General features: G+C 47.6%; 1 long non-coding RNA gene across 1 annotated transcript; it reads right to left on the bottom strand.

Moving 5' to 3' along the window:
- Positions 1 to 21,314: 21,314 nt before the first annotated feature.
- LOC109551355 (uncharacterized) lies at positions 21,315 to 64,683 on the bottom strand. Its single transcript, XR_002178125.3, has 3 exons — positions 64,520 to 64,683; positions 33,438 to 33,551; positions 21,315 to 22,680 (listed from the first exon to the last, which is right to left on the bottom strand). It is a non-coding gene; the product is annotated as an uncharacterized lncRNA (long non-coding RNA).
- Between the last annotated feature and the right edge of the window lie 7,406 nt (positions 64,684 to 72,089).

The following is a 72,089-nucleotide window of genomic DNA, read 5'->3' as shown; positions in this document are numbered from 1 at the left end:
CAGCTAATGGTAGCCCCTGCAGACCATTAGCTGACCTTGGCTTTTCTTCTGCTGATTAAGGGCCCCGTCTGCCGCAGGCTGACGGGACTTCACGGCCCCTGTCCCATTGCTCGGCACCTGGATGGGAGCAGAGCTCCGGGGCAGTTCTGGTGTACTTTTGAGGAGCCAGGCAGGTCTCAGGAAAGGGGGGTACAGGAGCACAGTGGGAGGCCTGGGCATAGGAAGTCCTTTTCCTTCATTTCCCAGAGGCACAAAAATGCCTGTGCCAGAAGGATCTCAGAAGTCGCTGACCTGGTTCCCCCTGGGTCTTAAACTTGGTCAGCATTTGAGTTTGCTGGATTGGGGAGGGCTTCATGGAGGAGGTGGCCAGTGAAACTGTAGGTAATTAGTCCAATCTGTTTCACCTGCCTTCAGTAATCAGGGTCATCTACAGAAGACTTGCATGTCCTCCAAGGGGCACAAAGCCTAATTGAGATGTTTCACTGAGGTGTTTTCCAGGAACTTGGAGTCAGCTGTGTCTAGTTGAGCTGAGCTGCTTAAGATTGGACGGAACCACCGACCCTCCAACTGCGCATGCACTAGTATCTGCTCGGTGATCTTCTGAATGTGCAGAGAGGCCTGTAGCCTAGTCACACGTGCAGAACAATGATGACTGCAACTTTTTCCAATCACCTTTCCCCACACTCCCCGCACCTTGGACAGCCCAGCTTCTTTATTCCTTATCCCATAAATACCCAGAGCCCCTCGCCTTTGGGGAGGCAGATCTGAGACACGTTTTTCCATCTACTTGCTTGGCTGCCTTTCCAATTAAACCCTCTCTTTGCCGCAAACCTCGGCGTCCCAGCGTTTTCACTTGCTGTGCATCAGGCCAAACGAACCCGGTTAAGTAACACCAGGAAGCTTGTCCTTGAAAGAGTCACTGTCGGGCTTTAAAAGAGATGGAAGACTCAGGGAAAGCATCCCAGGCACAGGCTGGGGACGCGGGTAGAGGGCAGGACCTGCAGTGGGGCAGGCATGGACCACATCACAGGGGGCTTCAATACCAGGCTAGAGACGGTAATTTTTTACTTTTCCCCTTAACTGTGGAATCAGTACTGCACACCCAGCTTCTACCAAGGCCAGGCGGTAGACCTAGGCAGGGAGTGCAGAACCCTGAGGGACCACACACGCCCTGGGAAGAGGCTGCCGCCAGTGTGTTTTCAGTCACTACCCAGGGATGCCAGCCGGGCGTTGCCGGGCCCTTTGTCTTTGCAAAAGGGAAGTTGGAGATCTGGATGTCTATGAGAAGACAAAACTTGAGCCGACTGGCACCCACGTGGGCCAGGGGGGCTTCTGCCCGGGCAGCTGGAGCAGTGGGAGACTGTCAGCAAGGAGTGGAGGGGCTTGGGGTCCTCAGCACACTCACGTCTGGCCTGGGTCGAATCGCTCAGCCAATGTCTGCGAGGACTCGGGGGTGCAGCTTGGGGCAGCAGGGCCCGTGGCTTCCTGGAGGCATCTGGTTTCCAGCAGCCTCTCTGCATGGGGCCCGCGGCATCTGGAACCACTTAGGAGCCCCCATTCCCCCATCTCTGAGAGCCCGGGAGTCAGAGAGACTGTTCAGCCTTGTCTGTGACGGGGCTGGGCCAGGAGAGAAGGGCTGAGTCCTGCAAAGCACGGGGGCTCTGCTCTGCCCTTCGGCCTCTCTGACAGCTCTGCCCAGGCACCCCCGTGGGTCCCCTCGTGGGTCCCCCCGGGGGTGCATACATTAGCATCTATTATTTAATCAAGACTAAATCCACACAGCCTGCCCTTCCCTGGGGAAAGGGAATAGAACGGAGATGTCGCTGGAGGACTACTCTGGCTTAGAAATCTCAGAGATCTGGAGCGCTGGGCTCGAGTGGATAGAAGGACAAACTGCTAAGGAGCGGGCAAGGGGGTGGGCGTGGAATGGTGCAAGCCAGAGTCCTCTGAAGAGACCAGGAGATCCCTGGATTGAAACTCAGCAGGTTTAAGCGCAGCCTCCCTGGCTCCTGTTCTCTCTCTGAAGGGACTGGATATTCTCTCTGGGAGAGAGTGAGGGGGCAGGAACCTGGGGACACTTGAGGGCTGGCCAGGCCCCCTCGGGGGTGGTGATGGGGGTTGCAGATCGCAAGCCTGCGGGGCTTTACTCTGGGTGGTTGGAGTGGGAGCAGCGAGGAGGAAGAGTCCCAGGGCCAAAGACAGGTTGGAGTCGCCCAGTGTGGGCAGCAGAAGAGATGGTCCCTGGTGTTCTCTAGACCCTGTGATGGTGGCCCAAATCAGGCCGCAGCAGGACCAAGGAGAGGGTCAGGAAGACTGGGGAGAGAAACAGGACAAAACCAGGGATGCTCCACAGTGGCCTGTAGGCAGGCAGGTGGGTGGGAATCATGAGGGTTGGTGTCCAAGCAGGCGGCCTGGCTCAGAGTGTGGATGTGTGTGGTAGGAACACCCAGCACCACGGAGAACCAAGTGTGCTCGGAACCGGTTAAGTGCTTGATGGGAACCAAAGCCTTCATTTCTCCCCAGATCCTCCTAGCTGGGTGGCTCATCGTGCCCAGATGAGGTCGTTGAGAAAGCGGTTTATCCAACAACTCGAAGCCCCTAGTGATGGAACTGTGGTGGCCCAGGCTCTCCCCACTCAGGCTTCCTCGGGTCAGCTCAGCCTGGCATGGCCTTTTCAAAGGCAAACGGCCCACGGTCTGAAAGAGCCCTTCACAAAGAAGGGGGTTGAGAGGGAACGCGGCAAACACCACGCCTGGGCGGACTTTTAAGTGTCCTCCCCATAGGTGGGACCAGGAAAGCAGGACCCAAGCTCCCAGGGCGAGTTTCAGGGGAATCTCTCTGCTCTTACTGAAGACAGCATCGTTCCGATGAACAAGCTACAACTCACTGCACACAGACACCCACCCACGTGCGTGGCCTCATCCATCAGCAAGTACGCAAACGCACCCACTTGTCACCCAAAGCGAACACAAGCACGTCCCCAATTCTACTTTCTAAACACAAATACGTGCCTGCTCGTATGTTGCAATTCATTGAACATCTCCTGAGCTCTGGAGGCTTCTTCGTAAGGCAGCCTATCAGATGCCCTGGGGAGCCAGGAAGGAGCGTCCAGCCACGTGTAGGGGGCCAGGGAAGGTTGCCAGGGAGAGCAGAGTTATGCCCGGTCTTGAAGGAAGAAAAGGAATTTGCCTGGAAAGTTGGGGAGACCAGTGATTCCTTCATTCGTTTTGGCTTTAAGCTATACCTTTGTTTGTGAATCATCCGTTTCCTCCATAGAAGAGAAGCTCCAGGATTTGTTTTTCGCTCATTGTTCTGTCTCCAGTGTCCTGAACAGGATCGGACATATATCAATCTCTTAATAACTTCTCTTGAATGAATGAACTCATCCTCCCTGAAGGATTCTGATGAAGGCGACTTGGCTCCTATTTGATGTGAGGGGTTGTTTCAAAATGTTCACAAAGAAGAAGGATACTTCCGCCCCCTTACAAAGAAGAGGATGAAATTAGTGGGTTTTTTACCTGGAGATAGTGGCTTGGAGTGAGTTAGGCAGAGCCGAGGTTCGAAAACCTGCTTGTATTTCAGAGTTATGGGAGGGGGAGAGTGTGGGAAATGGCAGAAGGAAAGGAAGGAGGGAAGAGAAACGGAGGGAGGGAGAGAAGCAGGGTGGGGAGAAATCAAAGAGCCCCAAGACTTGAGTCTCTGAGAACTAAGTGGCCTTGCCCTGAGCCCTACTTTCCAAACATCAGCTGGGAATGAACCAGCCCAGAGGACAGAAGGGAAGATGGGAATGTGCGGGGCTCTCTAATCACACGGTTTTGAACAAATCTCTGGGTGTCAGCCGCGCAGGAACTCGGGCTGCACCAGAGCAGCATTTCCCCAAGTGTCACCTCTGGGTGAATTTTGTGTGGTACCCAGATGCACGCTTTTCATTTTAATAACTATTTATCAGAAATGAAAGAACTGCAATAATGTCATGATTACTACTCTCAAGGATGAGGTTATCTTCTGCGAGCCAGCCACTGTAAAGCTGGTTTGAGGAGACGTAGCTGACGATGGGCAGGTGAGATGCAGGTATGCAGCAACGGTGCTGGTAGGTGTGAATGCTGACGTTTAGGAAACACAGACCTAGGTGACATCAAAGGAAGCCTCTGGCTATGTGGTTTTTCAGATATGACAGGACCTGGGTGACTTGAGAAGGGGCCCCCATGGAGCTCCCTGCGTCCCTCACTGCCCTTTCAGAAGAGGAAGGAAGGGCTTCCCTGGTGGCGCAGTGGTTAAGAATCCGCCTGCCAATGCAGGGTACATGGGTTCGAGCCCTGGTCCGGGAAGATCCCACATGCTGTGGAGCAACTAAGCCCATGCACCACAACTACTGAGCCCACATGCCACAACTACTGAAGCCCGCAAGCCTAGAGCCTGTGCTCCACAACAGGAAGCCACCACAATGAGAAGCCCGCACAACAAAACAAAGAGTAGCCCCCGCTCGCCGCAACTAGAGAAAGCCTGCGCGCAGCAACAAAGACCCAACACAGCCAAAAATAAACAAATAAATATATTATAAAAAAGAAGAGGAAAGAAACCTAATAAGGTCTTACTGGGATGAGAGGCTGCACCTACAGTCTCACAATATCATGAAGCAACCTGAGTGGATGAGAACAATTCTAATGGGAAAATGCTTTAGACTCCAATTAAGGTAGACTCTGAGCCTTTGGACTGGCTGTTCCACCTCCTGGATACTCTTCCCTGCACTCCTCATTTGGTTGTTCCATCCCCTTCCGTGTGTTCACTGCTGGTACCTGGTAGGGGCCCTGATATTTGCTGAACCATTGAACGAATGGCCAGGCAGTATTCTGGTTATCTGCCTCTCCCTCTTGAATGTGCATTACATGTTCAAGATATGCCAGGGTTATTCTTTTTTTCTCTTTCTTCCAGGGCAACTTGGAGGGCCTTCATATTATAACTAGAGCCGGCATCAGCATGTTTTAATAATAGGAATTGGAGGGATGGGAGGTGGGGCTGAACATTATTTAAGCAGAACCTGCACCTACGGCCTCAGAGAGCTCATCGAAGACCCTGCCTCTGCCACATCTGCCGCTGCTTTGGGTGTCCTGGTCAGCCAGGCCCCCAGAGGCCGGGAGGGAAGCCCGAGTCCCTGTGGACGCCTGGCAGATTTGCTCTCAGTGTTTCCATTCAAGGAAAGGCTTTGCAAAGACAAAAGCGTCAAGGCCAGGGCCCAGCTACCCATCAAGGTTGCCAGGTTGGCAGATCTCCATGGAGATCAAAGAAGCATAGGTGTTCCTTCTCACTTCCCAGGGAGGATTAGAGAGCTGATAAACATCCTGCAATGCACAGGACAGCCCCTGACAACAGAGAAGTATCCCACCCAAAATGTCAGCACTGAGGTTGAGAAACCTTGTGAGAAGAGACTGGGGCCCCGGGGAGCAGGTGACTCAAAGCACAGCGGCAGTCCCCCTGAGGAGGACCTGCAACTGGAGTGAAAAAGTGGCCTCTGCTACTATGAGCCAGTGAAACACCTGTTTGTTATGCAGCTTGGTCTAGCCCATTCTGACTGATACAAGGTGCCTGGAGACACTTGACTGGATTTGGAACCCACCCCAGCTGTGGCAGGATGAGATGCTGTGATCGATTAGTGATGTCTGCCATGGAGCAGAAAGGCAAAGTAAGTCAGAGTCCTCATACTTAAACTGCTTCTGACCTATCCCGTCCTACACAGAAAGGTGCTTTGTCCAAACTCACAGAACTGACAAACTAGTGTTCAGCATGGGGCTTGGCATGTAGTAAGTGTTCCTGAAATATTTGCTGGGTGAATGAATCACCAGTGAGATTAATCAGGCCTCCAGTTATCTTTGGAGTGTACTGGGTCACATTCCCAGAGACTGCCATGCTCCCCAAATATTTTAAATCCTGGAACCGAGAATGCCACAAATTCTACTTTTCTCTTATCAACAACTGCTCGTGAAAAAATATATTCTCACACCCTCATCTAAGAGGCTTGAATATAAGGTTTAAAGTGTCCTTTGCTCCAGGGTAATTTTCTCCATATGGGAATTCAACATGAGAATCTAATGCTGGCTTTTCAGGCAGCAATGATGACATGCGGAAGGTTCTGGAGGAAGGAGGAGTCATGCTCTTGGTGCTTGCGTATCACTATAGGTGGTGGAAGGCTGCTTACAGTGTCAGGCCAGCCTGGCCCTGAACGTACCCCAGTCATTCAGGGAAGATGGGGTTCATCTGCACACAGAAGGGATTAATCTAGGAAGGACTCATGCTTTGCATCTTTGGAACAGAGACTAAGAGGAAAAAAGTAAATGGCCTGAGAAGCCCAGCCCAGAGCATGTCTGACCCAGCAGAGGGAGGGGCATTTCTGTGTCACCTTTGATGGAAGCTCTGCCGGAGATGGCATCTTACAAGGGGGTCTTTTGTCAGGATTCTTTTGGCTGCAAGTGACAGAAACACAAATCAAATAGACAGAAATGAAAGAGGAGGATATTGGCTTAGGCGAATGAAAGCTTGAGGTGTTTGTGGGATCAGGTATGGCAGGGCCCAGGGCTTCAGTGGCCTGGATTCTAGAAACACAGATCTGTCTCTCCCCATCTCTCAGCCCTGCTTTCCTCCAGGTTGGCTTGATTCTTGGCTGACAGTAATGGAAGAGATGATAAGCAACAACCTCAGGGCTTTATCCTGCCCTCATAGCAACTGTTACAGCAAGAGAGGTCTCCTTCCCAGTTGAGCCAGCAAAGATCCCAGGGTTGGCTCTGATTGGACCAACCAGGTCATATGACCACACCCTGCTGGTCACTAAGGCCAGACAATGGATGGGCCAGGCCTGGGCTACATGCCCATCCTTGGATCCAGAGGTGGAGATAGTCCCACCCAAAGCACGTGGACTGAAGGTTGACCCCACAAAAGAGAACCTGAGTGTTGTCACCAGAAGATGAAGGAATAGATGCTGATAGTCAGAAAAACCCAATGTCCATGACATAGACCGAGGACCCCATTGTAAAAATTCCTATTCCTAGCACAAGTGCCCCTGGAGACAGCTCTTTCCTTGCCAATGAAATGTAATTTAAATTCCTTTCTCACACCAGATACGTCAAGACAGCGTGTGGCTCCTTAAGAAGGATGAGCAGGTGCACACTGCTGGATTTTAATGCTTTGAAAACAACTTCTCTCATCTGTTTAAGGATTACTATTTCCTCCAAGAATTCAGCTCCACACGATAAGTGTTAATACCTTATTTCTTGGGGGACTCTGCAGTCCGGAGTTGGAATTGATTGCAAACAGAATAAAATAATTTGCTTTTTATCAGCATCCTCCACAGAAACTCGTTTCCTTGGAGGAAAATGCATTTAGCCTCACCTCTCTAATCCGTCTGTCAGATTCCTAAATCACCACCCATCATTCAGCGCCACTCAGCCAGAAACGACCAACACTCCGTAATACTAAAAACAGAATTACGGTCGCTGTCACCTCCTGCTGATGACTCCTTTAGGACCAGATGGGAGTGAGATTCAGAGTCAGTGTCGTGGAGAGAAGCAAGGCCCTGTGGGTTCTGAAGAGAGGGGGGCATCCCGTAAGTCAGGGCTAGTGCTGGTCTCTGTGTTCCTGTTTCCCAAAGTCAGAATCAACAGGCCTTTCTTGTACCCTGAAGGTGGTGGGCAGGCTGCCAATTTACAGACTCCCAAGGGGTTTCATTTGGTTTTTAGGAAATAAATAAGTCACCAAATCTAACAATCAGGAATTTCCACATCAAGATCAGTGTCTTACACTCTTCTGGAAAATTAGGGAAAGCTGAAAGCTCTGCCTTTGGCTGGGGCCCGGGAGCAATGCCTCTCTCCCCCTCCAGTTCACCACTCCCTGGGGGTCTCTTCACTGTGTCACCTGTGGGGTCAGCACCACCTGCGTCAGAGAGCCCACTCCCGGTACAGGGAGCGGCTCAGAGCTCAGACTGCAGACAGACAGACTGCCAGCCTCCGCTGCTAGCTCTGACCTGCACCAGGGGGTGACTTATTTTCGTGTGTGTCCAGGTTTCCTCATTTGTAAAATGAGTCTAATAACGGCACCTGTTACCAAGGAGAGTAAACGTGTTAAAGGACATGCAAGGCACTTAGAACCACTGCTGCACACAGGAGCGCTGAGCGTGTGAGCTGCGGCTGCATTGCTTCTGCTTTCATTTGGCCTTTGTACCATCCTCACCCTCTTGGGTCGTGCAGTGGGTTGAACTGTGGTCTCCAAGAAGACAAGTCTGAACCCCTGGTACCTGCAAATGTGACCTTATTTGGAAAAAGAGTCTTTGCAGATAAAATAAATGAAAGGTCTCAAGATGATATCATCTTGGATTAACCATTTGGGGCCTAGACCCAATGACAAGTGTCCTTATAAGAAGAAGAGAAACATGGAAGAGAAGACATGTGAAGACAGAGGCAGAGCCTGGGATGATGCAGCCACAAGCCAAGGGCTGCTGGAAGAAGCCAGGAAACACTCTCCCCTAGAGAACGAGCCTAGGGAGCCTCGCCCTGCCAACACCTGGGTTTCAGGCTTCTGGCCTCTAGAACGTTAAGAGAATACATTTCTGTTGTTTTAAGCCACAAGCAAACGTGGTCATTTGCTACGGCAGCTACAGGAAACTGAGATGGGATGGCAGACCCTGCAGCTGGTGCCATTTCTCACCATCCCTGACCCAGCCCAGTGCCTGGTGCATTGGTGCTAGGCATGCCTGGTTGACTCTGGAAGACTTCTCGGTTGAGAAGATGTAATTATGCCCCACAGGATGTTTGTGAGGGAGAGAGGGGTCTTTTGTAAGGAAAACTGTGCTGGGACCTGGAGTACAGGGCTGTGGGGCTTCCATGACCTGACAGAAAGACACACAGCAGTCGGGCTCTAGGGGGAGAAAATGTTGCTCAGGTGTTTGGAAGGGATGAAAAAGGCTTCTTGCTTCAGCCTAGTTCGTCCACCAGGACTGTACCCAGTATCTGTGTGCGGGCAGGAGCAGCTGCCTAATATGCAGGGCCCAGTGCAAAGTGGAAACGTGGAGCCCCTAAAGAGAGTGGAGAAACAGAGAGGCTAAGTAACCTCCTGAAGGTTGCACAGCTGGCTTGTGATCAAGCTGCAGCCTGGCTCCATACTGTGGGCTGCTTACCTACTGCCCCTCAAGCAAAGAATTACCAGAAAGCTGGTACATTGCACTTCACATATGCAACGCAAATGTGTTCAAATATGAACACATTTAACCCTCCCATGTGCCCGTGGTCAAAGTTATTATTATCCTCATGTTACAGATGAGGAAACTGAGGCACAAAGCACTTAAGTCACTTGCCTAACATCACGCAGCCAGTAAGTGGCAGAGTCAGGATTTGAACCAGGGAGGCCACTCTGGGATTCACACATAAGACCCCAGTTCTCTACAACTCCCACCGAAGAGACAGGATATTCCAATAACTAGTCCTAACTTGTTAGGTTATATTTTGACTAGTCCTAACTTCAAGTAATTGTGTCCATTTTGAGGAACTTCATGGAATTCAGTCTTGTTTTATTGATAGCATAAATGTAATCAGGAAACCACAGTGTTTTTTGCCCAAAGGGAAAAATATTACAAGAATTTGCCCCACATGGAGTTTCTTGGGAATGAGGAGGTTTTTAGGAAGAATCACCTGTGCAATGAGGGGGCGGCTTGAGTTCCTCACCTGCATTAGATCAGCACAGGCTCTGGCCCACATCTCCTTCCACTCCTGTCCGTTTCGTTCACTTATATGTTTATTTCCAGCTCCAAGCACAGTGCCCTGTACATGCTGGTTGTTGAATGAATCTCTCCCTCTCTCTGTCTCTGCCTCTGTCTCTCTCTGCCTCTGATGTCTTGAGGCTCGTCCCATGGAACATGCTGGAGACCCCGATGCTGATCTGTCCAGGTGGAATGTGAACCAAACGGGGGCTGTGACTCGGGGCTCCCAACCCCAGTCCCATCACTCCAGGAAAAAGACGGATGGACCCGGGGCTGTGGTGATCAGTGCCTGGATTTGAGGTCTGATTACCTATCCGTGGAACATTGATTTATGGGTAATTCTCCCTCTCCTCTAAGACTCTGGATTGCAGCTAATTTACGGACAGTCTTAAATCACCCCCTCCCCCACCATGCAGCAAAGCAAGGCGAGGCACCATCTATCATGTGCCTTCTGTAACCACTGGCTTGATTAAAACGGGGGCGGGGAAGAGAAATACTCACCTCTGTGCCGGGGCAGGAGGGCTCAGGCAGGAGCTGGCTGGGTAATTCATCCAGAAACAGCGGCGGCCCCCACACACGGCCCGCTTAATTTCATGTTTGGCTGCTGGTGGGTTTTCATTTAGAGATAATATAAACAGGTTGACAGGGCCCTAATTAACTGATTTGTGGTCCTTTGGGAACAAATGGTTATTAATATTCATAAACATTTGTAACGCTCAGGCAGATGCCCGGCCCTGACATAATCATAATATGTCCTCTACCACGTGCACTTGTGATTTCCAATTTGTCTCTTGCCCATGGACCCTGGTGGGTATTGTCAGGTGCTGATGGCCCTTTGCCAGGAGACAGGTCCATCTCTTGATCACGACATTAGTGCAAGATTTGCCAATTACCACTTGCTGGATTTTCCACAATCCTTTCTTCTTCCTGGGTGTCCCTGGCCCAGCTCTCCTCCAATCCCACCCCCCACCCCAACTCTCCTTGAGACGAGCTGAGAACCCCCTCCTCTGGGAAGCCTTCCTGGATTGATCTCTCCCCAGAGCGACTCTAAGTATGCTGTCTCTCTGTAGCATAATTCCCTGGTGCAGTGTCATTGTTTACATGAGGATTCGTTGTCTGATGGTTTTAGGTTGTTTTATCCAAGAAGGTGCTGCCTCATGAACTTTTGCTAAAATCAGGGACACATCAGTTTCGCCCTTTTGCAGTGGAATTTCATCTTGTGCAAAGTCAGCTGTACAGTGAAAATTAAATAACAACCCCTAAAGCAATAGCTGGCATCTACAGGGCTCTTTATCATATGCCGGACAATATGTTGAGTCTCTTACCTGCTTCTCACCACAGCCGTACGTACAGGCAGGTACGAGGATCCTCACCATTTCCCAGATGAGGAAACTGAGGCACAAAGAGGCCCAGGAACTTACCCAAGACCACAAGTCAGTGAGTGGCATGTTCAAAATTACTCTTAAAAAAAAATCTCTAAAAAAAGCCCAGAAAGCCCAGTCTATGTGGTTTAATGCAGAGACTTTTAAACTTTATCTCAGCACATAGCATGAAATGTATCTTGCGTTGTGACCCGGTATGCACACGTGCAGAGAGATACATGTGTGGGCAGACACACATGGGACAGAACTGACAAGCGTCATAAAGTAATATTTACCTGATGATGTGTGAAGCGATCAGTTATTTCCCTCTCTAACCTATTGTCTTCCACTCTATTCCATCCTATTAAGAAAAATTCTGACCCACTGATTTTATTTCTTAACCTCCTAACAGCTCACAACCTTCTGATCCGTTATGATATAGTTTGAAAAATCACTAGTGGGAAGCATGTCACACAAACATGTAAAAAAGATGTTACACGTTTTTTTAAAAAATCTTTGGAAATAGTGATACTGACACGTATTTAGGGCTTATTATGGGCCAGACACTGTTCTTGGGACTTTTTAATTATTAACTCAATCCCTAGCACAACGCCATGGAATATTAGGTTCAACCACATGACATTGACAATATTTAACATTTTCCTATGGAAAACAGCAATTTCATATGGTTGAAATCATGACAATTCCATTTTATACACAATAAAACTAAGGAACAGAGAGGTTAGGTAACCTGCCAAGATTGCACAGCTGGTACGTGATGTTGCTGCGACTCACTCCCAAGTAGCCTGGCTCTAGCCCATGTCCTCCTGACCGTTGTTTGGCCAGTGCTTTTTGGTCACTGACTCCTCAAGGACACTGAGGAAGCTTGCAGCAGCCACGTGAATGAGCAGTGATTTCCCTCCTTTGCTTTATTCCTGGGAAAACTTTCATGGCCTCCAGTGCCTGGGGCACCCCCCTACAAACTCAAGGCCTGGCTGGATCCCCACCTAATCTAGTCCTTCTCTGCACTTCCTTTCCCCTCCACGAGTGCAGCTGAATTTGTCAGTGAGTTAAGTGCAGTACGGTACGATTACCTGCTGTGCTCTCCTTGGGATTATGCTTGGGTGTCCATCATCGGATGAATGGATAAAGAAGATGTGGCACATGTATAGAATGGAATATTACTCAGCCATAAAAAGAAACGAAATTGAGCTATTTGTAATGAGGTGGATAGACCTAGAGTCTGTCATACAGAGTGAAGTAAGTCAGAAAGAGAGAGACAAATACTGTATGCTAACACATATATATGGAATCTAAGAAAAAAAAATGTCATGAAGAACCTAGGGGTAAGACAGGAATAAAGACACAGACCTAATAGAGAACGGACTTGAGGATATGGGGAGGGGGAAGGTTAAGCTGTGACAAAGCGCGAGAGAGGCACGGATATATATACACTACCAAACGTAAGGTAGATAGCTAGTGGGAAGCAGCCGCATAGCACAGGGAGATCAGCTCAGTGCTTTGTGACCACCTAGAGGGGTGGGATAGGGAGGGTGGGAGGGAGGGAGACGCAAGAGGGAAGAGATATGGGGACATATGTATATGTATAACTGGTTCACTTTGTTATAAAGCAGAAACTAACACACCATTGTAAAGCAATTATACTCCAAGAAAAAAAAAGAAAAAAAACGTCGTCAGAGGCTCACTGAAAAGTCAAGCCACATCCTGGACAAGAAGTACCTTCCTCAGACCTAATGCATTTACAGAAAGCTTAGAGCTGGGGGAGCCATCAGAGCTCTGATGGCCTGACTGCCCAGCACGAGTCTCGGCATCAGAACATCCTCAACACTGGATGACCCGCCCCGTCACAAAGCCTTCCAGTTTCACGGTGCCCCTTTGCACCAAGGCCTCATCCATCAGCTTCTGGAAATTTGAATTCTATTTTGTGAGCGGTGGGGTGCTCGCTTACCATTTATTCACCTCCCCCGGGATTTTCATCTCCTCTTAAGTTTGATGGGTCTGTGAGTTACAACCAAACAGTCCAGTGGGGTAGCACCTGATGCCGGGTTTGGGCTCAGGTTCTAAAATTACTAAACAAAGGGAACATCAAGTGTAGGAACCACTTGCATGTTCAAACCCCGGAATGGTACTCAGTGTGGGTAAATGAGCCCATCTGCAGCGGCCTTTGGCAGCTGAGACCCGATGGAGGAAGAATGGATCCATCTGCCATCTCCCCCTCCACCGGGCAGGGGCCCAGGCGGGGGGCGTGGCAGGCAGGATTATTTGCATGCATTTAAATAGTCAATGTGTATTAGCATGACATTTACTACTATACGTGTTGTAAAACTAAAGATAATCTTCCCATGTTTTGTTCTCTGTCAAGTGTATTTATTTCTGATGCAACTCTGTGGTAATCCTAACAAAAGATCTGCTCTTGGGGGGACACTGATGGATTTTAAAGAGCATCGGATGGGATTGAGGAGACCCGGATGCTGTACCTCTTTCACTTACCGACTGTGTGACCTTGGAGAAGTCATCTATTTCTGAGACACAGGTCCTCTTTTTTTCCTAGAGTCTCAACTGGGGTCAATTTTGCCCACAGGGGCCATTTGGCAATGTCTGGAGACATACTTGGGGCTGTCACTACTTGGAGGGGAGGGTGCTACTGGCGTCTAGTGGGTAGAGGCGATGGATACTGCTAAACACCCTACAATGCACAGGACAGGTCCCTACAACACAGTTATCCAGCCCCAAATACCAACGGCGCTGACGTTGAGAAACTCTGGTGTAGACATACAAATGGTATGAAAAATACAATATCAATATACACATCTCTACCCGGCAGACATCAGGAGAGAGTTGAAGCTCCTGCTCTCCATGCATGCCCCTCCTTCCCGGCAGAGGTAGCCGCTGTCCTAAACTGTGTGATTATCATGCTCATGCATGTCTTATGTGTACACACTCCCCATAACTAGGGAATGATAATAGCAGATTGGTCTCATTAACAGGGCTGTTACAAGGCATTTGCAACAGAAAGCCCAAGAAAGTGTCTTAAATATTCCATAGCATAAGTTATAATCTGGAATGATTACTATGACTTTATTTGCTTTTCCTATTGCCCCTTTGAGCATTCAGAGTAGAAATCATTCTGCCTCGTTTGACAGAGGCAGACATGAAGCCCAGAGAGGTTGAATGACTTTTCGTTGGCTGCACAGCAAGTTAGGACCCAAGCTGGGCTCAAACTCTGGTCCTCTGAGTCAACTTCTGGTTTCAAGAGTGGAGCTTGAAGACACTTTCAAAGAATTTGAACCATGGGAGTTAATAGAAGCTGATTCTGGGCCTTTCACCCCAGTTAGCAGTGCTCTCGGGTGTGTGTCAAAAGCATTTCAGCCCGATTTATTCGCCTCTCCCTAAGTTGCCATTTCATTTCATGAAGCAGCAGTGAAGCCGCTGTCTCTCCAGGTGGGTTGAAAATTGAAGTCTGATCCAAAGGCATCTGCCCTTTCAGGCCAGCCCCCTCCTGAGAGCGAGAGCCAGCAGGGACAGCAATTTGCCTCTCATGTTCATTTTTGTTCCTCATGAAATACGGTTAAAAAGAAACCAGTTTTTGAGCAAATGACCCAGGTGATTAGGTGAAATCCCTTCTCTTGCCTTATGCTCCTGCCGAGAAGCTGCAACCAGATTGGGAGGGGGGGGCGGCGGCAGGAGTCAGGTGGGGGAGGAACCTGGGTCAGAGTTACTGCCCATCCCTCCAGGAGGTAAGTTTGGGACGCAGACCCACTTCACAGATGACCCCTATCTTATTTTTCTATTTAATCAAAGGTATGTACACACAGATTAAATGACCAAATGGTTCTATAAGATTTGTTACAGAAAAGGCATTTTCTCACTCCCTTTGCCCCAATTTTCTGGCACTCTTAGGAGACTGCTTTCAACTCTTTTAGCTGAATGTGTTGGTACTTAAATCTAAATAGCATGCTTATAAAAAGTCTCCCTGTCTTGGAAGGCTAAGCAGTGACCAAGGAGATATAATCGGTTGTTACTAAGTGAAGGACATGTTCAGCTGCACGTATAGCAGCAGCAACCTTATGCTCGTGAAGCGTGCAGCTAATGATGCTGAACGTAGAGAAAGGAGCCACCTGTGTCCCCACTGGCCATGTGGAACCTACTCACCGGAAGGGCCAGGACTATAACCCAGGTCTTCTGTAACTCCCAGTGCGGCGATCATCTTCATTGCAGTAGAGCCGATGATAAGGGTCAAGTTTCCATAGGGTTAGCAAAAGTGTCTAGTAATCATTACAGTAGTAATAGTAATAGCAGATGCTCTTGCTTGTCTACCCAACAGCCATCACCTCTCGCTTCCTACAAACAGATCCCTGATTTTGTGTTGAGATAGGAGTTAGTGACCTCGAGATCTCTGGGAAGCTAGCCCATGTTCAATCCCAGAGGATTAATTTAGTCTATAACCACCAGGGTACATCCTTTTCCCCTTTGTCAGTGATTGGCTCAGGAGTTGGCATGTGAATCTGTTCTGGTTAATGAGATGTAAGGAGAAGTATGTTGGGGACTGAAAGAGACAAAGCCTTATGACAAAACCTTTTACCGCTGACTCTTTCTCCCTTCTAGGGATGGGAGAGCAGAATGTTGGCAGCCACCTTGTGACCATGAGGATGCAGGTGTGAGGATGAAAAGCCAATACACTGAGAAAGGCAGAGCAGAAGTGTGGAAAGATCCTGCGTCCGTGGTGACGTCACACTGCTGCTACGCCAGCCCTGAGCTCTCGGGGCTCCAGATACCTTGTTCAATATGAGACAAGAAGGTGTTTTTAAAGCCTAAGACAGAGTTCGTCAGGGGCTCTGTAATTGCAGCCAAGTGCATTCCCATTGCTATAAGTATCTTCCCATTTAGAGTGGGCTCTGATTGAGTGTCTCATTTCCTTGGGAGGAAATCGACAAATACTGTAGCCAGCCACAATGATGGGCCAGGGATTTCCTAGGCCCTCAGAATACAAAGATAAATTGAACTCTGTCTCTGATTTCACAAAAACTAAAAACATAAGAGAGGAAACATGCAAAATGGTTGTATTTACAATAGCTGCTACCCTTACGCATCAACACTGCCCTGAACACTGGACATGTGATAACGCATTTGACCGTGGGTGGAGGGGGTGGCAGGCAAAGCTGGTTGAAACAGCACCAGCCTTGCTGGACAATAGTGGTTCTGCTTCCTGTTTGTAACCAACCCGGGTCCAACATGAGTCTAGAAGCTGAACTTCAAGGGTGTGACGATCCTGAGGGTTAACGGTGGGCAGGAGCCCGAATCCCTGACTCTCTCATCTTTACTGAAATGGAGTGTGCAAGTCTCAGCGGCAATGAGGGGAAATGCCAGAACATTCCAGAAACTCCAGCTTAGGAAGACTGGAACCCACCATGCCGCACTGGACTCTTGAGTTCCAGCTCCTCTGCCCTTCCGGATGGGAACACACATCTGTTGGCCTCTACAACCTGCACGTGGCAGGAAGGGTTATAAATAAACTGTCCTCCCTCCCTCCCTGCTGCCCTCCACCCTCTGACAACTCAGCTTGTGGTTTCCTCTCCCTTTGAAAGCCTTCCCCAGCCTGATGCAAATCCTAATTAAAATCATGCACAGCGTGACTTTTAATTAGCCTGAGCAACCCCAAGAAAGGCATCAATATTGGAGCAGGATAATTGTGCCCAGGGCCTCTCCCCCAAGGATCAACACAATGCCGCAGCTGGGGGAGGCCCTAGCGCCCATGCTGGGAAGGGCCACCGAGGGGTCAGGCTGGGCTCAGCAAAGCACAGTTTCACTTGGGGCGGCCTCTTTGCAGGCAGGAGGCAATGACTTTGATCAGGGGGTTTGCAGATTGATTTTATGTAAGCTAGATGGGATTTCAAACAGGTCCCAAAGGGTCTGGGGTTGGGGTGGGGGACTCGGAATCGAGATTTGGAGGAGGGAATAAATGGAAAACAAAATCCTTTTTTCCTGACAAATAAAATAATTGGGGCACAGTGATTTCTTAAAGCAGAAATTTCGCTCTTCCTGATTCCCTCAAAGCCATAGATGTTTTCTGTGCCTTTGCTCGTGAATCAACTAGAAATGTGACTGGGGGAGGGGGACGTAACAGCGTTTTTTTTTGCTCAGGAGAATTCATTAGGAATTCTGGAATGCTGACGTAAACTCACTCCTAGGGCTGCCAGCTTGAAAGTTCCTAGAACCCGAGGTGGGGGAACCCATTTAAAACCGCAGGCAGCCTTCCTGCAAAGAGACCCAGCTCAAAACGGATGCCTGGTTGGAAGCAGGACCCTGGATGCCTTCTTAGGGCCTAGACTCTTAACAGGTTCCATGGTCCATCTAAATGTTGGCTTAAAGATGGATTTACACGTCAGGGGGCAAGCCTGGGAAACCCTAGAGCTAACAGGGGAGAAGAAGGTAAGTTCCACAGGTCAAAAATCATAACAGGAGTTAAAGGGAAAATGGGATTCGAATTGCCAAAAAGCAGATTTTCATAAGACACATACCTGCACGTTACTATTTTGCAGATCTAGATGTGACGTATACTAAAATCAATGTAAAAGAGTTGGCTGTTGACAATCTTTTCTCTTAAATTCTTTGTGTCTGTCTCCCTTATTTTATGACCTTGACATTTTTAAGGAGACAAGATAGATTACTCAAGTCAACAAATGGATAGGCTTCCACAAAAGGGACATCTTATTTAACCTGAATCTCAGAAATGAGAGAGAAAGATGTTTATGTCGTAGGTGGGGATGGGGGTAGTGGGGTGGGTTCTTCACGTCAGAGTTTCCAGGGCAATACAGATCTGATATGTTAGGATGACAATCTCTGCTGTCTTCAAATTCCCCAGGGTCATGAAATGCCCCTGGGCTATGCTGCTTCCAGCAACTGTCCACATCTGGTGATCACTTTCCACCAAGAACTTCAGTGACAGGCATGAGAGCCTTCCAGAGTAAAGGACACCCCCCACGATCATTTGTTCCTTCCTTGATGGGTGTCACCCTCCGACAGGCCATAACTGCTTCTCTAATACTTTTGTGAAGCCTCCATCCCATGCATACAAATGCCTTTGTCTGGCCACCATGTTCCCCAGGATGTGCAACCATGGTGGAAAGAGAAGCAACGGTATCACTTTGCTTCTCCTCTTTCTCTCACACTCAGTCCAACATGGCTGTGAGTCCTGTTGGTCCTTCACTGAAAAATATACATCATCCGACCACAGCTCCCCACCTTCATTCAAGTTCCATCTGTCCCCTCTCTCCTGGTTTGCAGTATTAGCCCCCTAAATAGGCTCTTCGTTTCCATCTTTGTCTAGAGAAACTGTCCTGTTCGAGACTATACTTTTTAAACTTTTCATTTAAAAATTAGACACAGGTACCCCAAATCCAACAAAAAATGTATAGCTTCGTGAAATATATCAACAGACATTCTTTTAATCAGGACCAAGTCAAGAAATAGCACTTTGCTGGAAGTCCCTCCATGGCGCCATGGCTGCACCCCAATCACAGCCTGACCCTCCCTCCAAAAGTAACCACCCTCTGACTCTTTCAGTTAATAGCTCCCTACAATCTTTATGGCGTCATCACCCCAACGTGCCTCCCTAGGTCCTACAGTTAACATAACCCAGTTGGTAAATCGTGGCATGTCTTTTTAGTCTACGGGTTTCCTGTCCATGCCTCTTTTCCTTAGAATCTCTCTGTTGCAGTGCCTGGGCTGCGTGACCTACAGAGTTTCTCACAGCCTGGACCTTGGTAATTTCATATTCATGGTGCAGTCAACACCTCCTTCTCTCTGTCCTCCATCTTTCTTGGAAAATGGCAGCCGGACCCAGAGGTGTAGTCAGAATTATGTGTGATACTGAAAAGGTTCTAAATTAGAAAGGAGCTATTGGGGAACTGAAGGGGATGAAATTAGAAAGTTGGATGATGATATTAAAGGCCACCAATCAGAGACCACCGGGAACCTCCCTGCAGCCACAGTTACATTTAGCTAACCTGCTGCAACAAAGGAGATCACACCCATAGCAAGGCAGGACAATCTCCGTAAGAGGTACAGGGAAGAGCTTCCTATAGGATTTGGGCCTCCATTGAATGATTCTAAGGAATTAAGGAGGCAGGGTCAAAAAGTGGGGCAGTTTGGTGATTGGGTATCTTTTTTTTTTTTTTTTTTTTTGCGGTACGCAGGCCTCTCACTGCTGTGGCCTCTCCCGTTGCGGAGCACAGGCTCCGGACACGCAGTCTCAGTGGCCATGGCTCGTGGTCCCATCCGCTCCGCGGCATGTGGGATCTTCCCGGACCAGGGCACGAACCCGTGTCCCCTGCATCGGCAGGCGGACTCTCAACCACTGTGCCACCAGGGAAGCCCGGGTAGCTTTTTTTAATAAATATAATTGACGTATAACATTATGATGTGATGGGGTATCTTAAATATTTTTACCTTGCAGGGAGGAAGATGAATGCAGGGCTAGGGTGTCATTGGTAAAGAGGCAGCCACCACTCGCACTAGCAGAAGAGCATGTTCAGTTATTTCTGTACGTGCGTGGTCTTGTCTCTGCCTAGTTTCACACAGGGTCATGTCGTGGCCTTGTCTGAACATGTTTGTGTTCCACAAGCTTTGTTCCTGTTGATTGGGAGCATCACGGCCTAGCCGCCAGGTGCGAGGTGGGTTATTTTTCCCTTTCTCCGTTCCCCTCCTGGTTTAGCTGCAAACAAGACTGATTTTACTTTATCAGTGGTCATATTATGGAAGGCCTTACCTATCCGTTTGAGGAAGTTTGTATTTCATTTGGTACATAAGACGGGAGCTACCAAGGATGCTTGGGCTCTGGAGTGAGGAAGTTAGCATCGTACTTAAGGAATTGGGTGTCAGTCTATTGGGAGAGAAAAGTTAGAGGCAATTATCAAGAGCAAAGTGAGAGGCAGTGCCATATGAATAAAGGTGCTGGCAATGGGAATAAAACAAAGATGATGGAGCCATTAGAGGGGAGGAAATAACAAGGCTGCACCCTGGACGGGCTGTGGGGTGAAGACAGCGTGGCAGGCACTGATGTTTGCTGACCCAACACCCATCCCCCACCCTTCTTGCCAACAAAACCCCGATGGTTTTTCCTAAGCCAATGGCAATGAATCACGATTGGTCAAAACCCATCTGGACTCTCCCAGGCACCATACCAGATGCTTGCCCTGCACCCCCTGCAGTGAAGGCTGCCCTGTGACCTCACTCAGGACAAGGGGACCAAAGGGGATGTGTGGTGGGGCTCCTGGGAAAGGTTTTCATTCCTTATAAAAAGGACAGATGTGGGAATTCCCTGGCAGTCAAGTGGTTAGGAGTCGGCGCTTGACACTTTCACTGCTGGGGCCCGGGTTCAATCCTTGGTCAGGGAACTAAGATCCCGGAAGCCGCACAGTGCAGCCAAAAAAAAAAAAGGAAAGAAAGAAAAAAAAGGACAGGTGTAAGGAGAGTGCTCCCTTGAATTGCCCCCTTTCCCTCATTTTTGGCAAAAGAGGAATATGTGATGCCCTCAGCTGTCCTCCCAAGTGTTTTGCTAAAAACACTTGTTTTTGTGAACTGCTGTTTGTTGGAGTTGCTGAGACTTGTGGCCTAAAGCATCCTAACCAACGCCCAGGGGGAGCCAAAGATGACTGGAATGTCTCTGAACCTGGGTGAATGACTGATGCGGGGGTCTGAGTAGAAGCATGGACCTCTGGAGGAGAAGTGTATTGGGGGTGGGTAAGGAAGATGGTGATTTTGTTGAATCTTCTGGGCTTAAGTTGAGAGCAAATACCAAAGTCTGGGGCTTGGGACAGAGGCTAGAACATGAGAAGGAGGCGCTGGGAGCCACTGATTGGCTGGAGGTTGAAAAATGATGCCATGGGTGAGGAATCCCGCAAGCGTTTGAAGATCTGCCTCATGTCTGTTTGGGGGGGCTCCTTGGTAAATATATACTTTAATTCTTTTCCAGATAGTCAGATATGACTTTTAGGATGTTGTGAGCTCATAGCTTGGCTCGGTTTCTGCATTTCCGAAGCCTGGCTGGAAAATAAATTTGCATCCCTTGTCAATACCGTCACCAACCAATTCCCAATGGAGAATTTTCCCACTGCATTTGTTTCCTTTTCGAAAAAAAATTTTTTTTTCATTTTTCCACCTTCAAATGCAGCTGTGGCCACAGTTTCTGGGAACCTGTACATCAGTGGAACAGCCTACAGGGAATGGTGGGGCCTGTTGAGCCAGGAGGAGGAGGCATGAGGGTAAAGGGCAGAGGACCCTCTGGCCCGGGCCCCAGGAAGGGGGATCGAGACAGGCAGTCAGGGAGGGAGTGCAGAAGAGTTTGGGGACCCCTGGATGGCTGACCCCTTTACCTCTTAAAATATCCACATCTAACCATTTGAAACAGGAGAGAGCTGCCCATTTTTCCAGACTCGGGGACAACGCTGGCTCCAGACCCATTTCTCCTAACTCTTGGTCCATTGTTTTCTCCCCGCCTTCTCATTCCGAATGAGATGAGACATCCACGGAGGGCTTTGAGCAGAAGAATCGTTACGGTCTGATCTGCATGTAAATGTACCACCCAAAGCACTCCAATAAGGAGAAGAGATGAGCATAGACGGGCAGGGCAGGAGGTGGGAGACCAGTGAGAAGCCAACGCAAAACCCGTGTGAGAGAGGATGGCGGCTTGGATTTTGATGGACTGGACGTGGCATCTGAGAGAAAGGAAGGAGATAAAGATGACTTCCATACAAATTATTATGCATAAAATAAGCTACAAGGATATATTATACAACAGAGGGAATATAGCAAATAATCTATTGATACAACAACTATAAATGGCGTATAACTTTTAAAAATGGTGAGTCACTGTATTGTACACCTGTAACTTCTATAATATTGTACAGCAACTCTACTTCAATTAGAAAAAAAGAATAAATGAATAAAAGATGACTTCTGGGTTTGGGTCCTGAGCAACTCGACAGCCTTGCCTTTCTCTGAGATGCGGAAGACCAGAGAAGAAGCGGGTTTAGAGGGAGGCGTAAGAAGTTTCATTTTGGACAGGCTGAGGCTGATATGCCTGGGCAGCTGAGTGCATGAGTTGGGAGTTGAGAATTCAGGGGAGTTTCAGGCCAGAAATATACATGCGGGCGCTGTCAGTAGGTAGGAGATGTTTAAAGCCTTCAGGCTGGAGAAGCTCTCCCAAGGAGAGAGTGCTGTATGGGTAGTTTTGAGAAGAGTCCCTCCCTGTCCTTCTCAGACATGGGTTTCCTGAGTGACCTTGACCAAGTCCCTTCACCTCCTGGGCCTTTGGCTTGTCTGCAGAAGTATGGACTGGAGCACTTGGTCTCCAAGACCCTGCCCTGCTCTGAGATGCTATGATAGAGGCTCTTCGAGGTGCATCACCGCCTGGGATGTGCAGGCAATGGAACGGCTGCTGTCCTCCATCCGTGTTGATCCCAACGAGGACAAAGATTCAGATGTGGGTGGGCTACCATCACGCTCAGCGAAACCTTCATGCCGCTGGAGTGAGACCTCAGATGTCCTCCGTTCTTCAAGCTGTGAAACAAGCAAGCCCTTCAATATCTCCAGTTTTCTACAACAAGAAGTCAGAACCATTAGAGAAATCCGTCCACCTGGGAATCTCGGGAGGACTGGAGTGGCCAGCAGGGTCAGCCAGCCCTGCGATCATGTCACCAGGAGATCGTCTGCAACCTGCTTATCCACCAGCTGGGAGATGGAGGGCTGTGGTTGCAGCCCGGGCCCTTCTGCTGGGCATCCTCTTTCCCATCAGCAGAGCACTGCCATTCTTACCTCCAGAGCTCTGTAAATGTAATCATTTACATTACACTCTAGGGTGACTGGGCCCTGAGGGGGCGGAGTCAACATCTGTCCTAATGACACAGTGTCTTCAGCGGGTGCCTCAGAGATGGGGCCCCGGACAAGGGGGGAATCCTTTGTTTCTAGGTCATGCAGGCTATTTTCATAGAGAGCAGAATGAAATGGAGACCAGAATAGACTGGAAGGGCTTATTGCGTTGAACTGAAAACTTCCTGGCACCCAAAAGGTCAAAGTCAGCAATGATGAGCTGATGAGACCAACAGGAAAATCCACGTGGGTGGCCCTCCCATAGGTGGTGGGTGCCATGGTCTCAGAGCACGACCTCTGGCAGACACTCCCTGGCTTCAAATGCTGGCTCTGTCGTTTTTCTAACTGTGTCACCTTGGACCAGTGACATAAACCTCTGTGTGTTTAGAAGCTCCACATGAAAAGTGGATGCATAATGGTCCCCACTTCATAGGATTGCTCTTGGGATGACGCGAGTTCACACGTGTCCAGTCCTTAGAACGATGCCCGGGGCACTGGGAGTCCTGTAAGAAGCTCGCTGTTCATAAGGGTGGATCCCTTAACCAAACTCCATCCCACTATTTGAAACATCACCAGGGACACATCGGGGCCCAGAACTCCTAGTAGATGAGAAGAACTCAGCTCACACACGTCTTACTTCTCTTCTCGCTCTTGAATCAGATTTAAGCCAATGTTTTTTGTGTTCTTTTTTTTTTGCGGTACGCGGGCCTCTCACTGTTGCAGCCTCTCTCGTTGCAGAGCACAGGCTCCGGACGCGCAGGCTCAGCGGCCATGGCTCACGGACCCAGCCGCTCCGCGGCATGTGGGATCTTCCCGGACCGGGGCACGAACCCGCGTCCCCTGCATCGGCAGGCGGACTCTCAACCACTGCGCCACCAGGGAATCCCAAGCCAATCGTTTTTGACTTGGTGTCTGCAGTGTGAGGGACTCTGGCCGGAAACACAGAACCTTCTGATCAAGACATGGAGCCGAGACACAAGAGTGTGACTTGCTGAACAGAACGCGAGGTGCAAGTGACGCGCAGATGGTGACGGGGAAAGTGTCAAAGGGCAGCAAGTGATCCATGGCCAGACACTGGGACAGACTGGGAGAAGTAGAGGAATTTGAACAAAGAGTATCAGTGGGTCATCCACTCGGAAAACCCAAGAGAACCAACCAGAACTTTCAGAGCTTATAATTGTGCCAGAAATACCATGAGCTACAAAGTCAGCCTATAGTTAGGGAGCCAAGCAAGTCAATTATGACATTTCCATAAAGAGAGAAACAAGTAAGGAGAACCTAAAAGTTTGTTGAGAAGGAAGGAAATTTAAGAGGAACTTGCTTTACCAAATTTGGTGTTGATACAGGAATAAAGGAAAAGATCGATGGAACAGAATCCAGGTGCCAATTAATGTATCCTATGTATGAAGAATAAGCAAGTTAAATCCCAAACAGAAACAAATCCAATTTTCAACAGCAATGATATACAGGACTTAGGTATTAGTGTTATAACACGTCCGTGGGAGCCATGTGAATAGAGCTATGCAAGGAAAGAACCAAATGCTAAGTTTCATAGCATATTACTGGATAAAAGTTAATATTGACTAGATAGCTATTTCCTTCCTTTCAAGCTGTAGAATGTGAAGTTCCATGCAGTCATCATGAGGAAAATGGTCTAAAGTGAATTGGAAAAGAAAGTCATAAAAAAAATTTTTTTTTAATAAAAAAGAAATGATGGAGTTAGTTCTATCAGATATTCTCACACATAGAATCATAATAACTGAAGTGTGGGGCTGATTGAGAACAGAACTCAATAGAAAGTTCAGGAAAAGATATAAGATTTCACAATGTGATAAAGCTTGCATTTCCATTATTTGGCAGAAAGTAGATTATTCAATAAATGACATTCAGACAATTTGGAAAAGACCTAGTGATCTAGACAAAAATATTAAATGCGATCCATATGTCATTACGTCCGTTGAAATAAATTCTAGACGCACTGTTAATGTAAATAGAAAACAATGCAGTCCTGGTAGAAAATAAATGAATGTTTATATAACATCAGGGAATGTGTGAATATGACAGTAAATGCGGACAGCACAAAGGAAAAGTTGGCTGCATGTGAAAAGCAGATGAGAAATTTTCTTTCATATCTCTCAAATTCATTCATTTCTCAATTCCACAAACTTATGCCAAGATATCATTTCTTCCCTGAATTCATTCATTCACTCATTGAGTGCCCACTCTATGACAGATGCTATTGGTGGTACCAGGGATAGCGTAGTTTAAAAACAAAGGGGCAAAAATCCTGACCCTCTGGAGCTCTAATACTGTTGGAGCAGACAGAGTATAAGCAGGATAAATAAGTAACATATATAATAAGTCAGACTGTGTTTGGATTTTTGAAGAACGATACAGGAAGGGAAGGAGATGAGTTTCTGGCAGGGAGGGAGTCGTTTGCAATTTTAAACAGTGGTCAGGAAGGCATCTCGGAGAAGCTGACATTTGAGCAAAAAATCAGAGGAGGAAAGGGGGTAACTTCTGTAAATAAGAGCAAAGGCCCTGGGCCAGACGTGTGCCTGACCGTGTGTGGGGATCCCCAGGTAAGATGGTACGTGAGGGAAAAGAGTAGCAAAGATGAAGACAGGAAAAGTCAGCCCTGGGCTGAGGGCTGACCACATGGGCTCTTATTTCCCAGGGTCACAGAATAAAATGGTCTTAGAACCAAGACTCAGATGGAAGTTACCCAATTCCAGGCCTTTCTTACGTGTTCCTTGAGCCCGGCTGGTCCCACTCTGCTCATCCACCTCCTTGAGGCTTCGGCCCCCACTGGGAGGGAGGGTCCATGGGCTGACTATGTGATTCATCCCCCAAACTGGATCCTTGTTGAGCACGGCTGGAGGCACCATTAGCAATTATTCCAGGACATGGCGCCTGTCCCAGGCAAACTGAGCATGACTTGTGGTCACCTCACCGGCACCATGTTTGCACAGCACTTTCCATAAAATTGAGGAAATGCCCATTGTCTGCACAGAGAATGGGGACAGGCTGATGGTCCAAAAGGGTGGAAACCCAGGCTCCACCCTTCCCAGCTCTGTGACCCTGGGCAAGCTCTGTGCTTTCCCTAGGCCTCAGTTTCCTCAATTGTCAAATGGCTGAGGCAATAATAACCCCCCACCTTTCATGGTTTCTCTAAAGATGCAATGAGGTGACACGTGTGAAGCTCGTCAAACCATGCCCGGCTCGTGGTGTGCGCTCTACAAGGACTGGCTTTCATTGTCACGGGTCTGACATGGGTCTCAAAGGTCTGAAATGAAAGTATCAGCAGGGCTGCTCTAAGGGAGAATCTGTTTTCTGGCCTTTTCCACCTCCTGTGCCACCCACATTCCTTAGCTCATGGCCTCATCCCGCCATCTTCAAAGTCGGCAATGTAAGGCTAAGTCCTTCTCACGCTGCTTCTCTCTCTCTTCTGCCTCCCTTGTCCACTTGCAGGGACGCTGCTGCTAACACTGGTCCCACCCAGATAACCCAGGATCATTCCCTATTTTAAGGTCAGCTGACTAAGCAACTTAATTCCATCTGCAACCTAATTCCCCTTTGCCATTTAACGAGCATGTTTAGTTTCCAAGATAGGACATGGACATCTCAGGGGACCATTATTCTGCTCACCACAGGGGTAATTGAAACCTAACCTCCTCCCATTCCCCAGGTGGGAGCACTGAGGCCCCTGAAAAGGAAGTGAGCTGCCCAAGGTACCATCAATGGTCAGTGCAGTGACCAGACTCCACCCACAAACCCTCGCTCCCAGACCAGGGCTCTCCCAGGTAGAGAAAGTTCCACGCAATCGATTTCACAGCTGGGGTATTCAGAGAGAGATTTACTGCATTACGGCCGCGGGAAGCACTTGCTCATTTTCCTAAGCTGCTCAGCCTGGGGTCTTTCCTCTAGTAAGAGGTAAGTGACAGTCGGGGACTTTCTCTGTTGCTGGAAGTCACACCAAGTTCAACGATAATCATTGTGGAAGCACCCTTCCCCAGTCACAGATTCATTACAAAAAAATGTTTCAAAATAAATGTCCATTTCCCACACCTAGAATAGAAAATGGATACGGCAGTCGTGCTCAGGGCACGTGACTGGTCCAAGAGCTGATTCAGTCATATTCCGGCATCTCAAAGGTCACTCGGGAATCTTCAAGAGCACAGCCCCCTCGTGCAGCTGGGCGGGGGAGGGATGAGAAGGCGGGTAATTTATACACATAATTATCCTCCTGGAGTGAACAGATGGGAGTCTTTCTCCAGGAGACGTGGTGTACAACGTCCCATTTCTCACTGGGGCAGCAGGGACAGTTCCAATTAACCAACTTCCCATGAACCGGCCCCCAGCAGAACTCAGGGGAGGGAGAGGAGGGAGAAAAATGTTCCGTGTTTGTGTTCGCATCTGTCCAAGCGAGGCGCCCACTTGAAAACTTAACGTTCTCCCCACAGTTAGAAGCGACATGCTGGGGTTTCTAGAGTCAGAGGCTCACAGTCGTGCTCACACGCCACCTCCAGCCCGCAGTAGTCCCTCCGTCCTCAGCCAGGAGGCCAGGGTTGAGGGGGGTACTCTCCCCCTTGTATGGGAACACAGGAACCCCACAGACCTTAAGGAATGTGCAGTATTATTGGGAGAGATGAAGCAACAGACAGGAGAACTGGCCGTGAGCCGACAGTGACCATTTACCCAGGCTAACTGGAGTTCCAGGGGAACTGGTGGATGGGAGAGAGCGTGCACTTGCCAATGAGAAAGGCCCAGGTCCATATTCCTGCTAAGCCCTGTACCTAGCTGTGACCTTGGAGAAATCATTACTACCCTCTGAGCCTCAGTTTCCCTACCCAGCAAGGATGTACCATCACCACCACCTGAAAGTGTTTGGAGGGATGACTCGGGTGGGTATTTCATCAGATTCTTCTTCCTGCTTCCTTTTTCATGTTAGTTTCTTAGAAGGGAAGGGGAGCCCATTCCCTTGGGGTGAGTGTGGAAGGATTTACATGGGAGTGTGGTGTGATCCGAGCTGTAAAGAAGGGTGTGGCGGACACAGCTAGTTGCCCCCTAAGCATCCGCTTCTCCCTCCTCACCATCAGGACCCCAGCTTTGATCAAGATGTCATTGTGCCCAGCTAAGATGCTCACTTTCCCAGACTCCCTTGCAGCTAATGGTAGCCACATGACCCCATTCCAGCCAATGGAACATACATGGATATCCACATGGCGTTCCTGAGAATGCACTGCTGCTTCTGCGACACAGCAACCTCCCCTCCTTCCTTCTCTCTCATTCCCGCCTGGAAGTGGAGCTGCCACTTTAGAACCAGAAGGTGTTTGATGAGCCTGTGGATAAAAACCACTATGCGGAGGATGCAAAGTGGGGAGACAGAAAGAGTCTGGCCCTTGCAACATCAGTGAGCGATACAGCTCTGGCTCCGTACTGCCTGCCTCTGGGCTTCTTCCTGTGATGTAAGAAAAACAAACCCATCTTCATTTAAGTCACTCTTAGCTGGGGTGCCTGTTACTTGCAACTGAAATGGTTCCTAAATAATACAATGTCATGATGACACCAAGGAACAGGACAGGCATTCCTGCAGGACAAATGGCAGAAGTGAGTCAAGGGAAGTAGAGAAGCACCAGGTCTGTGCAGGGACCAGGGCTGCTGCTTCACCCCCAGCCAGTCAACTCCAGATGACCAGTCAGGGAGGTCACAGCCCCCTGCAGGGACTGGTCTAGGAAGGAGCACGTGACCCACTACTGGCCAATCAGACGTGATGGGAAGTCTTTTGGAAGACTCTACAGAATGTTTTCAGACTCCTAAGAAAATACCCAAGAACGGACAATCACTCCCCTCTCAGACATTTTTCACATGCAGAACTACCTGGAAGCGTTGGCAGCCACCTGGTTGTCAAGAGGGGAGCTGGTCTATGGACAAAGCTGGCGTCCCAAAGATCACAGAACACAAAACGGGAAAGACCCAGGTTGCTTAATGACATCCCTGAGTCACTGGATTAACCAAGCCGCAGCAACCTAAACTCCTATGTGAATAATAATAACCACTGACGTCACCAATGTTGAAAACACTTGGGAGTCGGGTTAACTGTTACTTGCAGCCCAAATCATCCAAACTAATGCCTTGTATCTGAGGGGGAAAAAGATGGGTCATCATCAGTTAGCTAAGCTGAGGGTGTGCGTTTGCTTTGAGCCGTTGCATACATGGCTTTCTTTAACCTTCCAGAGCGGCTCATAAGTGCTCGCTGCAGGGCAAGACTGTCATTGATGAGGTCTCTGTCTTATTGTCACGCAGCACGGCTCAATGGTAAGAACACGGACTGTGGACCAGATTGGCTAAGTTTGAATCCTGATTCTGCCAACTTCTAGCTTTATGACTCTGAGTGAGTTGTTTGAACTCTCCTTACTTTGCTGATTTAAAAAATAGAGATAATAATAGCACCTCCCTCTTGGGGTGGTCGTAGGATTAAACAAGAGAATCCATGTAAAGAACAGCTCCCGGAGCTTCCCTGGTGGCGCAGTGGTTGAGAGTCCACCTGCCGATGCAGGGACACGGGTTCGTGCCCCGGTCCGGGAAGATCCCACATGCCATGGAGCGGCTGGGCCCGTGAGCCATGGCCACTGAGCCTGCGCGTCCGGAGCCTGTGCTCTGCAATGGGAGAGGCCACAACAGTGAGAGGCCCACGTAACAAAAAAAAAAAAAAAAAAAAAGAACAGCTCCCGGCATGTGGAGAGTGCTGTGTGAGTTAGCCGTTGTCATAGTGACAACACACGTGAACAGAATGTTTTACTGCTGTTACAGCAATAGTATTCCCATTTTGCAGACAGGGATACTGAGGCACAGAGAATTAAGTTCTTTGCCCAAGGTCCGTACAACTGGTACGTGGAGGAGCTAAGGTTTGCGCTCAGGCAGTGATCTCTTAATCACCACTCTATTCCAGATCCTCTACACAGTGGTCAGATGGAATGAAGCAGACAGCTAACCAGGGTGGTCATTAGCCGGCTGGAATCCAGCCTGCTTCGCTGGTGCGTGAGTGCGTCAAGTACCAGCAGCAAGGGGGTGCCCCTTCGTTGCCAGGCTCCACGCGGCTTCCAGCTCCAGTCATTTCAAAGCACATTATCATTTCTCCTTTGCATCTTGGAGCCTCTGAATGGGTCAGCGGGCTCACAGATCTAGAGGGAGCCCGGCCAAATCCCCACCATCTGGCATCGCCCGAGAGACAGCATATGTTGTGGCCTCCTGCGTGATGTCTTCCCCGAGATGCCTCCAAATGAGACCCTAAATGCTCCCCTGCTGAGAGCGGCTGGTCCGCAAGTCCCCTGCCGAGGAGCGCCAGTCCCCACAGCTGACGGGCTCCCCAGGCCCTGGGTCTTCCTGGGCTTCCGGGGCCAGCAGCTCCCAAAGGCACCAAGCTTGGATGGAGGTACTCTTTTATCTTTTCAGGCTGGAACAGTGTCCTCCGGGCAGAGAGAATGAAAAAACTAGCTGATATGAGATCAGACTGCAAGCATGGGGCACTCACGTGGCACCGACCGGGTCCAGGCACTGTACGAGGTGCCAAGAACACAGAGATAAATAAAGCCTGGTTCGTGCCCTTCAGGTTTAGAGAGCAAGACAGACATAAACAACTAATAAGCGCCAACATTATGGAGTTGCTCCCCGTGTGCCAGACGCCGCCTTAAGTATTGACACATTTGGTCTCCACCACTACTCCATGAATTGGCTCCCGTTATCATCACCATTTCTCCCAGGAAACTGAGGCACACACAGAGAGGTTAAGTCACTTGCCCAAGATCACACAGCAAATAATAGGTGGCTAGAGCCAAGGTATGAACCCAAGGCTTCTGGTTCCATGCTGCAGCCTCTTCACCACCCCCGCTGCTGCCTATGCCCTGAGCAGGAAGCAATGAATCCTCCTCACTGGGGAGGGGCCACCCAAAGGGAAGAGAACTCAAGAGAGGTGCTCGGGGCTTCCCTGGTGGCGCAGTGGTTGAGAGTCCGCCTGCCGATGCAGGGGACGCGGGTTCGTGCCCCGGTCCGGGAAGATCCCACATGCCGCGGAGCGGCTGGGCCCGTGAGCCATGGCCGCTGAGCCTGTGCTCCGCAACGGGGGGAGGCCACGGCAGTGAGAGGCCCGCACACCGAAAAAAAAAAAAAAAAGAGAGAGGTGGGCAGACACGGACATTGCCAGATGACAATGACAATGATGATAAGAATGATAGCAGCTAACAGTCGCTGTGCGCTCACTGAGTGACTCATCTGAGTTTCCACCCAACACGCTTAAGAGGCTTACCGTCATGACCCGATTTTATAGATGAGACAACTGGGGCACAGAGAGGTTTGGTGACCTGCCTAATCTCACGAGGCTGGGAAGAGGCAGAGCCAAGACTTGAATCCAGAAGTGTGGCTTCAGAGCCTGTGCCCTCACCACCAGGCCAACGGGACGGGGAGATGGTCCCGGGTGAGGAAGCTGCCTGGGCCTGGGTAGAGAATAAGCCAGAGTGCGTGGGGTGGTAAGGGGTTGGGCTGCGGGTGTAGGGGCACACGGGGGAAAGGCGCTTTAGGAAGGCCTTGAACTCCAGCTAAAAGGAGACGGGATCTCAGGCGGAACATGGAGATCCGAGTTCTGGTTCTGACTCTGGGGTCAATATGTGACCACGTTGCGGAGACTCAGCTTTCTCTTCTGTAAAGTGGGCACATCCCAGCCTATAGGAAGATAAAAATTCCCTGAACAGAGTAGTGTAAGGAGAGGGAAGCAAGGGGTCCCTACTTGGTAGTTAGAGTACAAAGCGTGAGATGGGGTCACCAAGCATGAGGCTGGAGGAGCGAGCAGGGCCCGGTGGGCAGGGAAACCAGTGAAAACTATTTAGGTAGGAAAGTGATGTGGTTTGTATCCATCAGGCTTCTTAACTGCAAACAGCAAACACCACTCTGACTGGTTTAAGCAAAACTCAAATTCGTTAAAGGAGGGCAGGCAACATGGAGAATCCTCCGAAGGTCCAGAAAGCCCAAATCAGGAGACACAGCCAGAAGCAGCACCCGACCACAGGGCCCTGGGCGCCAGCAGGCGTACCCCACTCCCTCCAGAAGGACCAGATGCCTCCACGGCTTTGCTTAACAAAACTCAATTCTGTTTGTCCCTGCATATTCCCTTCGAAAGCACAGTCTCAAATGAGAGCATGTGATTGGAGAAGCCAGAGTCACCTGGCTGCCCCTCGCAGCAGAGGAGGCTGGGAGAATGCCATGACTGCCATCTGGGGACGTGGCAACTGCACTATGGGAAACTCCCCAACACAGGGTGAGCATTCAGAGGGTGCTGGGCAGCCTCAAACCTTCCCCAAAGCCCCTTCCATAGTCCAATTTGCACTGTAGTCTGATTTCTCCACTGGGAGCCTGGAGTTGGGATTTTAGGAGGTTAAGACTGAAGACAGGGAGACCAGGAGGTGAAACCGTGGGAAATTAGTCAAATCCACTTTACCCACCTTCGCTAATCAAGGTCATCTGCAAAAGACTTGTATGTCCTTCAAGCGGCAAGTGGCCTTAGAGGCCTGAATCAGCTGTTTTCTAGGAACTTAGAGTCAGCTGTGTCTAGTTTTTGAGCTGAGCTGGTTAAGACTGGGTGGAACCACTGACCCTCCAACTGGGCATGCGCCAGTGTCCGCTTGGTGACCTTTTGAATGTGCAGAGGCCTGTAGCTTGGTTACACCTGCACAGAATGACAATGACCACACTTTTTTCCAATCACGTTTCCCCAAGAAACCCACGCTCCCCACGCCTCGGACCGCCCTGCTGCTTTATTCGTTATCCCATAAATACCCCAGCCCCTCGCCTTCAGGGAGGTGAGTTTAGGATGTGTTTCCCCATCTATTCGCTGGGCTGCCTTGCAAAGAAACGCTCTCTGCTGCAGACCTCAGCAGCTCAGCATTGTGGCTTGCTGTGCCTCGGGCGAACTCAACCTGCTTCGGTAACAGAAACAACGGCAAGAAATGATAGGGACCTGAATGCGGGCAGTGGTGGCCAAGATGCAGAAAAGGGGCTGGACCTGGGAAAGATTCAGGAGGTAGAATCAGCAGGACTTGAAAACGAGAATGGTTTTACAACAGGGGCACACACATGGGACCAAAGACATGGTCAACATCTGAGAGTATCATAACCCTACCCAGGCAAAAGCGACACTGTCGGAAGTTAGCAAATGATGCGGGTGGCTGATTTCAGGGAGGGAAGCGAGGGTGAAGGGGATGGGTGGGATGGGCTCTAAGGGCTATACTCATGGTATATTGGTTTTCTTTGAACCCTTTACAATGGAAATGTTCTCCTGAGCCAGCCTTCCTCTATTCTCTGCTCAGATATTGTTTTTTCGAGGAAATAGTTACCAGAGGCTTGGCACGGATAGGCAACGAGATCTTTAAGGGAGCTGAGGCCTGTGGTTTGCTCACCGTTCGATCCCAGGGTCTTGGCGTAGAGGCTGGCCCACCTTGGGCACACGGTGACTGCTGATCGTGGAATGACCGTTCTTGAAGTTCTGCTAGACTAGATCTTCAAGAAGGTTGCTTCCATAAGAGAAATAAGAAAAAAGGGGAAAGTCATTCTGTGTCCCTTGCCCTCGTTGAAGCAAGGGTGTTCTGGATAGGATGAGAAGCATTCAGTCTTCACTGAATGATGTTTTATTACACTGGGGAGGCAGCCTAGGGATTAGGGGTGAGGCCGAGCCATAGGAAGGTCCTGCCCTCATTAGCTCTGACCACACTCTCAACCCAGGGCAAGATTTAAGGTTTGGCAGTAAACCTGCCAAAGTGCTATACCTCCACTTTGGGAGTGGAGGAGGGGAGGGAAAGAGAAAAGAGTTCAAAGTCCGACTCCATTGTTTACCAGCGGTAGAGACCCTGGGCAGGTGTATTTAGCATCCCGTGTCTCTGTCTGATGCCTTAAAACAGGTTCTGCTGTCACCATACCTAACTCCGGGGTGAGGGATACACATGCGCACTTAGAAGGGAGCCTCACACACGGTAAACACACGACGTTCACCCTGATGATTGTGAGCGTTTCCGTATTAAGTCAGCCAAGCTCTCCCTTGCCTCTGGGATCTTGCCTCTGCTATTCTGTCATCTGGAAAGACTCTCCTTCTGACCTTTCCATGCAGCTCCTTCCCAGCACGTAGTTTCAGCTCCAACGTCACCTCCTCTGAGGACTCAACTTAAAAGCCCCTCCCTCCCGACTGCCTGTTTAATTTCTTCGGAGGACCTACCACAGGGCGCCCGAGGTCAGCTTCTCAGGGCGATGCCAGGTTGCAGAGGGATCAGCCTGTAGATGCTGACTTGTAAGATGTAGCCTGCAGCTTCTGGTGGCCACCTCTGCCATCAGGAGGGAAAAGTCGGCTTACAAATGAGCCAAAGAGATGGAAGAGAAGCAGAGAGGTGGAATGTGAAAGGTGGGCTCCTGATTTCAGCCGTGCCTGAAGCCCACGTTGTCCCTTGGTGTACTCCTCCCATGATCCAATGGATTCTTTCCTGGCTTGCACCAGTTAGGTTCCTGTCACTTGAAACTGAAAGCTTTCTGCTTATGGCTCTGCTTCTGGATCCATAGAGAAGCCCACAGGGGACTAGGGCATAGGGAGCGGCCACAGTTCCCATCTCTGTGGGCGTCCCCTACTGACCCTGGGTTCCACCTTGCTGGGTCTGCCGTTTCAACAGTCCATCACCCCAACGGTGGCCCAGCCTCAGCCCCCGTCGGCTTCTCCTGGCTTTCTCTGGCTTCTCTCTCCCTTTCCTCCCCGTTGTCAGTCTGAGGCTGAGACCCCTTCAGCCAACCCCCGAAACGATTCCACAGCTGCCAAAGACTAGTATTGTGATGTGCAGTAGGGCATTGCCTTTCTTAAAGCCCTATCTCTTTCTCTCTCTCTTTTTAAAGCTAATACATTTTAAATTGTAATTGTTTAATTATACATATAACAACAGTTACTATTTTAAACATTAAGGGTACAGTTCAGTGGCACTAAGTACATTCACATTGTTGTGCCACTGTCACCACCAACCATCTACAGAAATTTTTTCGTCTTACAAGATGGAAGCTCTGTTCCCATTAACACTAACTCCCCATTCTCCCTCTTCAGAGCCCCTAGCAACCACCTTTCTAATTTCTGTCTCTACGAGCTTGACTCCTCTAGGTACCTCATGTAAGTGGAATCATATTTGTCTTTTTGTGTCTGGCTTGTTTCACTTAGCATAATATCTTCAAGGTTCATCGTGTTGTAGCGTGTGTCAGAATTTCCTACCTTTTTAAGGCTGAATAATTTTCCACTGCATGTATAAACTACATTTTGTTTATTCTTTCATCTGTTGATGCTCACCTGGGTAGCTTCCACCTTTTGGCAATTGTGAATAATGCTGCTATGGGCATGGGCGTATGAATGTCTGTTCTTGTTCCTGCTTCCAAATCTTTGGGGATGTATACTCAGAAACGGAATTGTTGTATCTTATGGTAATTCTATCTGTAATTTGTTGAGAACCTGACATACTGTTTTCCACAGCAGCTTGACAATTTTACTTTCCCACCAGCAATAGCACAAGGGGACAAATTTCTCCACATCCTTACCAACACTTTTTTCTGTTTGTTTGTTTGTTTGTTTTTATAGCCACCATCCTAATGAGCGTGAAGTGGTATCTCACTGTGGTTTCGATTTGCATTTCCCTAACAATTAGTGATACGGAGCATCTTTTCATGTGCTTGTTGGCCATCTGTACATCTCCTTTGGAGACATGTCTATTCAAGTTTTAGAGCCTTCTTTGTTCATTTCATTCGATCTTTAGTCATCCATTCAGTAAATATTTCTTGAGCATGTACTATATGCCAGGTATTGTTCTATGGACTATAGGTACAACAATGACCAAGACAAAGCAAACAAACTGAACAACATAAAACATAAGTTCTTTTCTCCGTGGAGTTGCCGATCTTTATTTATAACATAATTCTTGCTTCCGAGGGCTTGTTGTGAGAATGAAATAAAGTAATATCTAAGACCCCAGCAGAGGCAAGGCATCAGTCAGCCCATCCCTTATCCCCTCCCCCGACTCCCTGTACTTCCACCTTTCCACTTCCTGTGCTTCCTCCATCCCCTCTTCCCTCTTCTCCTCATCACATTATCCTGCCTTTTCCCTTCTTTGTGTGCATTTCAAGAGCTGGTGAATTTCAAGATCTCTGTGTGCATTTCAGTAGCTGGTAGATTTCAGGAGCTTTGTGTGCATTTTCCCAGAGCTGGAGCCACCAGGGCTGTGGCTGGGAGATTTCCATCCCTCCTTCAGCTTTGTTCCGAAACATGAGAAAACATTTTGAGAACACTCACCCAACCTTACTTTTTAACTCTGCCACGGAGCAGTTGTACTCAGGCTACATGGAACCTCCGTGAAGAAAGCTACCATTTCACTATAAAGTCCTTTTTTCTGATAACATTTCTTGAGAATCTTCTATGACTCGGAAGACACGGTGAAGCTGGGAGAGACAACTCAAATATTTACGAAGAGCCGGCCTGTAGAGCCGGGAAGAGGTGGCTTGTAGGCAGGAGGTGTCTGACTAATGAGTTGGGGGTTGATCAGAGCCTAGAGCAATGGGTAGAATTTGAACTGCAGTGAGTAGACAGGAAATAAAGTGGAGAATTGGGCTTACCAATTGGCCTCCCCTTCTGATAACTAATGACTATTTAATCCCTACTATGTCAGGCATTTTTAAAGAGCTTTATTTAGATTAACTTGCATAATCCTCACAACCACTCTGGAAAGGGCAATTAAAGCGATTTCTAGAGTATGAAACCGACATGGGAGAAACGAAGGCATTTTTCCAAAGTCATAATACTGTTGAGTGACAGATACAGGATTGGAATGCAGGCTGTCTCTGGCTGCCTCTGTGGGCCGGACCACTGTCCCCTTCCCCCTGTGCTCAAGGGCAGAAACTGTTCCTTGGAATCTAAGTCTAGGCCTGTCTGACTTGCAGTAGGTGTTCAATAAGTATGTGTTGAGTGTTAATGAATATCTGAGAAGAACATCCCAGTTTATAAAACACTTCACCTCTCTTAGCTCCCGTGTCCTCCCGGGAACCCTGAGAAGGAAAATCAATATTCTATAGATTAGGAAAATGAGGCATGAGCACAAAGCAACCAAGTAGTAGAGTCGGGGCCCAAGCCAGTATTCTCTGACCTCCGGTCCTGTGTTGTCTCCACCAGGCCAGACCATTAGGAACCATCAAGCCCAGAGCAGGAAGGGCCCTGGGGCAAGAACATGATAAGGTGGCAGCCGGAGAGGAGCTTTGATGTTGGAACAGATGTTTATGAAATTCTAGCCTCTTGGGAAGAAATTAACGTAGAGAGGGTGCTTACAAAGGAAAGTGACAATGTGGTGGTTCCTTTAAGGATCTAGGAAAGGATCTATCTGGGCAATGAGGGTTGCATATGCAAAGGTCCTGAGGTAGGAGTGAGCTTGGTGTTCAAGGAACAGAAAGCACCCCAGTCCAGCTGGAGTGTTGCAAGCGTGTTACAGAGGGGCCAGGAACACAGAGAGTTGAAGCCAGAGAAGGAGGTGGGATTTTATTCTGGATGCAACTACCCGCCCCTGGAAAATATTAACAGGCAAGTGACTTGGTCTGATATATCATTTCAAATGATCCTTCTGACCATTCTGTGGAGGATGGATTGCAGAGTGCAAGAGACAAGTTTGAGGTGGTCCAGGTTAAAGATGGTGGTGGTTTGGATCAGAGTGGACTTGATGGAGGTGGAGAGAAGTGGACAATGCAGGGTCTATGAGGGAGAGATAGAGCCATGGCTTTGCTGATGCCTTGGAAGGTGGCAGGAAGAGGGAATGTGAGCAACCGGGCATTGATCCGGAGTCGTGGACAGCTGGCTAAGGCAAAGCCCCTGGAAGCTTCTCCCAGTGGAATGAGCAGATCTCTCAGCGGTGGCTAAACAAGTCATCTCATGTCCTTAGGAAGAGGTGAATGGGACCCTGATAAATGCCCACCTTCTTCTCCAGGCTTCTTCTCAGGGCTCGTTTCCATGTGCCCAGTGAGGGGTCAGGCCTCAGAGGCTGCCAGATTTCCGAGTTCTCTGGAGGTGCGCATACCGCTCTGTCTGCTGCTCCTGGATGGAGAAATGTGAGACAGGAGGGAAAACATACGAGGCTGCCAGCCCCATCGCCCCGCTGCTCGGGCCTGTGTCCTGGCGCCAAGCGGTCCGTACAGATGGGCTCTGTTAGCTCCGGGCACACAGGCCCCAGGTATTGGATCCATCATCAACTTGTGATGAATGGTAATCAGAGCAAAGACTTCGCCAGCCACAGAAGACTTGGAGGTGTTCAGATGGCAGACGGGGCAGGCGTGAGGGCCCGTAGTGTACCTTTCTATTGGAACAGAGCATCTAGAAGAGCCTAGACATCCCTCTGCAATTCCCTCTGCAAAAATGGGGGGGGGGGCAGTGACTCTGGGTTCAGTATGTCCCCATCACTCTTCTATGATGGCGACTTCGCAGGATTCCTTTGACCGTCTAACAGCTGTGCCCTCCCTGTCCCCCACGTTCCTGGGGGCCCAGCCTTTGGCTTTTCATCTGGGCTTCCCGTCCCAGGTATGGAATTTTCCTGCACTCCTCCCCATCAAAACTTCTGCATTTTATTTTATCAATGAAGACACTGTTCTTAGAGCTTAACTAATCTGATGAATGAATGTGCACAAAGGGGTTCAAAGACTCTTTGGCCACGTAGGCAGTGATTTGGTTTCCTGTCCCAGAGTCACCCCTAATGAGCTTGGGGGATTAGAAAGCCCTGGAGAGATGATAAGGCATCCTGAGTACCCAGCTGAGACTCGCTCCTGGGCTTAACCAGAAGAGTGGAAGAGAAAGAGGGAAGACAGTAGCTCTGTCACTGTGTAATCCACCGGCATTTAAGTTCTTTCCTCGGATGCTCTGTGACAGAGTGGACACAGACGGGAAAGCATTACATCACCTGCAGGGGGCGGGGAGGACGGTGGTGTGGGCATCGTCAGGCTTTTGCAACAAGTCGCACAAGATGACGTCATGTAAAAATCTGAGCGTTCACTGACCTTCCACCCCTTGTCATTACCCGTTCTCGAACTGATCTTTTTGAGTTGAGGGAACAGGATTCTCCTCAGGGTAAAGTTTCAGGAAATGAGTGAAAGGCCACTGACAGGTGAGAAGAAGTATTCTACTTTTTAAACTGCTGTCAAGGCTACTGTTAATCTCTGGGCACCATGGTAGTTTTTATTTTCATGCCTGTACATTAGCTCGCTGTCCTTTAGGAAGTGGAAAGTTGCTGTGCCTGATGAATAAATTCAGCTGGTCTTTTGGCTTAAAAAAAAAAAAAAAAAAAACGGAGTGTTTTTCATGATGCTTGTTGCCTGTTAGATCTGACCAGGGCACAGACTTCGGGGAAGCCACCAGCTTTGCTTTCTCTGTGGAGCAGTCCTGTGTCTGACCCTCCTTTCTGGGGGCAGCAGAGCTTCAGCAGCTCTCCAAATTCAAGTGCCAGTTTGAAGTCGAGCAATCCAGACGCCATCATGATAATCACAGCTGCTATTTTATGGAACGCCTGCCATGGGTCACCTATTCTGGGCATTTTAACGTGTATGTCCTTATTTAATCCTCCTTACAGCTCTGTTGAGATTGGGTCTTGTCATCCCATTTTCTCAGACAAGAAAGCTGAAGTGCAAGTGCTTGCCCGAGGCCTCACTGTGGGGAAGAGGCTTGAGCAGGTGGGTGCGCCTCACAGCTCACTTGACCCCAGCATCCATGTTCTCTGTAGGACCCACGCTCTCCCTGCTTTGTAGTGAGAATGTGTTCCAAACAGGCCCAACTCAATTATCCTAAATTTCACCACATTTCTATATTCCTACTTTGCTGGACTTCTCTAAGGCTCACAGAGAACTTCACTGGATTAGAGGCTGGAATTGCTCCATCTCCTGATGTATCATTTAACCACACAGCATGTGCTCTCGTCTCTCCTCTCCTTTTCTCCCTATTCCCTCCTCTCTGACTAGCCAAATCATACTCAGAAGACTCCTTTATTACAAGCAACAAAACCTCCAATTCAAAATGGTTTATGCATATAAAAATTTTTTAGAAAGAAAGAAAATGGCTTATGCACTAAGAGAATGCATTGACTTTTGTAACTGAAAACAGCAGCAGTGTGCTAGCTTCAGGTACAGGTTGATGAAGTTTCAGGTACGGGTTGATCAAGTTGTCCAAAGGATACCATCAGGATCTGGTTTCTGTATCTCTTGGCTCTGTTCTCACATAAATTTTCCCTTTGTGGCTGCAATATATTTCACCTCTTCTCAGACTCAAGACTTCTGGGAAAGAGGGAACATCTTTGTGCCAACATTAACTTATGCATTCAGCCAATATTCAGGGAGTATCACTTTGTTCCAGAATTTTTTCTAGGTGCTGAGGATTCCTGAGACAAAACAGGCTCCTGCCTTCCTGGAGCTTCCAGTCCAGGTGGGTAACTGACAACACAGGCATTAACAAATAAACATGAAAGATGTCAGCTGTGACAAACATGATGAAGAAAAACAGTGCAAGGCAAGGAGATAATAAAAAGGGACTATTTTAGAGCAGTTGGGAAAGGAGGTCAATTTTTAGAAAAAATCTACATGAGGCGAGCTCTGTGAATACTGGAGAGAGGAATGTTTCAGGCAGAGGGACCAGCAAGGGCCAAGGCACAGCAGAGGGACCAAGGGGGGTATGTCAGTGCAAGAACAGGAGATGAGAGTGGCTGGGGATAAAGGGTGAAGGGGGAGAGAGGCTGGAGAGGTGAGCGGGAGCCCCATCAGGTCGTGGGAGGGGCCTGAGTTTTATCGTACACGCGAAAGAGCAGACAGTGGAGGGTGGAGGGCAGGCGTGAGGAGCTCTGATCAGCACACAAAGGACCCCCTGTCAGCAGCAAGTCTCACGGGGACTTTGGGGCCACATGCTCATTCCTAGATCTTTACTGAGACGGGGGATGTGCGACCCTGGTGGGCTGAGGTCTGAGCTGAGGCGGGGGCAGCAGTGGTTCTCCAGAGAAACACGCGGTACTGCCAGCAGGAAGATGAACAGATTCCAGGCGGCTGAAATAACGGGGTCCGCTCTGGCAGCTCCTGAGGCTGCTCTCAAGTGTCACCTCCAGGAACCCGCCCCATGCCCACCCCTCCCTCCACGTGGTCTCTGCAGACACACACGTGTGGCCAGCGCAGGCAACAGGAGGCTGTCCCTGCCCTCTGCTCACCCATCTGTGTCTTGCCGTCTCTGATGGATCTGGGGTTTGCAAACAAGTGCCCTGGGCCAAATCCAGCCCACACAGCCCCTGAACTAAAACGGTTTCTACACACACACACACACACACACACACACACACACACACACACAAATATGTGACAAAGACCACACTTGGCCCGCAAAGCCTAAAATATTCACGATCTGGCCCTTTTACAGAATAAGTTTGCTGAACTTAAGCCATTTAGGGAGGGTTTTTGTTCCATCTCTGCATCTCTAATGGGATGTGTTCCAATGGCAACATCTGATTGCATCAGGCTAGAATCAGTCCACTTTGATCACTGAATGCACGGAGCACGTGGAGGGTCCAGTTTTGCGAGCCAGGTTTTCCTACAATAGTCATAGTAAACGGTGGATTCTGACGGGTGAACGGGACGTCAGCTGTTTGTCCCTGCGTAGCACCCACTCTGCTCCTGTTTATCACAGCAGTCTTGTCTCCATTCTTAGCACTTGAGTTTCCTAGGGCATCACCCCAGGTTCCAGAAAGGAGTTCTAAACCCCTACTGAGACAATGAATTGAAATTCTGTGATTTCTGGCAAAAAAAAAAACTTGGTAGGGGCTGGAGTGGGGGTCTCTTTCCATTGGCCTGGGAAATGGGAGGATCTCAGCCTGGACCCCTGGCAGTGGGGAGCTCCAACAGAGGAGGGCAGAGCTGAGAGATGGAGAAGGAGGGAACCTGAGTCTGGTAGTGGCAGCTGCCCCTTTTAGTGGCCATTTGTCATCCAAGCTTCTCTGCCCAGCTGTGTGAGTGGGTAGACTAACCATGGAATTCATTGGCCAAATCAGACCACTTCTGAGCAAAAACAGGGTGCTCATAGCATTATATGGGGCCTGTCCCAGGCAAGCCAGGATGGATGGTCACCTAGATGGACCTGGGCAAGTTATTTAGGTCTCCTTATCTCAGATTCTTCATCTGAGGAATACCTATCTCCAAAGGAATATTACGATGAGTAAATTAATTGATGTGATGTACTTCAAAGACTGCCAGGCACATCATAAACTACTGACGTGTGTTAGCTACTGTTGTTGTTGATGACGTTGTTTTCATCAGTTTGTCCTGGAGCATCCTTAAGTTTCCTCCCATATTTAGAGAAGTTCCCATCTTATGGGTTCATGTTTCCCCAAATGAGAAGTCAGAAACATATTTTCCTGCACCCCCTAGGGTGCAGGAAGGTGACCCAGTTCCGTGAGTTAGACGCACCTTGCAATCCAGAAGCCAGTCACCTGGAGAAGGCACCACACAGATTCTTGTTGGTAAGGGGCCCCTGGGACACACACCCCTGTGGCATCAATGCGGGGGCTCCAGTGCTGGTTCCTGGGCTCAGCTGCAGTGTCCTCAGGAGAGGGGACAGTGATGTTTGCTCTGGGGCAGCTGTGCAGTACAATCTGGATGTCGCTCCTGGTTTCAGAGCCACCAGACCTGTTTCTTTGCTCTTCCCAGAGACCCTGTAAGCCACGTGATAGCCTTCAATAAGCCTTTTTACACTTAAACAAACTAGATTGAGGTCTCCTGTTTGTAGCTAATATAACTGATAAAACCCCCTAGATCCAACCATGCCTGCAATCCTCCCCCAGACTTTTTCAGTTAAACAAGCCAGTCATCCTGACCCATCTCCCCTTGTCTTCTAATTCAGTTTAATTTGGATCCCTACCATTTATAGCCAATGACTATCACTAATACACACACCTGCTATCAAAATTTGGAGGGAAATGTAGAAAATTTAAAACCATAGTTTTTGTACAAAGTCTTAAAACACTCCCCTCCCCACCATGTAATATGTCCATTTTCACTCATCAGCCATTTAAACAGAGTTCCTAGATACCTAAATCCGAAGCCAAAGATAGACAACAGGTGTCCCCTATTTTTGTACTGATATTTCCCAAATGCTGGCTTAGGAAATGCAAACTAAGGCTCTGGACTGCTGCTGTCATCTCTGGCAGAGCTCCAGGAATAAGGTGAATCCGTGTGGGTGATTTGAAAGGCGATTGTCTCTGGAGAAGCCTACCTTCCTTCCCACCTTGAACTTGTGGTTGTGTGATATGCAGAGTGCTTTGTGAACAAATAAAACGGCAAAGAAAACACAGTACGTTTGGATTGCCATATGCCCTCCCACCCATCAGCAGCCTCCCAGACTCCCTATAATAAGTTCAGCCCTGAGACTGGCTGGTTTTCTGAATATAGACCTTTGTGAAAACCCTCTAAGACGTATCCTCTTATCAACACCCCCAGATAATTTATCTGGATATGAATGAGGGTTTCAGCCCAAGAGGAAAAAATGTTAAACATCTCTGGAAATAAAATTTCCATTCACACTCAAAGTTTACATTTCTAGCATTATTTCCATGTGCCCGTCAGAGCTGGGAGAAGGAAAAGAAAAAAACTGAGCCTTCAGACCAAGACTTTGCCTGTCCTGTATTTTTATGGGCGGGCAGTATTTGATGCCACCTTCGAGGGAAGGGATTCCAGCACTGTCCGCCTGCAGGGATTTGGGATTTCATTTTGAAAAGTCAGGCCATACCTAGATGAGGGCGGGGCCTGTGGGAGAATCTTTTTTTTTTTTTTTGAAATCCAACTAATGCCTTCAGAGACATCAGTTTTGCCTGTGTGACTTAAAATGTCATTAAAAAAATATTATATAGTGTAATTGACCTTTTGTAGTGTACAGTCTATGAATTTTAATGTATGTATGTGTTGTGTAATCCCCATCATAATCAGGATACAGAAGAGTGCTATCACTCCCCCCCAAAAAATCCAACCTCCTGCTATTTCCTTATAGTCACAACTTCTTCCCCACATATAACCCCTGGCAGCCCCTGTGCTGGTCTCTAACACTGTTTTTTTCCCTTTTCAAGAAGTCATGTAAATGGAAATGTACAATAATCTTTGAGACTGTTTTCTCTCTCTCAATGCCTTCCAGATTCAAAGAAGTTGCCGTGTATATCCATAGTTCGTTCCTTTCATTCCTGAGTAGTATTCCATCATGTGGATGAAAAGACTGTTTAACCATTCACCTGCTGACGGGCATTTGGGTGGTTTCCATGTTTTTGCAATTATGAAGAGAGCCGCTGTAAACTTTTGGGCACAGGTTTTTGTGTGAACATAAGTCTCCTTTCCCCTTGGGTAAATACCCAGGAATGGCATTGCTGGGTCATCTGGTAAGTGTATGTTTAATTTGATAGGAAATTGGAAAACTGCTTTCTAGAGCGACTGTACCATCTTGTATGCCTAAATGCAATCCGTGAATTCCAGTTGCTCCACAAGCTCTTACATATATTGATATATGGCGCTTGTGCTTGTATTGTCAGCTTTTTATAATAGCCATTCTAACAGATGTGTAGTGGTATTTCACTGTGGCTTTAATTTGCATTTCCCTAATAGCTAATGATATAGAAACGTTTATCATGCGTAGCAAATGTCAGAAAATCCAGCTCAAACTATTTTCCTTAATAAACGGTTTTGGTGTTGTTGGCTGGGTTGGGTTAGGCGCCCATAACGAAGTCCAGAGGTAGCATGCCTCGTGGCAGGTGGGATCCAGGATCTTAAATGATTTGATTTCTCTTGTTCACCTCTGCCTTCTGTCATGTTGGCTTCATCTTTGGACTCTATCTTCTGGTGGTTCTGGGTTCTCAACGGGTGGCAGCAGAATCGCTCCTGGGTGTCTAGAACACAGATCTTTACACCACACAAACAAGAGGAAGAAAGGAAGGAGGTCTCACAGTATCTAGTGTGTAAGTCATAACGTTTTTATCCTTTTGCTAGCCCAAATTGGGTTATGTGTCTATTCCTAAACCAATCATCCAAACCAAAATGCCAGAGTGTGCCATTTGGCATAAGCTCACATGAGCTCCCCTGTGTATCTGAGCCTGGTATCAGTTCCACCCAAAACATGTGTCTGGGAATATAGGAGGGATAATTTTCCCAAAGGCAAATCAGAGTATAAACAATGGGAGAAAGGATAGACAGACAGATGCTCTGGGGCCAAATCATTTAGATTGATTATGAAGGCAACATCAAAAGTACTAACTTATCCTAACTTAATTATTCAAAATGATTTGTTGGGCTTCGCTGGTGGCGCAGTGGTTGAGTCCGCCTGCCGATGCAGGGGACGCGGGTTCATGCCCCGGTCCGGGAAGGTCCCACATGCCGCGGGCGGCTGGGCCCGTGAGCCATGGCCGCTGAGCCTGTGCGTCTGGAGCCTGTGCTCCGCAACGGGAGAGGCCACTGTAGTGAGAGGCCCGTGTACCACAAAAAAAAAAAAAAAAAAAAAAAAAAGATTTGTTGTTCATGTAAGCAATATATTCAGAGGTTCAGACATCAGGAGTGACTTGAATAAGATCTCTCTCCATTTTATCTTTCATTTTCCATGTTGTACCCTTTTCCTCCTCAGCCTGGCTTCTCAAAATGGCCTAGCAGTGCCTGGACTCAAATCACCAATTCTCCCATATCCAGAAGGTGGTTTCCAAGGAAGATATTAACTCTGCCCTGATTGGACCACCCTGAGCCTAGGAAAATATTACATGCTGATTGGCTCACGCCTAGCTTTGCTGAACCAATCATGTGGCAAAGAGGGTGGCATTATGCTAGTTAGCTTGGAACGTTCAGGTCCCACTGTAGTTGGGCATGGGGTCAGTTTCCCTGAGAGACATGGATGACTTGGGAGAAGGGTGAGCATGACCAACACTGAGGTTATTGCATGGCAGGGATAGGGGCGGCCAGATACTGGGTGGGCATGAAAACTATCTACAAAAACCACCGAACATAGAACCCAGGTCTTTCCAAAGCAGAGAATGGGTCGTCTTCATTTCAAATTTCCACAATATTCGCAGTTAATGGCACTTGGCACTCAATCAATTTTTGATGACCAGATTAACAAGTTAAAACAATCAGGCTATAGGGAATAAAATTCTAATCACATTTAAAAATAAGATTCACAGTCCTAGGGCTAATTCCAGTTGTGACACTATAACTGAGAGACATAGTTGCTATAGCTGTGTCTATGAAGAACTGTCAAAATATCTTGAAGTTAGGTAATAATTTGGTATCTGTTAAGATTCTATCTTCATAAGTCATTTTTCAGTGCACACAGCATGGAGGACAAGGCAAACCAATGTCAAGACATTCACTTTATATCATTTTATCTCAGCTTCTAGGCTAAGGGCTGTGATAAACTGACACATGTCACAAAACTCAGACAGTTCTTAGGAAGAAAACAGATGATCATTTAAGACACAGCACCTGATGGATGGTTGTGGAAGTAATGCTGCAGAATCTCAAGAAGGGTGAAAACCCTTCACAACTCTTGATCAAGGTACGATTTCAACAGAGCCCTATGGGTGAGTAAGATGATCCTAAAAGTCAAGGATGGTGTCAGAGGTGGGGGGAAGGGTCCAAAGCCAAGCCTTAGAGTCAAGAAAAGGGAAGGGATGCTGTGTTGAGGGTCCCCAAGACCACTGTCAGGCGAGCTGATTCACTGGGAGGACTCAGCAGGACTCAGCTTACAACCATACTCGGGGCTGTGATTTATTACAGGGAATCGGTACAAAGTAAATCAGCAAAGGGAAAAGGCATATGGAGTGAAGTCCAGAGGAAGTCAGGAGCCAGCTTCCAAGGGTCTCTCCCAGTAGAGTCACACAAGCCTGCCTTTATTCCTCCAGCAACAAGATGCGACAACATGCGTGCGACGTTGCCCACCAGGCAAGCTCATTAGAGACTCTGCCCGGAGGCTGGGCACGTGGCAGCCTCTGCCTTGTACGTACCAAAACCCCAGACTCCCGGAAGGAGAACAGGTGCTCAACATAAAACACATTGTTTTGTATAAACAGTTTAGGCAGAGGGAGCCACTCTTATCAGTCAGGGTGTTGAGAACCCTCCCGAAATCCAAGTTCCCATATACCAGCCAAGGGCCAACCCTGCAAGCAGGCCCTTCAAAGGACAGCAGTCAGACCTGCTAGAGCAGCTCTCTTCTGCACAGATGTTCAAGAGTTCAATCTTTTCACTTCCCTAATCACGGGGACCTGGCATAATAATAATTAACAGTTACCGCTCCTGCCCTGTGCCAATAATTGGGTGAGTTATTCTCTCTCTCTGAGCCTCAGTTTCTTTATCTGAAAACAGAAACAAGGTTAACCACAAAGTGGCTGAGTCAACCCAGGCAAGAGGTGCGAACACCTGTTCCCCACAGAGGAGATGGTGAGCATCACCTCCCTTCCCTCTCCCTCCCCCACAGCCCCTGATTTAATGCAGGGGGATCATCTGAGCCTGTCCAAGCAGGAGCAGGATTCCTTTCCACTCACCCCACCCCAGCCTGGCCTCAGAGGGTCACGCAGCCGAGCAGAGCAGGAAAAACGGGCTGGGAAACAGGCTGGATTTATACCCTGCCTTTCAAAGCACTTTAAGGATGTGTACCTGCATAACCTCATTTCTCTTCTCAAGATCAAGGGACAACACAGACACACAGAGATATATGAGTCTCTCTAGAGCAGTGCTTGATACCTAGGGTGATCGAAAAGCATTTGCAGAATAAACAAGCACATTCACAAATAAATGCCAGGATGAATGAAACCTGGTTTTGAGTGGAGTCATGAACACTGCTTCCCTTGGGTTCAGCAGAGCAGAATTTGCAAACGCAGTCTTTTCTCGGGCGTTGCCAGCCCAGCTCAGTGGTTGACAAGGAGCACCTATCCCCACACTCACAGGTCCATGGGGTCACCACAGCTCGGATGATCTTGGCGGGCCTCTGCGGGGCTTGCTCCACAAGCTCAGGGGGAGCAGCTACCGGGGCACGCTCTTCTCGTGGCAGATCCCCAAAAGCAAGAGCAAAACAAACTGCAGGAGCACATTGACTGCCTTTGCTCTGTGTCACTTTCACCGATATTCAACTGGTCAAAGCAAGTCACAGGGCCAAACCCACATGGAAGGGGGTGTGAAGCACTACTCACTCACAAGATGAAGAGAAGAGTGTGAATAGTTGCTGAACAATAATTCATGTGAATATTTGCTGAACAATAATTCAAACTATCATGTGAACCATAACCCTAGATAGATAGATGATAGATAGATAGGTAGGTAGATAGATAGATAGATGATAGATGATAGATAGATAGATAGATGATAGGTAGGTAGACAGGTAGATAGATAGATAGATAGGTAGACAGGTAGATAGGTAGATAGGTAGGTAGATAGGTAGACAGGTAGATAGATAGGTAGACAGGTAGATAGGTAGGTAGACAGGTAGACAGGTAGGTAGACAGGTAGATGGTAGAACCTGAAACACCCTCATAAAGGAAAACAATCACAGTGGCAGTTAATGCCACACCTACAGCCATCTACCAGCAGCCTCAAGTCTCAGTGGCACCAGGCAATAGCCCCCAGGGGCTTCTAGACCATTCCAGGATGGGAGGTGCAAGATCATCGCTCCAACCTCAGCAGGTGGACCCAGCTCACATTTTAACTCCAATTTAACTCAAAAGGCAGCTGCGGTCGTTGCCTGGGGACCCCTATCTTTTTGCATGTTATTGTAGATCAGTCGCCCGCGGCTGCAATAAAGAACTCTCGCTGGGTTGTCTGGAATTCCTAAATCAGCGCTGCAGAGAGGCTAGCAGAGAAACCAGGCAGGCTCCCGTCACGGGTGACTGATGCCAGACTCCAGAAGGCAGTTATGGGGTCCTGGCTTTTGTGAAACCAGCCCCGGCCACATACCAGAGCTCAAAGGAGGACTTCGGCTGCCCTTGCAGGTGAGGCCAGTGGTGGCCGTGGCTGGGCAGCAGGAGTGTTTGGAAGATGCTGGACACACATCACAGCTGGATGGGATTCACCTGTATCCACTGGCGTTCGTGAAAAAGCACTTGCCAGCTTTGTCTAGTGCCTCTTTGGTTCCCAACTGTGTCCTTACCATTATACAGTGGAGGGGACAGAGATGGATGGTCGGGTACCAGATGGCCCATCATCAAATTGGAGCACCCAGACCCCCGGTGGGGCCGGGGCATGAAGATTTTCCAAGGGTTTATAGGCACAGAGGGTTCTAAGAGAGTCAATTTCCACGACAATTTCCAAGAGACCTTCCACTGACATGTGTCCTATCTGCCACTTCGTCTTTCACACATGTCCTTCTTCCACTATATAAAAAGTAGGTTTATCAGTCAGGGTGCCAACACGAAACAGAAAGTGCACTCAAATTGGGTAATTCGAGGAGAATTTAACAGAGGAAATAATTTACAAAGGGGTAGGTGGGGTAAAGAAAACTACAAAGGATAGTGCCGCCTTTGGGCTGGTGTGGCCCTGAGTAGGGCGAGGGGAGAGAGAAGTTTCTAGAACCTGGAGACGGGGAGGCTGCATAAAATGTGAAGGAGGTGTGGCCTCCTGGAGAAGAGGCAGCCACCCTGGGTCACCTCGCAGATAAGGCCAGGGAATAAATGCCCAGTCGACTTTACTCTCTCCTGGCTTCCACCAATGCCGCATCCCTCACTGGCCTTAGGAGAACAGAGCCCATTGGTCTGTGCAGTCAACCTCCTGGGGAGTAAGGAAGGTGGAGGGGGTGGGGGATGGGAGACTCCCCCCTGAAAAGGCATCACCCATCCTGAATCTAACAAAGGTGCCATCCCCTGCTGCGGAAAAAAAAAAAAAAAGTCCTTCAGGGCACCAAACAAAGGCACATTTTGAAATATCACCTTGCGTGGAGAACACAAATGTCTGATAACTGGGTACCACGTTTGGTGTCTAACTGGGAACCACCTCCTTTTAGGAGTTAGATTGTTTTCAATTCTTCACTGTCACTGAAATTGGAGAAACTAGTACCTATGTCAGCTCATAGATTATCAAAAATCATTAAGTAATTTTTGGCATATAACTTGAAAGGAGCCCAAACAATTGCACAGCAGACAACAGAAGCCCTTCCGAGCCCATCTGTTTGTTCTCATGAACAGGCTTTCCGTGCTGACACCAAGGAAAACAAATGGTATGAATAGAATTGACACTGAAGCCTATCTTTCTAAATTAACAATATTCATTCATGAATACATTCATTGAAAAAACAGTCCCACCTCTCATATTAAGAGAAATATATCCCAAAGTATTGTACTTTATGGATTGATCATATTCTTTATCACCGGCTGTGACATGCTTAAGCTGTTTTGATCAAGTGTATTCTACTAACCACCATAACGATCATTGAATTTAAAATAACATTTTAAAATTTAAAGACTTGTAGTCAATGAAAAATTTTTAATTTCAATTTTAGGCACATTTTTTTGTGCAGTCAGTGATGGATGATAAAGTGATTAATAAAAGACTTCCAAGAATAAAAATCTATATTAAGACCAAATTTCTGCCAGGGTAGTACAAGTTGATAAAAAAGAACGATGCAGAATTCCTAACAATTAAAACAAAGCTTGTATATGTATTAATTTTATCCATGATGGTGGGTATCAAACCGCAAATGAGCTTCAATGGACATACTTTGAAAATTACATTACAGTTCTCTTTTAAAATACCAATATTTACATGTCAAAAATTATATCCATTTATACAAATTTTATTTACTATATTTATATATAAAATAAATATGTATTCTATTTTGATAATATTTACGTATATTAACATTCTATATAATTTAATTATATCCAAATATATATTTAAGCCTATTAGACAAAATTTAGATGATAACTTAAAAATGTGAGAGAATGTGGGAAGTATCATCAGAGGCATGGAATTGTTCACACCTTTTCTCTGATTATCACATACTAATAATTATGAATATTTTAAAAATATAGTTTCAAAGATATTAACAGTGAAAAACTAGGGGGGAAGTGAATGTCCAGCAATAGAAGAATGATTATTACACATCCATTTAAAAAAATGCAATAACTAAAGGTAAAATGTGAGCGTATGGATGTGATTTTCAAAGTTGGAGGAGATGCTACAAGATAATCTTGCAGAATCAAGCAGGGCTCGGATATTTCGAGGGGTCTCGTTGGCCCACCGAATGCTGGGAAAGCAAGGAATGAAATAAGGTAAAATCTATCCATGATGGCACAGGACAGCTGCATCCAGTGCCCGATGACAAGGTAATAACGTGTCGTCAGAGCAGGGGAAGATGACTGTGGAGCAAGGTGATCACAACTGCTGTCCTAGAGGAACAGAAATTAACCCAGGACTTGAAGGAGCATCGAGCTGCATCTGAGAATGTGGAGGAAAAATTGCCAGGGAAGTTTCAAAAGAGGCAGTGGCTTATGGACCCTGGCATATTTCCATTTGCAATCAGATCCACCTGTGGACACTCAGTTACTCTCAACCATAACAACAACAACGGTAGTAGTAGCAGTAATAATAGTACTAGTCTATATTTGTTGAACACTATTTTTAGGCATTGGTCTGAGATACATTGATATGGATTCTAGGAGCCTAGCCCCCACCTTAGCCACTATTCCACACTGCTTCTCTTATTTCTCTGGGTGCTATTCATGCCATCGTTCCTTCTTTATTTCATTCAGCAAATAACTGTTGCCCGCTGACTATGCGCTGGGTCCCGTAGATATAGCGTTCAAGGTATCTTAACTACCAGCAAGTCCTCATCTGCACTGGTTTCCTCGTAGAACCTTACTCTGGTGTGGTTTGACTCTCCCCTTCTCCCTGGAAAGGATGCTGACTTCCCCCTCCAAGCTGTGGAAGACAACCATCCTCTCTCTACACTCCTCTCCCTCACTTTCCAGTCTCAGGACCGAGCTCCCGTGCTCAGCTTTTCTTGGCCAGTCCACTGAGTGTCCACCTTTCTCAGAACCCAGACATCTCTTACAGTCTGTCAACCATCCAGTCCTCAGTCCATAGAGTTTTGCACTACATGCTTCCAATAGAGTGACCACTGGTACTGCCTATTACATTCGGAATCGCCCCAAGATTTCTAGCTCAGTGGCACCCACTGAGATGAGATTTGAGATTTCATTCAGCTGTGAGTTCCCCCCCGCCGCCACAGTGGACAGGACCCTTGAACAAGATAAAGGTGTATTTCTGTCTCACATAAATGTGGACAGTCCAGGGCTACTACAGTGGCTCCCAAGACATCAAGGGCCCAGGCCCCTTCTATCATGTTGCTCAGCAGAAGGCTTCTCACTCATAGCTCTGGGCGCCTGCTCTACATCAGACCCGAGTCTGCATTCCAGCCACAGGAAGCAGGAAAAAAGCTGTGGAGGGGGGACCTGCCCTCTCTCCTTAAGACGCTTTTCAGAATTTGAATACAGTACTTGGGCGTATATCCCACTAACTAGAACTTAGTGATCTGGCCGCGTCTACCGGCAAGCCCGAATGGGAAATGGAGTTTTTCTTTTACACAGTCGTGTGCCAAGCAAAATACCTGGGCTTCTAATACAAAAGAAGGGAAGCACAGACATTACGGAAGAGCCCCCAAAGTCTGCCAGAGCATCTCACACTCCCTTTCCCCCGGACTGGGCCCATTTCTCCAGCCCAACCACCACCCTCTGGTCCCACTTTTCCATGGATCTTACGGACCAAGCACAGAGTCTCTTGGGCTGTGACCAGCCCTCCCCCCCAACCCCCCAGGAAAATCCGTAGTAGTTACTAATATGATACAGTTCCCCAAGGACTTGTCCTCTGACTTACAACATCTAGTATTCATGAATACATGTTTGCAGATGGGTTTTCCATTGATGTACAATCCAACCCTCACACTTTGAACCAAAAACTAAATGTTTTCTGCCTAGAGTCAACAATACTTAAAAATTTGTTAGGAGGGTAGATCTCACGTTAAGTGTTCTTACCACAAAAGGTAGGGTGCAAGGAAACTTGGGGTTGATCGATACGTCTATTACCTTGATGGTGGTGATGTTTCATGGGTGTTTGCATACGTTCAAGCTCATCACATTGTATACATGAAATTTGTGCACTTTGTCATGTATCCATTACACCTCAACAAAGCGGTTTAAAAATAAATAAGGAAATGTTTCTGCTCAGCTAGTCTGTCATCTGTCATGGGGAAGTGAGCAGGCATGGCCGCTGCCCGTCAGACACTTGGGTGACGGCTGCAGCATGGCCAGCAGCTGCGGAGACTTGGGAAGGACGAGCATGTAAAGCGGGTGGTCTTCCCCAGGACATCTGTCAGCGTGCTCGTTTGCCAACAATGGAATCCACCGTAGCTATTTAAGCAGAAAAGGAATTTCATAAAGAGTGTCGGGGAACTCCCAGACTCTCCGGAAGGAACAGCAGATCAGGCTTCTTAGAGTCCACACAACTGGTAATAATGCTGTGTGTTTCCCATGGCAAACTGACAATTTCACAAAAGGCAGGGGAGCTACGATTAGGGCAGAAAACCTCAGAAATTTCAAATTTAAAGTGAAGATTTTTAAAAAATAAGTACAAGCAGCTTAGTTGTTGGTATCTGAATTAGCTCAAACCTTGCTCCTGAGTCCAAGCGGAGTCACTGAGGAGCTCAATGTAGTTATGATCTCAAATGTTTGGTTAAAGAAATAGTCCCATGTCCACACTGCCCAAACCAAAGGCACTTTTATTCTAATCACTTGGTTAGGAAGAAATTCAGACATGGCAGGGACTTCCTGAGCTATTTGTAAGGAAGAGCCAAGAAATGGACAATCATAAACTGGGGGTCGGTTTATTCCTCCAAGTTACCACAAACCTCATTTACCCTTAGCTTACGCATGTGTTTCCTTCCAAGGAAAATTGCTCACACATTCCTTGGGGCATTTTTCCCCACTTTTTCTTTTCTTGACTGTGTTTAAATAAACCACTAATTTTGTTTTCACGGTGATTTAAGAAGTAGTACAGTTCGGATTGGATAACTACCATCTTAATGCTTTCAAAGCAAACAAATTTTAGGGTTTCGTTTTGTTGTCATCAAAATCAACCACATGGTGACTGGCCCTGTGGAGTTTTCTAGGTAGACCAGATGGACATGAAGTTGTACGTGACGTTAAGGATTCAAAGACCAATCGCCAAGACTAAAATTTGTATCGGAGGCTGTGAAGGCTCTTTGGAAATGTGTGTTTTCCGAGAGCAAATTAACATTGGATTTCTTGGGTGTGGTGGGCACTGAATCAGAATGTGATTTTTGAGAATTCAACAGAATTTATTCTCATTAGGTCAAAAACGTCTATCAAGTGTCTTTGCAGAGTGAAAGCGTTCACTGAGAAAAGAAACACCAATCATCAAAGAGGCACATTCTATGTTTTAGAAGACATTTGGTTGTAAGTGACAGAAAACCCACGTCTATCTGGTTTACACAAAGGGAATTTATTGGCTCATGCCAACGTAAAGCCAGGGATGAGCTGGTTTTGGGTGTATCTAAATCCAGGAAGGCTCAGGGTTAGTTCTCATTGGCTCTGACTGCAGTCACATGCCATTCCTGAGCCAATCATTGTGGCCAGAGGCATGTGATATCTGATTGGCCAAGCCTAGGTCACATGGCCACCACTGGAGCTGGCCTGGGAGTAGCAAAGCCTGGTTCCCAGAGTTATCTGAGTCCCGTCCCTGGAAGTGTGGGGGGTGACTGCTGGGCGGGCGCAAAGACAACCATCTTCCTTGCATCCACCCAGACATGTTGTCCTCCAGAGTCAACCTAGACTCCTTGCACTCCTTGGCCTCTCTTGACCTTTGGCATCTGGACCTCATTTCCCAGGACCCCTGCCCTCCACCATGGCCACCTGCCTCCTCCTTGAGCTGCTGCTTCCAGAACATGGCTTTTGTCCAGATGCCTCCCTTTTCTGCTCTTCCTCAGCTCTCACTCCCCCGGGGATGTCTCATGTGCCCTCTTTTGACCCCAACCTCGCTCTCCTTTCTTCATGCATATCCTGACTCCGAATTTCCAGCTACCTCAGGGTTCAAGCATCCTAGCTCCCTGACTCATGTGTCCTCTCTGACATCAGATCCCCACGGGCCAGTGGGCACACTGGCCAGAACTGTCATTGAGAACAGCCATCCTCTCTTGCTAGCATGAGGAAATGCCAAACATGCGCCCAACATTTTCTCTTTCCATCATTAAGTGGCCTCAGGCCCAAAGCAGTAAAACTCTGACACCGAGTTTTTATGGAAATCGTGCAAAACAGTGAGCTGCGTATACTGACGTATGGTGTGTGCACGTGTGTGCATAATTATGGAATAAAATGGAAGGTTATTGTTTCAGCCAGATCATGCATTTCTACTAGCACTGAAGTATCATAGCATAATACTACTTATATTAAACAGACACAACACACACAAATAATACTTTTTTGTTCTATGGGTAGATGACATCATTATCACTATGTTGATAGCGAACATTTTTGGTTTATCATCACATTTAATTCTCATGACAATGCCACAAACAATGTTTCTGTTTTCATCGAACAAAGAAACTGAGACACAGGGAAATGAGTGAAGTTAAGTGACTTGGCCACAGTCACACATACAGGAAGTAAGGAGGTCAGGCATGTGATAGCATTGAACTTCCTCCTTCTGGTGAAGTCAGGGGTGGCCATGTGGCTGGCTCTGGCCAGTGACATGTGAAATTAAGTGTGTGTGTTACTTTGGGGTTGATCCTTTAAGATCCAGTGTTTCTTTCCCAGGCTTTCTTTCCTTTTCCAAATTCCAGATGGTAGAGGAACTGTCATCACAGGTATATAAGGGAAGGTACTGTGGAGTAGAGATGTCCACTTCCCTGAGATAGACGTGGATTTGAGCAAGAAATAAACTTTGTTGCTTTAAGCCATGAAGATTTGGGCTAATGAATAAAATAATAATAAATGCCCTCATGAATGAGATGAGTGCCCGTGTAAAAGAGACCTCAGAGAGCTCCCTCATCCTTCCATCACATGAGGACACAGAGAAAAGACAGCTGTCTAGGAAGCAAGTCTCATCAGACACCGAATCTGCCGGTGCCGTAACCTTGGACTTCTCAGCCTCCCGAGCTGCGGAAAACAAATTTCTGCTTCTTTATGAGGCACCAGTTTATGGTATTTTGTTATAGCAGCCTGAGCAGAATAAGACAAATTACCTGAGGTAACACATAGAGAACTTTAAACGGTACCTGGCACATAGTAAGTGCTCAGTAAATTTTGTTCAGGGGAGAATAAATAAATAAAAGAATAAAAATACAGTACAAAATGTCTTTATACTATGGGATAAAATTCAGGTATTTTCCCCTCAACAGTCTCTGAATAGAGAGCATTTCCTCTGAGAAACTCCATCTCCATCATTCCATGTAAGGGATGGAATTCTAGCCACTGGCATCATCAGAAGAGTCTTATTCTATTTTTTTCCAGAGGCTGCAGCATGTAGAGTTCAGTGTGTGGCTTCTAGAACCCTCTGCCTGGGTTTGAAATGTAGATACTGGTTGTGCCAGCGACTATATAACCTTGGGCGAAACACTTAATCTCCATGCCTCAGTTTCCTCGTTGTCAAATGAGGATAATCTTGCTGTGAAGATTAAGCAAATATCTGTAAGGTATTTAGACCTGGAATGTCTGTCCAATGTAATGTTAATAGTCAGAGTTGATTCCATATCTTAAAATGCTTTCCAAACTGTAGAGTCCTGTGCACGGGTGTGTTGTTGGTATTATTCTTTTTCCATCCATGTGAGCTTAGGCAGATGGGATGATTATTATTAGCAAAGCCAAGTCACGCTTTCCCAGCTAGTTTCCTGGTCTCTCCCATTTGGACATAATTTTATTTGTGTAATCCAGACATCCCCGGTAGATATCAAGCCAGATCCTTTCTTCGTTCTACTTAATAAAAAGTTTAGTCTTTTCCTGGCTTCCTGACTCCAGATAATTTCCTGGTGCTTCTCTCTGCTCTGCCCCAGTCTCCACCTCCAGATGGCCACTACCCCTGTCCAGTTCCCCCATGCAAGAAACGAGTGGCTAGAGCAGCTCCAGGCACATGTCCGCACAACACACCTGTTCCTTCACGCACGATGTCCGTGGGGCTTAGCGTCTTGCTCCAGCTCACAGAGCTGTCAGCAGAGACAGGGCTAGAACCTGGATCTCCCATCTTCCCAGGGCCGCCCTCTGCAAAACACTGTCAGCATCCCAAGAGGAGTACTGATACAACGGGAGAGGCATTGCCTGACCCTCATTCATTCAGTCAGTCATTCAGCCACTCATGAACTTATGAATTCATTCAACAAATATTTATGATGCCTGTTATATGCCAGGCACTCTTCCAGGTAAGAAGGCATGGGCCCCACCTTGTGTAAAGGAAAAAGGAAAAAAGGAGAATTGATTATTTCTTTTGGAAAATATCTTTGTTCCATGTTGTGAAAAGCATTAATGGCTCCAGAATTTGTTTACAGGAGAGTCTTAGAAGCAGCGATTTCATGGAAAGGGGAATAGTAGAAACTTTGAGTGTTCCTGCATATCTGGTTCTTCCTCCTTCTGGAAACAAAAAGGGATGCCACTTCCGGTTCCCTGGAAGCTAGGTGAGCTGTGGGACACACCCTAGACAATTGGTGTGGATGGAAAAGGCGTCACATGTCACTGAAGACTGAAGGGTTCAGACAGGTACAGGAGCTCCGGGGCTCACAGCCCTGACCTACGTGGTGGAAACAGGTGTGGCGAGGTTGACACTGCCAGATGGAAGCCCCTGACGGCTGAGTCCATGCAGGGACACTGCCCTCCAGGGTCCTCTGGACCAGCAGTCCATTTTGTGTGAGAAAGAAAAATAGATCTTGATGTGTTAAGTGACTGTGATTTGAGGGTTATTCGTTATTGTAGCCCAGCCCAGCCTTTCCTGACTGATAGGAGGCTGGGGGTGAGAAGCAAGGTTAGGATGCTGGCTTGAAGCTGAGTTTGCAAAGCCTCACCCTTGCTACCTGGAGTTTGTGTCCCAGATAAATCACAGTAAACAGTTTCCTAAAGATAATTTTACTTGACCTTGCAAATACTTTTCTTAGCATTATATTGATGGTGTTGAGAACACTGATAGATGTTCTTAAGGGCATCAAAGGATCCTTCTCCATGCTATTCCTTGGAAGCACTATTAATTTAAAAATAATAAATAATGTAATAATGAAACACATTTCATTTTAAATGAAAGAAAATTAAACACTAATTAATAAACTCAAGTGTTTACAGGTTTCTTAAGGGCCAACTCTTACTGCAACTTAATTAGGAAGCTCAGCTGAGAAGCGATTAAACAGGTTGATGGAGCCCCGGTTGATTCAGGGCTGCATAGAGACATAGCCTTTATTAGTCTTCTCTGCTTCTATAAAAGCAAAGTAGGTTTGTGTTCCACCTGGGGACTAATCCATTTGTCACTGTGAAATCTCTAAGGACAGGGATGTCCATTTCAAACCTAATTTGCTGCTGCCTTTTCATCTTAGTTGTTTGGGAATGGAGTTTATCTGCCTCGACCCTAGTATATTTTGGTTCCCCCAAGCACCTATCTAGTGCCCTCAGTGAAATTTCAGTAGAACATTAACAATTTGTTTTCTCTGATACCAGCTGCATCCGGTCAAAGGCTTGGACCCAGGCCCTAAAGAAATGTCACTCTTTCCCCCTTTGTAATGGTTTTATGCAAATAACATCCAAGGCTTAGTTTTGTGATAACAATTTCAAGGAGAAAGATGACTGGATGAGAGAAGGAAACAGAAGAAACAGAAAGAGAGAGAAGGAGAGGAGAGAGAGAGGGAGGGAGAGAGACGAAGAGGCAGAGAGAGAGAAAGGGAAGGGAGAGAGGAAGGAAGAGGGAAATGATGAGGAGATGGGATCTTGGAGAGAAAGGAGAGAGGATAGAAGGGAGGTGTGGGGAAGGACCAGTGTGTGGATGTCCAAACAAAAATATACCCAGTCAGGGCTTCCCTGGTGGCACAGTGGTTGAGAGTCCGCCTGCCGATGCAGGGGACACGGGTTCGTGCCCCGGTCCGGGAAGATCCCACATGCCGCGGAGCAGCTGGGCCCGTGAGCCATGGCCGCTGAGCCGGCGCGTCCGGAGCCTGTGCTCCGCAACGGGAGAGGCTGCAGCAGTGAGAGGCCCGCGTACAGCAACAACAACAACAACAAAATATATATATATATATACTTTATATATATATAGACACCCAGTCCTACACAACACGGCGGGATGGCGGCGAAGACCAGTTCCTGCTCGGAGCAACTCTCAGCATTGTTGTGACGGGAACAAATGAGACACGGTGTGACAAATGCTGTGGAAAGGGTCCAGTGTTCCTTACACAATATTAGTTGCTCCGGCGCAAGCCAGGGGAGGGAAGCCATTCCAGCAAGTCAGGGAGTGGAGGAAGGATTTTCAAAGCGAGGCAGACTTTCCCGTGGGGGCACACAAGCACTTCCCAAGAGCACGTGGGCACCGATCCTCAAACTCCATGTGATAACATTCCCTACTGACCCACCTGAAAGCGCTCTCACTGCCCACCTTTCCCATCTCCCCTTCACAACTGGCCGTTCCCATTTTAGAAGGAGAGGTGAGATCTTCACCCACCCAGAGTCTCCGCACGGTGCTTTGCTTCAGGGTTGGTGGGCCTCCCACAGGTTCAACAAGGGGGCAGCTTGTTACATTGGGGGCTGAGGCGGTGTCCTTTCACTAAGACTTCCCGATCCCCTCCATCCGCTTCATAAAGATGTGCATTTCCAATAAAATGTTGCTTTGATGTTTAATAATTATTTATCCAAATACGTCATTTTGATCACTTGGGTGTTACAAATTCCAAAGATAAATCCAATTCTAAACATAGTTAGTTCATAAGTAAAATAATTTACAGGGTAAAAATGTATTGAAATAAGACAAAATCACGAGGGAGAAGAGGAGGGGATCTTTCGAGGAGGAAGGGAAATGATCCATATTCTTAATGGTTAAGAAAAATGTAATATATTTTTTGGAAGGATAGTGGCTGTTAAACGACTATGCTATTTAGCTTTAATTAGATACATTTGAAAGGATGATACAGCAGTTTTATGCAAAATATCAACATTTACGCTACTCTGTCATTTACACAACTTTGTCATTTTGTTCTTTGCATTTGACTCTAGGTTTTTCCAGAAGAGCTGTTTGCTAACTAAGAACCCAACTCCTTTGAGCCTCTTCTCTTGTTCTTTGCTTCCATGACTAGACCTGACTTCCTCTTTGGGGCTAATTTTTCACCCCCCAAATCTGCATTTGTATCAATTCACGAGAATGATACAAAGTGGATGAGAGTGCAGCCCAGATCTTTCTGGCACCCTAAGCCTGAGCAGTGATTGGACCGAACTCGCTCAACAGCCACAGGGCCTGGGCCCATCCACCAACTCTACTGTAAGAGCGTGGAACTCATGCCTTGTAAAGCTAGCCGTTGCCGCCTGTCATGGGCTGTGTGGGTATCCCACTCACGGAACATTTCCTGTGTCCTCCCAGGCTCTTCCCCATCCCGGTGGAGGCCATATAATTGACACTGCACATGAGATGGGGAAGGACGTTGTGGTGTCCCTCTTGGGCAAATATTTTAAGCCATGTCATCTTCCTCTTGCCACAGTGACTGTAGGAGGAAGCGCCGAGATAGAGCCTCTGTGAGCCTGGGTCCCAATATGAAGAGGTCCCAGCTGACCCTGAAGCGACAATGCAGCCTTCACGAGAAGGAACTGGTTCGTATTTTCAGCCACTGAGATTTTGATCTCGTTTGTTACCGAAGCACAACCTCACCCACCCTGTAGAACGAGTCATTTGCAAATAGCCGAAACTTCAAATATTGAATCTGTAAAAATGCAGAATTATTTATATTCAGCTCATTGTTGTAACCATTTCTTTTCCTTCTACAAAACTTGCAGCCCTTCATCAAGTGGAATTTTCGCATCTGCTGTTTTGGAATAAATTCCATACATGGACAAATTTGCATTCTCTCCTCTGATTTGCCTTCATAAAGGACCCAGGGATTCACCACTGTGATGGTTAATCTTATGTGTCAACCCCACTGGGTCATGGGGTGCCCAGATATTTGGTTAAATATTGTTTCTGGGTGTGTCTTTGAGGAAGTTTCCAGATGAGATTCTCACTGAAATGGGTGGACTGAGGAAGGCAGATTGCTTCCCTAATGTGCGTGGGCATCTTCCAATCTGCAGAGGGCCCAAATAGAACAATAGAGGAAGGGAGAATATGCTCTTCACACCTGATTGCTTGAATGGGGACATGGGTCTTCTCCTGCCCTTGGACTAGGACTTAACCATTGGCTCCCCTGGTTCTCAGGCTTTTGGACTCAGACTGGGACTATGTCACTGGCTCTCCTGGGTCTCCAGCTTACAGATGGAAGATCATGGGACTTCTCAGCCTCCATAATCATGTGAGCCAATTCCTTACAATAAATTGTATAAACACACAAACACGCATACACATCTCCTGTTGGTTGTTTCTCTGCAGACCCCCGACTAATAAAACCGCCCTGTCGGATTTTGCTACTTCCCATAGATTCTTGAGCACTGTGATTACTTCTTTACTCCTGCCTTCTATGACCTTTGTGACATTTCTGGAAAAGCCCATTTCCTGCTCTGACCGAGGGTCAGAGGCTCTCGTCAATAAGGAGGCCTGGTGTCCCTCAACATTTGCCATCAAATAAGAATGTAAACATGAAGGTCTTTCTGACAGAAACACCATGTGTAGCTAATGGAGACCAGAGAAAGTGATTTATTAGCCCAGAAAACTCAGGGAAACTGATTAGTGAGTCAAAAGGGCATACTTTTGCTGCTCCACCAAAGCACGTGCAGATGAAGACACCGTCCTACATGTGCCAGGTCACTTGATGAATGGCCAGCCCTGAACGCTGGTGGGAAGCTTTGCTCCTTTAAGTCAACCAAGCAGCTCATTTACACAATTTTTTAAACCTCCATCTTAGACAGTGATTTTCTGGATTAATGGTGGTAAAGCAACTGAAATTCTCACTTTGCAACTGAAAGAGCTTTTTCCCTCCATGCACATAAATGTTTCCCCACCTATCTGAGGTCTTGGCAGATCAGGGATCCAGCATTCTTAAACGCTGAGGGAAGGGGGCTTCCCTGGTGGCGCAGTGGTTGAGAGTCCACCTGCCGATGCAGGGGACACGGGTTCGTGCCCCGGTCCGGGAAGATCCCACATGCTGCGGAGCAGCTGGGCCTGTGAGCCATGGCCACTGAGCCTGCGCATCCGGAGCCTGTGCTCCGCAACTGGAGAGGCCACAACGGTGAGAGGCCCGCGTACCGCAAAAAAAAAAAAAGTTGATGGAAGCCAGAGCACCCAATCCAGCATCAAAGTCCTGAATGACGTCAGCCCCACCTGGGTAACCCGCACTTCACCACATTCCAACGGCTCTGGCTTGAGTTTTTTCCTCAGTCTCTCCACTGTTGGACTAATTAAAGCCATCCTAAGTTACTTGTATGCTGCCTTAAAGGGACAGAAGGATACCTTCTGGAGGAACGAAGGGAGAGAACTGATAACTTGAGGACTCTTCTTGCAGAACCAGCTGAATCTGAGGCTGAGTAGTAACCAGCTCTCCGGGGTGACATCAGAGACCCTCTAGAACCTATTGCCATGTGTCTGCAATCCTACGGTCACTACTCCTTCTGGGCTGAGACACTGGACAACCCTTTTTAGATGCAAACATCATATAACTGGATGATTGTATCAGTCAGGACACTTGGTTGCATGCAACAGAAAAGCCAAATTAAATAACTTCAAATTAAAGGAATTTACAACATCAAATAACTAAGAAGCGCAAAGAGTAGTTTCTTAGTTTCAGGCACAGCTGGATCCAGATGCTCAAATGATGTCCTCAGGTCCTGACTAACGTCTCCTGGTCTCTCACGTCCTCCTTTCCCTCTCAGGTTCATTCTTAGAGAATCTTCTGTCAAGGCTGCAGGAAAGACTAAGTCCAGTGGAAATGAATCCCTGCCTCACTCCCGCAAGCCACAACAACAGACACATTGCGTCTCATTGGTCCTGTTGGGGCCCAGGGCAGGCTGCCCCAAAATATGCTTCAATGGCATTGATTGTTTTGAATTGAAGTCACTTGAGAAACAGCTGGTGGAAAAAAAATAATATAAAAAAACACAGACCTCCCCACCTTTCTCTCTAAAAGTGGTAAATAAATCTCGCATGTGAAGGTATCCTCCCTACACCAGGAGGAGAGACAGCATCCTTATCACCAGAGTCAGGGAACTCCAGGCTAAGAAAGCCGTATAAACTAACTTTGTTACTCCTTCATTAGTCTGCTGCCCCAAGCGCCAGCCCCTTTGCTAAATCTTCACAAATAATTGTTTCTTTGTCTAAAAATGATTTACAAACAGCCTGCTTTGGTCACTTCAGGGGTCCCACTTGTCTGAGACCTCCGTGTGTAGGAATTACATTGGTTTTCTTCTCCTGTTTATTTGTCTTGTGACAATTTAATTAGACCAGCAACAAGAACTCATGAGGGTGGGGGTACATTTCTCCTTCCCCAACAGTCCTGTTGTCACATGCCCATCCCTGGACCAATCAGAGTCATCAGGAAAGGAAAGCCCTGATGGCCTTAGCCCACCTGACATGAAGGGCTGGTCAAACCATTTGGATGAGAGTCAGGGAATGGTTTCCCAGGGAAATTGGGATTTGGATAGCAAAAGGTGATACAGTGGATTCTGGGCAGCCAAAGAAGTACTGTACATTACAAAAATCATATTCATTAAAGAGATTTATAAACTGAAGTGGGACGCACAGAAACAAAGTTTCCCTGTCCTTCTATCTGAAGGGAAACCCATGAACCTGTTTACCTGGGTTGACGTCTCATAATAGGTACCTGTGACCTTGGAAAGAGAAATCTCCTTAGTATTGAGACACAGAGAAGGAAATTTGGCCCATAGAAAGGAATGAAAAAGTCCTAGGTGGAGTAGGAACCAAGACAGCAAGGTGCTAGGGAATGGTGGCAACCAGCAGGATGGAGGGAGATATCTAGACGGGATAATCAATATAAATAACAACATAACAGTGATGAAAGCTACCACTGATACAGGGCTTACTGCATGCCGCTACCCCAATCACTCTGCATGCATTAACACATTCACGTCTCACAACAATTTTACGAGGGTCATATTATCTTTATTTCCATTTTACAGTTAAGACAATGGGGACACAGAGTAAATTGCTCAAAGTCACAGCTAGTGGTGGGGATACTGAGATTTGAACCCAGGCAGTCTGTCCCAAAGTTCACTCGCCCAGAAAAGAGAGTGAGGAAATCACCCAGAACCAGAGAACCAAGATGGTGCTGCTGGAAGGGAATGCTGAAACTTACTAGATTCTGAAGTCAATTCAAAGAGATTCACTTTTCGCTGGTGCCTTGGAGCTATCTCTAACTGTGTTCACTCCATTCCCAGGTTCCAGGTGGCAAGGTGGCTGCGGCACCTCCAGCTTCATCCTCCATGTTCAACCCAGCAGGAAAGAGCCGGGAGCTTCCGGGCAAGTCCTGAGACTCATGCTGTCATGTGCTCACCCCGATGAATCACTGTTGCTGGGAGCACCATATACTGATTGGCTTAGCTCTAGAAATGCTACATGCTGATTGGGTCAGCTCTAGAAATGCTACATGCTGATTGGGTCAGCTCTAGAAATGCTACATGCTGATTGGGTCAGCTCTAGAAATGCTACATGCTGATTGGGTCAGCTCTGGGTCTTGGGCTTGCCTTCTGACGCCCAGATGCTATGGATTGAAAGTGGGGAACGAAGGAAAATGGGGGAGGGGGTTGAGAGTGCTCTGTTTCCAAAATAAAGTGATAGAGGTGGGGGGTATTAAAGACAACTATTCACAATACCCAGGCTACTATGTGAGAAAAGTTCATTTTTTTTCTTATATAACTTGGAAGCAATCAAAATGCATGTAACCCACAGTGACCTCTGCCAGAGTGTCATCTGTGTCCTTCAGATTCATCTGTTTGTCTTTGGAAAATGGATTTGAAATCACTGACCTATTGTTTATGGGGTCTCTTGATTCACTGGGTGTATGAGCTCACCAGTCACCGCTGGTGAGTTCATGTGTTGGTGAGGTCAAGCTGCACGTTTATGAAATGTCTTGTCTGCCTTAAAAGAAGGGACCATTCATTTGTAGTGAGGTGGATGGACCTAGAGTCTGTCATACAGAGTGAAGTAAGTCAGAAAGAGAAAAACAAATACCGTATGCTAACACGTATATATGGAATCTACAAAACAAAAAAGAAAGGGTCATGAAGAACCTGGGGCAAGACGGGAATAAAGACGCAGACCTACTAGAGAATGGACGTGAGGACATGGGGAGGGGGAAGGGTAAGCTGTGACAAAGTGAGAGAGTGGCGTGGACATATATACACTACCAAATGTAAAGTAGCTAGCTAGTGGGAAGCAGCCGCATAGCACAGGGAGATCAGCTCGGTGCTTTGTGACCGCCTGGAGGGGTGGGATAGGGAGGGTGGGAGAAAGGGAGACGCAAGAGGGAACAGATATGGCGATATATGTATATGTATAGCTGATTCACTTTGTTATAAAGCAGAAGCTAACACACCATTGTAAAGCAATTATACTCCAATAAAGATGTTAAAAAAAAAAAAAAAGGGGACTATTCCTTCTCCCCCGTCCTTGGGGGCAGGCCAGAGTGCAGAACGATCCTTCAATGGAAACCACATCTACAAGACCTCAGCAGAGGAAGGAATTGAGACAACGACCTAGATGGATATTTCTTTCCTGCAAATGCACAGGTAAGGGAGCTTTCTCACCACATCCATTTGGATGAACTGTGGTCCCTTACTGAGAACACAAGATTCTACCCGGGCCTCTTCAAGGATGAAGGATATGTCTTCCTTGTTAATACGGTGCCTAGCTCCACATTGGTGCTAGATAAATGTGAAGTGATGGCTGAAAATGCATATGTAAACGTAGGGGTTGGCTACCGCTCGAATCAGCCAGGCCCCCGACCCTCTTCAGGGTTGGATGGTCCAAGGCCGTGGTGTGAATACATTGGGAGAAAGAACAAGAAGGGCTTCTCTTGTCTCGGGTGCCCTGAAAACCTGCCCGTCTGCCACCCTCGGTGGCTGCGTCAGTCAGGGATCTTTGTTTGCATCCCATAGACGCTGAGTCCAGCCAACTTAAGGGGAAAAAAGAAGTTCCTGGAAGGACATGGTTACGTTCAAAAAAGGAAGAACCAGGGCTTCCCTGGTGGCGCGGTGGTTGAGAGTCCGCCTGCCGATGCAGGGGACGCGGGTTCGTGCCCCGGTCCGGGAAGATCCCACATGCCGCAGAGCGGCTGGGCCCGTGAGCCATGGCCGCTGAGCCTGCGCGTCCGGAGCCTGTGCTCCGCAACGGGAGAAGCCACAGCAGTGAGAGGCCCGTGTATCGCAAACAAAACCAAAAACAAAACAAAGCAGCTTTGTCTGTGATAGGGAAAAACATGGCGGCCTCTAGAATATCTGTTGGCCGAGACAATGGCGTGGTTACAGATGTTAAAATAAAGTAGAACAGTAGATATCAGTAAGAATCAAATTCAAAGACGATGTTAAATAAAACCAAGCAAGTTAGAGAAGGATGCATACAGTAAAATACCATTAATATAAACATTTAAAATATACCGAGTAATATATTTATTTGGGAGTATAAATAAGTTCATTAAAAGCGTAATATGCATGAGCATGGTAAGAAAACAGTTATGGGGACAGTTATTTCTTGGGGAGAAGGAGGGAAATACATGGGAGAGGAGAGTGCAGGAGCTTCAAATGCACATCTGAAGTCGGATCTCTTATGATAGAGTGGTGAGTACCCAGATGCTTGTGACCTAACACTTTTCTGCATGTTTAAAATGCTTCCTTAAAAAAAAAAATCAAGCGGCAAGCGTACAACCATTGCCCGAGTTCTCGTCTGCTCTGCCCTGAAATGATCTCTGTCCCCATGAGTCTGCACATCTTCTTAGATGACCTCAGAGGCGTGGGCAGTCTCGCTGATCCCACTTAGCGGCAGCTCATCCCTGCTCCACTTTCAGGATCCTTTTGCAGTTTCTGCGGTGTTGCTGGGGAGTGAAGATGCCCTCCTGCCCACAGCGCTTGTCTCATTGTAATTTCTCTATTGATCATCAGTCAGGATTCAGAAAGGAGCTGCAGGCACAGCCACCTCCCCAAGGGAACCTGGACACCGTGCAGCTGCACAGAATCAGGAGATTGACGGTCAGGTCTGATCGGTGCTGGGATCCGCGTGAGCCTGCAGGTCTGGGCAGGAGTAGGCAGGCGGAGAGCGGAGAGCGGAGAGGTCTGACACTCACAGGGAGAGATGCAGCGGGGGACTTGGTGCCCCACCCTCTCTCTGTCTCCTGGCCTGGACTGGTAGAATCCTAATTCCTCCTCACTGAGACTGATGGGGGCAGGTGGGGGTGCCCATCTCCGCCCTCCTTCCCCCTAGCCTGCTGTGAGCCTGGAATTCCATCATCAGAGATTTCTTCCTGTTTGGCTTTCTACCAGTCCCTTCTTGGTGGGATGGCGGGTGGAGCGATGTCTGCCTACACTGTAGCAGGGGCTTCTGGAAGGCAATGTGGGTCTATCTCTGGGGGTGAAACAGAGGGCAGAGTAGGGGGAGTTGGGAGGAAGGAGAAAGCCCTGTACTAGATGCTGTACAAGCTTCCATCCTCCCAGTTTTCCTGGGGGCTAACACAAGTCTATGCTGGGGAGGAGAGGGGTGGGTATGAGGCAGAAGGAGAATTACTTCACCTCAGAGTCAGTAGTTAATGTCACCTCCTATGGCCGAGTATTCTTGCTTGTGTTGGGATGGACCTAACAGATAAATGATTCTAAAGAAAAGTATAGAATAGCCGTTAGTAACCAGAAGCTCCTGCTATACAGAACACACACAATCGCCCTCAGGCAGAAGCGGAAGATCAATTACAAGGGAAGGAGAGGTTTACTCCGACTCTGAATCAACAAGAAAAACCCCAGTGGAAATCAGAGTGTCAGTGTATCTGCAGAATATTTCCTCGGAGCTCTGCTCCCTACTTCTAAGTGAATCTGACATAGGAAAGTGTATCTACTAAAATGTGTTTGGATGTCAACAACCAAAGACCCCGTTAACACAGACTTAGAGAGTCATATTCATTGTCGCCTCTAACAGAAACGATGATTAACTCAGCTTAACCACACCCATCTTTCTGCTCTGCCTTTGCTCACTACGTCGGCTTGGCTTGTAAGCGTGTCTCCTCGTGCTCACATAATGGCTGCTTTGCTTCCAGCATCTTGTCCTTGACCAACTGTTTTCAAAGCCAGGAAATAGAGTTTCTTCTTGTGCGTCCATTTTATGAAAGATGAACGCTTTTCCTAGAAGATTCTCCAGACCCCAGAATAAATGTCCTCTCCCATTGCATTGGTCAGACTTGGATTCCACAGCCACTCCTGGTTGCAGGGGAGGCTGAGGAAGATGTTTCTGGCATATTTATGCTCTATGGTGGGAGGAGTGCCATACTCCTCCTGGAAGGGAAATGGGGACTGAGGTTGGGTTGGTGAACCTTAGCTCCTACCCCTGCAAGAATGTGTCTTCATGGGGGCTGTATGGACATTTAAGCAGGATAATTATTTGTTGTGATGGCTGTCTCATCATTGCAGGTCATACAGTAGCATCCCTGACCCCACTAAATGCTAGAAAGGACATCAGCCATTCAGTTATTAGGACACCCCAAGCCTCCCCTAGATGTTTCCAGATGCTCTCCAATGACTGGGACTGTCCCCGGTCTGTACCAAGGATTCTTAAAACGTGTGAAACGTCTACAAGTTTCAGAGATAATGATTGGCGTGGGTTGAGGGCAGGGCCCACCCCCAGACAAGCTCAGTTTCTGGTCTATTTTACAAGTTGAATTTTTATCAGGTGTTTTCTTTGATAATAATGTTTATCCCTAGAAATAGTTGAGAATGACTATTTGATTCTACACTGGAGTTATGGGGATTCAAAACTACCTTTTTCAATGTGAGAAGAAGCGGTCAACATGGTAATTTTACTCAGCAAATATTCTGACCAAATTTTTACAGTTGATAGAATAAATGGTGTTTTCTTCTCTTCCTCACTCTTAGGGGGCCTCTATCTCCAGGATTCACGCCTCATTCACATCAGAGATGGGTCTTAGAAACTCTTGAGTGTGCTGACCTCAAAGTCATAGAAAACTAAAACATTTCAGGTAAAGAAATCCTGTCAAATTGTTTCTTTTTGTTTTCAGGGTTTTTTTTTCCCCCTTCTAACTCATGCATTTACAGCATGTTGCAAGAATGGGAGAATTCAGCGTGCACTTTTTTTTCCCTCCTTTAGAATGGAAAAAATAAAACTTGGCTAGAGTTGAGTGCCTCTTAATCCCCAATAGGAATCTGACATTTTCATTTCGCTTTTTCACCCTCTCTAATCCTCACACAGCCCAAGGTGGGGGAGCGGTTCGCCCCTCCAGCAGAGTTACAATAATCCCACCCAGTAATAACGAAGACATGCCTGCGGGTTCCGGTGGAGATTGAAATGTCCCAAGCCCATCCCTTTTCTAAGGTGATGAAAAGTTGATCTGGGCATGGCCCCAAGTGTTACTTCTCAGATTCCAAGTGGCATTGTCCCTGGCGCCTCACCCTTTCGGGGGAGGGGGGCCGAGGTGCTTGTTAAGGGTGGGCTTCACCCAATGAGCAGGAGGGGTGACCGGGCACCAGGCTTGGGGGACTCAGGATCCCTGCAGCAGTTCCTGACTGGGGCCGCTGTTTGGTTCTGTCAAAGACCAGGGCACCATGGAGATGATTAAATAGGCAAAGAAAATGAGTCATCCTGGCTCAGAGCCCAGAAAATGCATGCTAATGCCTTCATGCAGACAAAAATAAGATTATAAGAGATTGAGTGCAGAAAAAGCCCAACCTCAAATGACACTTATCCTCAGTCCATTAACAGGGAGAACCAATAATCTGCTGAGAGTCAAAGAGAAAATCTTCACATGAGTGAAGTTATGTATTAAGTCAATTTTGTCCTCCCCACACCCCTGCTCCTCTGGATAGACTCTGCCGGAGCTCACCAATATCCCTAGCTCCCCACTTCCAGGCCCACAGGAGGATCAGACTTCCCCACCCCGTTATAGTCTGAAAAGGACATGTGACCACTCCCAGCCAATGAAATCCAAGAGAAAGTGACAGGTGCTAAGTCCAGGCAGATGCTTATAGGGGCTGGAATATGATGTGCTGTGCTCCCTTCCCATGCCATGGTGGTCAGGGTGGGCCTGTACTGAGATAGTGCAGCCTCCATCACACTGGATCACTGAATGACTGCAATGAACAGAGCCCCCCAAACAACCCGCATATGGACGTAAAGTGTGAGCAAACTTCTGTTGTGATAAGCCATGGAGATTTCTGTCTTGTTTGTTACTACAATCCTGATTAATATCCCCAGCATCTTCCACCACGATATCCTACAGATGGACACATGAAAAGCCCATGACTTCCTCTAAACATACATGCAAAAGCTTATTGGTGTTCAAGTTCCTCCAGGTGAAGAAAAAAAAAATCAGAAGTGTTACAGATGAAACAGTGGCTGTCTTCAGCAAGTCAGAACTATTGCCCCAATATTGAATCTGATGAAAGGGAAAGAAGCATTTAAAAGTGCTGACATCGGGGATGGACACTTTAATGGCTATGTCAAAGGAGACCTAAATTTAGAAATAGAGTCTAGTGACAGGTAGGAATGAACCATTGGGACTTGGGTGCTTGGTCCCATTTGGGGATTATTTGAGCTACATAACTGTCATCCACGTTATGAGTGAGACAGGCTGGGACCCAGGACCCTTTGCTGCAATGCTTGCACCTAGACAAACGTCTTCTTAAGCAACAAAATACACAGAAACTATAAGGGACTAAAAATAACTGTGTGCATGTGCAGTTGGGGCAAATTATGGACAACAAGATACAAAAAGACCAAAACAATACCCAACTGCCACTTCTGAAGAGCCAGGAGCAAAAACAGAGTGTTGGGAGCAAAAGCAGGGTACTGCGCATGCCCCCTGCACACAACACCACCTAGCCACCCTACCCGACCTCTGGACACACCTCTGCCCTCACCCCGTATAAGGAACTAGCTCGCCCCCCTCGGGGAGCGAGCAAAGGAACCCGTTACTAGTTTTTGCTCCCCACGCTGCTGCTACAGCAGCGGCCCCAATAAAGCCTTGCCTGAATTTCTTGTCTGGCCTCTGGTCAATTTCTATTGATTGGGGAAGGCCAAGAACCCTGGTGGGTAATATGAGTATATTACATCTTAAATCTATTAAGAAGTAGGAGGAGAAAACAGAGGAAATATATTCTTCTCAAGAGGCTGGTCAACACGTCTTAGCCACAACTGCATAAATCAAAAGAGACTCAATTGTTTTTGTTCCGAAGAGTGAGATATAAAGAGATGTAAGAAGGTTGGTGAACTGCAAGTGTAAAACACCAAAAATGACTTTATTTTATGAAAAAAGCAAAACCAAAAAGCTTGGCTCAGTGTAGTAGACAAGTGTCGATTTTGGCCCCAGCACCCACACTTACACTATTTTTAGTAACAAAACATTCCCCATATATTTTCCAGGAGACCCCTGCCTACCCTGCAGTTGCAAGCCAAGAAAAATGGAAACATATGTCCACACAAAGATGTGCATATGAATGTTTACAGCGGCATTATTCATGACAGCCAAGAAGTGGAAACAATCCAAATACCCACCCAACGGGTGGATGGATTTAAGAAACAAAAAACTGTACTGTATCCATACCACGTCCCTTTTTGTTGCTAAATAGTATTCCAAACTATTGGTACAAACCGTCCCCTAGGTGAATCTCACAAATATTACGCTAAGCAAAAGAATCCAGGCTTAAAAAGTCACATAG

Source organism: Tursiops truncatus, chromosome 15, assembly GCF_011762595.2.
Source record: "Tursiops truncatus isolate mTurTru1 chromosome 15, mTurTru1.mat.Y, whole genome shotgun sequence".
Classification (NCBI taxonomy): Eukaryota; Metazoa; Chordata; class Mammalia; order Artiodactyla; family Delphinidae; genus Tursiops; species Tursiops truncatus.
This window is presented reverse-complemented; position numbering and strand designations above follow the sequence as displayed.